At 38.4% G+C, this 72089-nt stretch overlaps 1 long non-coding RNA gene across 1 annotated transcript; it reads right to left on the bottom strand.

The window, feature by feature from the left end:
• Positions 1-41427: 41427 nt before the first annotated feature.
• LOC144377181 (uncharacterized) lies at positions 41428-47040 on the bottom strand. The gene is made up of 2 exons (XR_013437877.1): positions 45658-47040; positions 41428-45281 (listed from the first exon to the last, which is right to left on the bottom strand). It is a non-coding gene; the product is annotated as an uncharacterized LOC144377181 (long non-coding RNA).
• Between the last annotated feature and the right edge of the window lie 25049 nt (positions 47041-72089).

Below are 72089 nucleotides of genomic sequence, written 5' to 3'. Positions count from 1 at the left end.
GGAGTCATGGCTAAATGGGAGTTGGAAACTTGGGGAGACTTTTCCCTATCTGGCCAGTCTGTTTTAAAGTTTCCTGTCTGTTGGCCATAGTTTTGAGCTCCTCTCTGCCTGTCATTGTGTTTTTGTTTGTAACTGTTTCTAGCCCCTTAAGACATGGGCCATAATATGTTGATCTTATATATTGTTTCTTGGGAACAATCTCGGCTGAATGGGTCACCTATAGATGTAAATGTGTCTAAAAAAGATGTTTTACTGTAACAATCTGGTCTTTGAATTGTCTTCTGAAGTACTGTACAATCTTGCAGTTGGGAATTGGTTTATCAGAGATAAAATAATTATCAGAAACACTAGCAATTCAGATTATAGGACTAAAAGAAAGACATGGGATAATTAGTAAGAAAACATCCAGGTTCCCTCTGTTCATATAGTTAGTCTTCACAAGCCAGTTTAAAATCTCCTATGACTGTTGTTGTGCTCAGATATACTTAATGTATTTTTATATTGAGATATTTCAGAACTTATACCAGATGTTTGACCTCACCTGGAAAGATGTTATGCTACTACTTATCCAAACTTTAGCCTCAAAAGTCCCAGGTATATTTCTCTTGCTTCTCTGTAGGGAGCCAGAAGTCAATTTCCCCTTTGAATACAAGCACCAGCTTTTCTCTTCTAAAAACATATGAATAGCCTATTACCAAAAGTTTTACTCCCCCTGAGTTATGAGCAGGCTTTGGAGCAAGATTTCACCTGCTTGTCACTGAGAGAGGAATAATAACCCTAGAAATGGTCATATAAAGAAATGGACCTGCTCAATAGTAAATGGCTTATCTTAGTAAGGAACTTAACATTGTAGCTTTGGTATCAAAGGTAATAGAAAGTAAGGCATCATAATTTTGGACATCCAAACCTGTCTAATTACAAACAAACAAACAAACAAAAAAGTTAAAACACCTTAGGCATGAGGTTTCTGCTCAGAATAGGAATTTTCCCCAGATCTCAGTCAGGTCTCAGACACTAGGGGGAAAAAAGTAAAAGTGCCCTTTACCTGAAGTTATATTAGACTAAACCAAAAAGAGTAAATTGTTTGATACTTTACTAGCTACTGGCTGGTCATTTATTTTAGGACTCTTGCTTTTTCTTAGATTCTGTATTTTTGAGCTCATGATTTTGATCCTACAGACCTAGGTTAAGGTTTTTCCAATCAGTTCTATTTTTTATTCAACTATGGCATTTTTAAACATTGCAATGGAGATTTTACCTGCAAAAAGCTACAAGCCCTTTACTATTGTGTTATGTGTGCACACTTGTGTTATATGTTGTATGTCTATATGTGCATATGAAAATTGGCAGATATATAAGGAGAGCTCATAAAATTTTAAAAAATGGATCTAAATATCTTTAATTTACCTGATTTAAAATGGTTCAATTTTAATTGGGTAAACAGATAAAAGTAAAGATGTCTTTAAAATTAAACTTAACTCACAAGTCTCTCTAAGAGGTCAAAGAACTAATAAAATGTTGATGTCTATATAATGTCTAATATCCCTTGGTCTAGAAATTTTCTCCAACATGAAAGAAATGGCTAATACTGTTCAATAGAGTTATCTGATATTTTGGTAAAATAAGCAAAGTAGATTTGACAAGTGATTACTCATATTTATAAGTAATTTTGTTTGTTAGACATCTGATTAATTTATAAGGTTACAATGCTAACTGTTAGACATATCATCAAGTACTCTTGGCTCCTTAAATTCCACATCACCCTGTTTCCAAAACCAGACAAAGACACTTCAAAGAAAGAAAACTTCAGACCAATATCTCTAATAAATAAAGATGCAAAAATCCTCAATAAAATTCTGGCAAATTGGATACAAAAACATATCAAAAAGATCATGCACCATGATCAAGTGGGATTTATCCCTGGGATGCAAGGCTGGTACAACATGTGGAAATCAATAAATGTAATTCACCACATCAATAGACTTAAAGATAAGAACCATATGATCATCTCGATAGATGCAGAAAAAGCATTTGACAAAATACAGCACTGCTTTATGTTCAAAACACTAGAAAAACTAGGGATAACAGAAACTTACCTCAACATTGTAAAAGCTATCTATGCTAAGCCTCAGGCCAGCATCATTCTAAGTGGAGAAAAATTGAAGGCATTTCCTCTAAAATCTTGAACAAGACAGGGATGCCCTCTCTCAACATAGTTCTATTTAACATAGTTCTTGAAGCACTAGCCAGAGCAATTAAACAGATGAAAGAAATTGAAGGTATAACTATAGGAAAAGAAGAACTTAAACTAGCATTATTTGCTGATGATAAGATCCTATACCTAGCAGACCCAAAAGGTTCTACCAAGAAACTTCTAGAACCAGTAAATGAATTCACCAAAGTGGCAAGATATAAAATCAACACCCATAAATCAAAGGCATTCCTATATATCAGTGAAATATCTTCTGAAAGGGAAATGAGGAAAACTACCCCATTCCCAATGTCCTAAAAAAATACTTCCAAATTTATATTAAGCTGGATCCCTACACATTTTTTATACAATCAGAAAAGAGAATATTGTGGCCAATTTTTTTTAATGTGGACAAAAATATGTTGTTTTCAGGAGATAAAATGGGGTCTTGTTGCCACCTGCTCAAAGGTGTATGTAGGGCATTGCATGAAATGGAGGCTACTAATTTCTTGTGAAATTCCCTCATCTCCTCTTTCTGGGCAAAGCTAGACAATCTATCTTAGTTTCTTTTACAGTAGGTTGCAGCCCCATGGTTGAATTCTGGCTATTGGAATGTGAGTGGAAGTGATGTGCACTGATCTCAGGCCTGTCCCCTGAACTCCATGAGGCATTCTTCCATGTGCTGTTTCCTCTTCTGGATGGTGGAAACGGAGACAACCTCTGGGGCATTAATCAAAGCCATAAGGTGAAGGTGCTAAAATCTCCAATAACCTGGATCCCTGAGTGACTATGAAGAGGAGGATTTCACTTGCCCAGTATTGGTACATGAGTGAAAAATAAGTACCAACAAGCTTCTGTTTGTCATGGACATTACTCTATCCTAACCATTACATAAAGTACTCCCATTCATCTATGAATTTGATGAATATGTATTGACCACTAAATATGCTCTTGGCTCTATATTAGGTGCTGGAAATGTAGAGCAGAGCAAAATATGTAAGCTTCTGATTATCACAGAGTTCATAGCCTAGAAATAACACAAATTTCATGTTTCTGCTCAGTGTGCCTTGATGTATATTACTACACTGAAGCACAATTTTTATCTTTAAAACGCTTCCTTCATACTAATATTGGTTTTGTTTAGACATGGCAAATGTTGCTACTAGTTTGAGATGATTTCATAATGACCACAGATTAGCAAGGTATAGAGAACTGATATGTGAGCTCTTTTCAATTAGTAATCATTAAGTTTACAGTTGTCTACCTGATATGGTTTATGTTGTCAGCATGATGCTTTGTGTACCATTAATAGAAAAAGCAATATTTAGGTATAATTTATAATGATATTTCATAGTAATTTATGAAAGCTTTTGCTTGAGAAAAGATCTTAAAATCAAATATGCTTACAAATTCATAGGTGAGTACATAGGAGTAAGGACAGGTTTGGGGCAGGTGGATGTGGGATGAGGACATTGCATCTGATGAATTCTGTTTTGGACAGATTGTATTTGAAGGGTCCACAAGATATCCAGGAGTATCTATGCCTAGTAGCCATCTGAGTTTATTTTTAAGTTGCAAAAAAGAAAGAACAAGTAATGAGGAATAAATTAAACACACAAAGAGAAGAAATTGTTGAAATGGAATGGCATTATGACCTTGGCAAGTATGTGAAAACTAAGTAATAGCCCTTTAGGGAAGGAATTAACCATAGGTGTAGAGGGGTAGCTTCTTTTTGAAACAAGATGGAAGGAGGAAAAAAATGTGTTATCACAAGTGAATCAAAAAATGGAGTTAGTAAAGCCAAGAGTTTTTCTCCTGCAAGGTGCAAAACAATAGTTCCTTAGCATGGGGATTCTATAGTCAGACAGACCAAGGCTCAAATCTCATCAGTAGCTATGTAGTTCTTGACAAATCTCATTTTCAACATCTACAAAATAGGACTAATAGTATTAATTATTAGTAGTGACAGTCCCAGCGACCTGCCGGCGTGGTAGTCACGTCACCCCAATTGGAGTAAGGGCAGAGCAGGGGCACTGCCCGCGCCTGCAAGGTAGGCAGAACAGGCCCAGTGGCCCGTCAGCGTGGTAGACAGATCACCCCAATTGGAGGAGGAGCACAGCCGCCGCCCGCCCCTGCAAGGGAGACTTTTCAACTATACAAGAGCAATATAAATATATAGGGGGAAAATTCAATAACACAACAGTTTCACCAAGCAGAAAGAAACTTGAGCAGTATGAAAAGACAAGGAAAGAAAGGACCACAAGCAAAGCAGATCAACTCAACTTTAGAAGAGGTAATAGCCGCAGCAGATGGAATGTCAGATAAAGAATTCAGGACATACATGCTTCAGATGATCTGGAGTCTCAAGGAAGACATTAGACAGCAAAATCAGACAATGAAAGATCACTTCGACAATGAATTACATAAACAAATTCAAGAAGCAAAATATCAACTATACAGGGAGATAGAGGTTATAAAAAACAAACAGAAATCCTAGAAATGCAGGAAGCAATAAACCAACTTAAAAACTCAATTGAGAATACTACCAGCAGAGTAGAACACTTAGAAGATAGAACATCAGACAATGAAGACAAAGTATTTCAACTTGAAAAGAACATAGACAGCTCAGTAAGACTGTTAAGAAACCATGAGCAGAACATCCAAGAAATATAGGATAACATAAAGAGACCAAATTTAAGAGTCATTGGGATACATAAAGGTATAGAGGTCCAAACCAAAGGAATGAGCAATCTATTCAATGAAATAATACGAGAAAACTTCCCAGAACTGAAGAATGAGACGGAATCCCAAATCCTAGAAGCCTACAGGACGCCGAATGTGCAAAATCATAAGAGATCCACACCTAGACACATTACAATGAAGATGCCCAATATACAGAATAAGGAGAGAATTTTAAAAGCTACAAGAGAAAGGAAGCAGATTACATTTAGGGGTAAACGAATCAGGATAACAGCTGATCTTTCAACACAGACTCTGAAAGCGAGAAGATCCTGGAATAACATATTTCAAACACTGAAAGAAAATGGGTTCCAACTAAGAATTTTGTATCCAGCAAAATTAAGCTTCAGGATGGAAGATGAAATTAAAACCTTCCATGATGAACAAAAGTTAAAAGAATTTGCAGCTAGAAAACCATCTCTTCAAAACATCCTTGGCAAAACATTACAGGAAGAGGAAATGGAAAATATCAATGAAAACCAACAGCGGGAGGTAGTACAGTAAAGGGGGGAAAATAAACAAAGAGGAAAACAAACCATGTTTAGTAACATAAATAAACAAATATGGCTGGCAGAACAACCCATATCTCAATAATAACCCTAAATGTTAATGGCTTAAACTCACCAATTAAGAGACACAGGCTAGAAGAATGGATCACAAAACAAGACCCAACAATATGCTGCCTTCAGGAGACGAATTTGATAGGAAAAGACATACATAGACTGAAGGTGAAAGGTTGGGAAAAATCATATCACTCATATGGGCTTCGGAAACAAGCAGGAGTGTCCATACTCATATCAAATAAAATAGATTTCAAGCCAAAGTTAATCAAAAGGGATAAAGAGGGACACTCCATACTGCTCAAGGGAACCATACACCAACAAGACATAACAATCATAAATATATATGCCCCAAACAATGGTGCAGCTATGTTCATCAAACAAACTCTTCTCAAGTTCAAGAGTCTAATAGACCACCAGACAATAATCATGGGAGACTTCAACACACCTCTCTCACCACTGGACAGATATCCCAAACAAAAGTTGAATAAGGAAACTATAGAATTCAATAACACAATTAATAACCTAGACTTAATTGACATATATAGAATATACCACCCAACATCAAGCAGTTACACTTTTTTCTCAGAAGCACATGGATCCTTTTCAAAAATAGATCATATATTATATCACAGGGCAATTCTTAGACAACATAAAGGAGTAGAGATAATACCATGCATCTTATCTGATCATAATGGAATAAAACTGAAAATCAACAATAAAAGAAATAAGAAAAAATCATGCATCACTTGGAGAATGAACAATAGGTTACTGAATGATCAATGGGTTATAGAAGACATCAAGGAGGAAAATAAAAAATTCTTAGAGATAAATGAAAACACAGACACAACATATCAGAATCTATGAGACACATTGAAAGCAGTTCTAAGAGGAAAATTCATTGCTTGGAGTTCATTCCTTAAAAAAAGAAAAAACCAACAAATAAATGATCTCATACTTCATCTCAAAATGCTAGAAAAAGAAGAGCAAAACAACAGCAAAAGAAGTAGAAGGCAAGAAATAATTAAAATCAGAGCTGAAATTAATGAAATCGAAACAAAAGAAACAATTGAAATAATTGACAAAACTAAAAGTTCGTTCTTTGAAAAAATAAATAAAATCGACAGACCCTTAGCCATGCTAATGAAGAGAAGAAGAAAGAGAACTCAAATTACTAGCATACGGGATGAAAAAGGCAATATCACAACAGACACTTCAGAAATACAGAAGATAATCAGAAATTATTTTGAATCCTTATACTTCAATAAAATAGAAGATAGTGAAGGAACCATAAATTTCTTAAGTCATATAATCTGTCCAGATTGAGTCAGGAGGATATAGACAAACTAAACAGACCAATATCAATTGAGGAAATAGCAGAAACCATCAAAAGACTACCAACTAAGAAAAGCCCAGGACCGGATGGGTATACAGCAGAGTTTTACAAAACTTTTAAAGAGGAACTAATACCAATACTTTTCAAGCTATTTCAGGAAATAGAAAAAGAGGGAGACCTTCCAAATTCATTCTACATGGCCAACATCACCCTGATTCCTAAACCAGTCATAGACACTTCAAAAAAAGAAAACTACAGACCAATATCTCTAATGAACCTAGATGCAAAAATCCTCAATAAAATTCTGGCGAATCGGATACAAAAACATATCAAAAAAATTGTGCACCATGATCAATTAGGATTCATCCCTGGGATGCAAGGCTGGTTCCATATACGGAAATCAATAAATGTTATTCACCACATCAATAGACTTAAAAATAAGATCCATATGATCATCTTGATAGATACAGAAAAGGCATTCGCAAAGTACAGCATCCCTTTATGTTCAAAACTCTAGAAAAACTAGGGATAACAGGAACATACCTCAATATTGTAAAAGCAATCTATGCTAAGCCTCAGGCTAGCATCATTCTGAATGGAGAAAAATTGAAGGCATTCCCTCTAAAATCTGGAACAAGACAGGGATGCCCTCTCTCACCACTTCTGTTCAACATAGTTTTCGAAACATTGGCCAGAGCAATTAGACAGATGAAAGAAATTAAAGGTATAAAATAGGAAAAGAAGAACTCAAATTATCACTATTTGCAGGTGACATGATTCTATATCTAGCAGACCCCAAAGGGTCTACAAAGAAACTATTAGAGCTAATAAATGTATTCAGCAAAGTGGCAGGATATAAAATCAACACGCATAAATCAAAGGCATGCCTGTATATCAGCAACAAATCCTCTGAAATGGAAATGAGGACAACCACTCCGTTCACAATATCCTCAAAAATAATAAAATAAAATACTTGGGAATCAACCTAACAAAAGAGGTGAAAGACTTATACAATGAAAACTACAGAACCCTAAAGAGAGAAATAATAGATCTTAGAAAATGGAAAAATATACCCTGTTCATGGATAGGCAGAACTAACATCATCAAAATGGCGATATTACCAAAAGTTCTCTATAGATTTAATGCAATGCCAATCAAAATCCCAACGGCATTTCTTGTAGAAATAGAGAAAGCAATCATGAAATTCATATGGAAAAATAAAAGACCCAGAATAGCAAAAGCAATTCTAAGCAGGAAGTGTGAATCAGGCAGTATAGCGATACCAGACTTCAAACTATACTACAGAGCAATAGTAACAAAAACAGCATGGTACTGGTACCAAAACAGGCGGGTGGACCAATGGTACAGAATAGAGGACACAGAAACCAATCCACAAAACTATAACTATCTTATATTTGATAAAGGGGCTAAAAGCATGCAATGGAGGAAGGATAGCATCTTCAACAAATGGTGCTGGGAAAACTGGAAATCCATATGCAACAAAATGAAACTGAATCCCTTTCTCTCACCATGCAAAAAAGTTAACTCAAAATGGATCAAGGAGCTTGATATCAAATCAGAGACATGGCGTCTGATACAAGCAAAACTTGGCTACGATCTATACACTGTGGGGTCAGGCTCCAAGTTTCTCAATAGGATACCCATAGCACAAGAGTTAATAACTAGAATCAACAAATGGGACTTACTCAAACTAAAAAGTTTTTTCTCAGCAAAAGAAACAATAAGAGAGGTAAATAGGGAGCCTACATCCTGGGAACAAATCTTTACTCCTCACACTTCAGATACAGCCCTAATATCCAGAGTATACAAAGAACTCAAAAAATTAGACAATAAGATAACAAATGACCCAATCAACAAATGGGCCAAGGACCTGAACAGACACTTCTCAGAGGAGGACATACAATCAATCAACAAGTACATGAAAAAATGCTCACCATCTCTAGCAGTCAGAGAAATGCAAATCAAAACCACCCTAAGATACCATCTCACTCCAGTAAGATTGGCAGCCATTATGAAGTCAAACAACAACAAGTGCTGGCGAGGATGTGGGGAAAAGGGTACACTTGTACATTGCTGGTGGGACTGCAAATTGGTGCAGCCAATTTGGAAAGCAGTATGGAGATTCCTGGGAAAGCTGGGAATGGAACCACCATTTGACCCAGCTATTCCCCTTCTCAGTCTATTCCCTAAAGACCTAAAAATTATGCTACAAGGACACTGCTACATCGATGTTCATAGCAGCACAATTCACAATATCAATACTGTGGAAGCAACCTAGATGCCCTTCAATAGACGAATGGATAAAAAAATGTGGCATTTATACACAATGGAGTATTACTCTGCATTAAAAAATGACAAAATCATAGAATTTGCAGGGAAATAGATGGCATTAGAGAAGATTATGCTAAGTGAAGCTAGCCAATCCCTATAAAACAAATGCCAAATGTCTTCTTTGATATAAGGAGAGTAACTAAGAACAGAGTGGGGAGGAAGAGCATGAGAAGAAGATTAACATTAAACAGGGATGAGAGGTGGGAGGGAAAGGGAGAGTGAAGGGAAATTGCATGGAAATGGAAGGAGACCCTCAGGGGTATACAAAATTACATACAAGAGGAAGTGAGGGGAAAGGGAAAAAAATACAAGGGGGAGAAATGAATTACAGTAGAGGGGGTAGAGAGAGAAGAGGGGAGGGAAGGGAGGGGAGGGAGGATAGTAGAGGATAGGAAAGGCAGCAGAATACAACAGACACTAGTATGGCAATATGTAAATCAATGGATGTATAACCAATGTGATTCTTCAATCTGTATATGGGGTAATAATGGGAGTTCATAACCCACTTGAATCAAAGTGTGAAATATGATATATCAAGAACTATGTAATGTCTTGAACAACCAACAATAAAAATTTTAAAAAAATATTAATAGTAGCACAATATAAGCAAATGGCTAGTAAAAAGCTAGACTTTGGGAGTTTTACCACTTCATGCCCCAAACAACAGAATAGGTAGCTTATTGGGTGATGCTATATAAAAGCAAGAGAATGAGGGAATTACAGGTCTTGGAGTGTTGGTGAAGAAATCATTTATCAAGTAAATCCAGGTGGGGGAATGAGTGGATTGGTAAAACAGAAAGAGATCTCAATGAGATAAAATGAGGATTAAAAATTGCCTAAGTGGAGGAAGGGAGAAGGGAAGGAGAGAAGTAGAAGGCCTGGAGGTTTTGTATAGAAAATGACCTACAAATACTCCAAGACAGAAACACACCCAAGAAGTCCCAGAGAACCTATGTGACTCCCCCTGTAATAGGAGGATCTCCGGGCTGAAGATGGGATGGGACTGGCTGAGTTATAGTTTTAGGGGACTTCAGCATACACCAAGCATTCCACAGTGGGAGTATGGGTTTTCAGAAGCTGGTGAGTGGAAGGGTCTGAAAGAAACATCAGTAAGGCTGAAGCTCATGAGATAGGAGATAGCCACTGCCACAACCGGGCTGGGCACAGAATCACAAGCCGCTCGAGCAGAAACAAAGTTTTATTTTAAAAAGGCCGCCAGTGACCCGTGTGCGCCCCGCTAGCAAGCTGGTCCACACACGTGTGTGCGTCTACTATCCTTCCCCAACCAATGGGAACTCTCCAGGAGTCCCGTAACATGAGTCCCGTAACATGAGTCCCATAGCAGGGGAGGTGAACAGCAGGAGTCCAATCTCCATATGAATGTAAATCTTAACATAATCATATCATCTCAATGGCTAGCTGGCAGTCACCTAAAACAAAGGTGCCATGTATCATAATACTTTTGCTGTGGCTCCTAGCAAGCCACCTTAAAATAATCCCCTTTTTGTGATCCCCACAAGCCCACAGCAAGTCTACCAAAATGATATCATACTGGCAGGCTTGATTTCTTATAAAAGTCAAAGAAGGGGCAATCTTTGAATTCCAAATCAGAGACAATCTTTAAGTACTTTAGATCATCCCAGGGAACTTTTAAGGAAAACGTTTATGCAGAGACCATCACAGAGCAATATAGCTATCCTCTATTTCACTATTATTCTTATCTCACCAACTCCAGTTCTCCAATGACTACTGAATAAGTATCTACTGGGCCAGGACTGCAGTTCACAGATGAGGAAGTCCCCATAAGAGAGGGGAAGGACGTCCCCCAGGGTCATCCTGCTTCTTAGGGCAGGGATTGCTGTGGGGAAGTGACCACCAGGACAAGGATCTGGCTCTGAGAAGCTTAGGGTTCAAAGATCTCAGAGAAGACCTCCTCTCGTTCTTCTAGGCCTCAGTTCCAGTCCGTGAGAGGAACTTGTTAGAACTCTAGAATAAGTTCCAAAATCGGGGGCAGGTGATTGGTGTCTGTATTCTGTACCTCCCCAAAAGTGTGGCTGTGGCCAATTCATGTCTCTGGGACTCAGTCTTCTCATGTGTAAACCCAGGTTGTGCCAGCTCCTGTCTCAGGGCTTTACTGTTAAGTTGACATGAATGGTTAGTAAGTACCTACTGTGTGACAGGCCCCTCCAAGGGTGGCTTCCCTCTCCCTGCTTGAGCCAAGAAGAAACCCTGTCCACCCACATGAAGCAGCTTCTTGCCTCATCATTGGTCACTAGATAGGAGCCAGCCCTTGTCCCCAGACCCTGGTTGCCTTTTTGATATCAGTGGTGAGGCAGAGAGGCTGTTGCCAATTTGTTGTCTAAGCCCAGACTCCTGACAGCTGAGCCCAGATCTCTGGGGATAAGCTCCTGCCTCAGTGTTGTGTTTTGGGACAATGTCCAACTACTTGTTGTAAGAGACTGCAGGCATAGAGATGGAGGAGACTGAGATGGGATAGGTCAGGATCTTTAGGTGACACAGGAAAGGGGCACTCAGCCACAAAGTAAAGTTCCAGATCCCACCAAATTCACATCCATATCTGAAGGCAGGACATCCCTTAAATATCCTCTGAGCTACACAAATTTCAATTTTTAGAGGGCTGCAGAAGAGGTGTGGAGGTAATGGCCTTTGGCACAGATGGCCTACAACATCATATTTGATACTGTAGAAGAGATATCAGAGGCCAAGTAGAGGTTTTATTTCTTATCCTGGAGAAAAACTCCTGCCCCTTTCTTCAACACAAGTAAGTTTTTCTGTGTATAAGTGTTCTATTATTACACAACAGCTTAAAACAGCATATATTTATTATCTAATAGTTTTTGTAGATCAGGAGTCAATAAAAACTTAGATTTGATCTTCTACTCTACTTGATGGTAGCCAAGGTGTCAGCAGGGACGACAGTCCTTCCCGAGACACCAGCTGCTTTTCTGAACTCGTTGTTGTTGGTAGAAATTAGTTTCTGATCAAGTCAGGCCCACCTAAGATATTGTTTCTTGATTAACGTAGGGACCTTAATCACATCTGTGAACTCTTCTCTTTTGTTTGTCACACATCATAACCCAATCATAGGTGTAGGGATCAATAATTCATCACATTCACAGGTCCTGCTCTCACTTCAGTGAGGTAATTATATAGGTGTGTGTGTCAGAAGATGAGAATCTTGAAGATGGTCTAAGATTCTGCCTACCCCACAATATCCATGGATATATTCATTGATTCAACAAGTGTTCATTGAGCACCTGCTATCTTCCAAGCATTATCAAGTTATATTTGAAGGTCATCTATGCTTTCAAAAGTAGAGCAGGATTTGGCTGTCATATGTTGTGGAAAGTTATAGTTTTAAGTGGGATGGTGAGTGGTGGCTTCCTGGAGAAGGCAATATTAAAGCCAGCTCCTTACAATAACAACAGCTTTCCCTATGCCTAGAATTCTAAAGATGTTTCTCCTGATTCATTGTCCCTTAATCCTTAATCTTTATTTTTGTAGAAATAATGAAGAAAAAAATCTACATTTGATTTTATTAGATATACACTGAGACTCTGCAAATCAAAGTGACTCAAGGCTAAATCTTGTTAGACAAAGGAAAACCCTTGATTATGCAAAGTGGCTCAAAAAGCAGAAGCCTGCTATCCAAAAAAGAATACAACACTCTCATATTGTTGTCTATTAGTGAATCAATATAAAACTAGGCCTTTCCAAAGCACATGGTTTATTGATTTATTCATTAATTTCACATAACATATTAAGAACTTTTATGTCAGACTTTTCACTAAGCATGGAAATTTCAAAGAAGCATAAGATATGGTCTGTGATTTTGAAGAATTTTCAGTTTATTGGGACAGAGAGACTCATGTGTAGATAGTGTGGGATAAGGGACATCAGCAATCAGTTATTATGGAGAATGAAAAATGCCTTCCCTAGGGCATCTGAGTGAAACCACTGAATCAGGAACTTAAAAATTTCTAAAAAAGTTTTCTGAAGTGTGGCCTAAGATAATTTCGACAGATTCATAATATTCTACAGACTCAAGGTGGTAAGGACCAAAATAATCATGTTTCGCTACAGATGGCTCCCAGCTGAACAGGGGAGAGGAAATGCTCAGTGTTGTGACTTGATCAGAGGACACAGGAGGGAAGAAGAGTCAGGTTATTAAATATTGATAGGACAGGATTTGTCTAACTACACAACACAGCAGCATAACAGATTCTATTGTTATAAAGCTAGGAGAATAGCAGACTCATAAGGTGTCTTCAGTGTCGTCTGCTAACTGTATCCTGTGAGCATTGTCCTGTTAACAGTTCTGGATCTTAGTGCACCAATTATGAAAGATTGACATGATTGACACGACAGTGTATGTACAGGTACTATGCTGCTTATGTGAACTGATTGGCTTTTGCTAGGGAACAAATCTGGACGGTTTGAAATAACAACCTTTGATTAGATCATTATTCTGTAGATTGGTATAGCTGGATGCTTCTTATATGGGCCAGGCTTGATTGAGCTTGGCTGAGTTTACTCATGGGCTTCCAGTCAATGATGGGGATCCTCTGGGACTGGCTGGTTTGAAAGAGCCTTGTCTTGGACAGTTGGGACAACTGGGATTTCCATCCACTTGATCCTTCACTTTCCAGGGCAATGTCCCAGGCTTATTTGAATGGCAGTTGAAGGATTCCAAGAGCAACAGCAAGCAAGCCCCATTTTACAAGTACTTACAGCATAATTGTCACAAAAGGAAGTCATATGCTAAGATAGGGACCTAGATTCTATATTTTTATGGGAATAATAGAATTAAACAACTACATCCTGGTTATGATTGATTGATTACTTCTCCTAGTGTTGTTTTTGGCTTCTTTTTCTTTTGCTGTTTGCATATTGGGTAAGTCTGTGATGTATACTGTTATATAGAGAAGGCTGAGAACACAGAAATTTAAGAATTTATGGACTCAAGCACACAGAAATTTGAATATCATGTCTGCCACTTACCACTTATGTGATCTTGGGCAAGTATTTTTTTACTATTTTGAGTCCAATTTCTTATCAGTAAAATGAAGATTAAAAATTATAACTTACAGGGCTAGGGTTGTGGCTCAGTGGTAGAACAACGCTTTCCTAGCATTTGTGAGGCACTGGATTCAATTCTCAGCACCGCATATGAATAAATAAAGGGCCATCAATGTCTAAATAAAATATTTAAAAGAAAACTGTCCACTGAAAGTCAAATTAGAAGGTCTTGGTTTGATGTTCACTATCTATGTAGCTTTAAAGAAATCACTTAAACTCTTAAAATTTGGATTTTTATCCATCTTCATAACTTTTATATTGCTAAAAAAAATTTAATGATGTATACTACACTTTTGTAGGAAAAACAGCTCATGGGTTAAGTGAAAATTATAATGAATGATTAAAAATGACTGTCCTTACCTATAAACTATTGAACTATATTAGTTATTGATTGATATGATTATGCTATATACAAGAAGCCACAAAATTTCATAGCATACATTCATAAAAATGTATTTTCCATGAGCCAGCTGGGCAGTTCTGCATCTCTGTCCTTATATAGACTGATCTCAACTGAATTGTAATGAATATGTGAATAGCTTATGGTGAGCTGGAGGCTGACTGGTCTCAATTAACCTCTGTTGGTCAGCTCTGTTGGCCATGCAGTCTCTAATTTTATCACAGTCTCAATCAGCTTTTTCTTTTCTAATGGCAGGAGAGAGGCAGAGACAGAGAAAGGGAGGTATACAAGGCCACTTAAAGTTTAGACTCAGAAATTACACATTCTTATTTAGACTGCATTATCTTGGTCCAAGCACATCCCACATGACAGGGATAGATTTAATGAGTAGGGAAATAGACTCAGTCCCTTGATGGGAACTGCTGCAAAGTCTTTATTATGTAGGTTGTGGATATGAGAAATCAATAGAGAACTGGGGTCATTTGTATGGTCAATCCATCAGAACACCCAAAATATGGGGGGGGGGACTCACTTGTATTTCTTTTGCACATAAACAGCTGATTATTTAAATCACCCAGGTATTTATTATTTATTATTTTATTAAGTTAACTATATTTATGACTTTATTGCCATTTAATCAATTTTTTATATAAGTGCTCATTGCCCTGAATGAATGCAGGAGTGACATTTCACTTCACTATTTATTAAAAACTAAGAATCACTCAGTGAAATGCTTATTTTTTTCCCAAAGGTATGAAACCTAGAAAAGATTAAATATCTAGGTCACAGAGTGATTCATTTGGCATTCTTTTTGAGCTGTCTGTTGGCAGAAAAGCTTACAGAGCACATAACACTGGACACGGGAGTAAAGCTAATAGTCCCAGCCCTTCAAGGCTGTCAGACTAGCGTGGAAGGAGGACTGGCATCTGTCCAACTAGGCAATGGTTTTCCACATGTATTGGAGTGTGCACTCTTATCTTGACTAAAGAACACTGAGAAGGTCTCTCCAGCTTTTCCTGATTCTCCCCTACATCTGCACTAGTCCTGGTGAGATTTAGTTATACAGGATAAGTGATAATCTAAGGTGAAAGGTAAATCTCCACAGAAGTCAGAGGTCATTCATAGACATCAGACATGGTTCATCTTGTCAATAGATGGGCTTTTTACAAACAGGGACAGGTGAGTTGGTAGACACAGAACTGACTGAAAACAACACTGGAAAGTCAATGAAGGTAGAAGCCTTCCTTCTCCATGGAGCCTATGGTGCATGGAAGCTAGGAGAAAGAGAGGCCTTTCTTCAAGAGAAGTGCCTGTTTTAGCCAAGGGAAACTAGATTTTAAAGAATGCATATTTCTAGAAGAAAAGTTTCCTTGACCAGATGAACTCTTAAGTTTTGCTAGGCTTTGTCCTCACTCACTAATCCAGTCTGCTGAAAAACTACCCACCAAATAGTGGATACCACTGGGTATTGCTAGGCCCATGGCCATTTCAACTAGAAACCTCTTACCTCTGCTGGATACCTCTCTCTCTTTCCATGGCCACTTGGCTCACACTGGTAGAGCACTGAAAGGCTTTGAACTGGACAAGGCATTTATCATGGGAATATCACAGGAGCTTTTTATTAAAAAATCAAGAGTAATGTAATTATATGAATGATAATTTATAAATGAGAAAGGCCAATGATAAATTTATCAAACTTTCCTACAATAATGATGATTAATGTATTTACTTCCTGTATTGTGTTTATATGTGTACAACACACACAGACACACACCCTCAATTCTTCTCTAAGGCTTTGGAAGTGCCATCTTGACAGGTGCCAGCCTAGCTGTGGACTTCTATATGACCTGATGGACCTCAGGGCACACAATCCCTTGGGTGGCCTGAGTTAAAGCTCTTCTAAGTATAAAGACCCCAGGATGAGAAGTCTCTTGCGTGAGACTATCCTTGGAATGAATTATGTGGGAGACACTTCTAGTCAATAAGTTGACTATTCAGCATGGGACTATTGTACATTCCTGGCTTTCTCTTAGTCTTCCTCCTGCTCTCCACTCTTGCATTATTTTTATCTAGGCTCAAGAGTGGCAAAGATAAGCACAACTCCTCCCCCACCTCCCATGAGAGAGCAGATGAATGAACAGTTGAACCAATGCTTCAATCAACGAATGAATAAAGACAGGGATTCAAAATTCAAATTAGTTGCTTTCTTTGAGTTGATTAAAATGATATGAAAGAATTCACGGGGAAAAGAAAGCTAGAATGAATATATAAAATAGAAATTTAAAACGACTATGTAAAAATATTTATAATACTTTCTAATGTTCTGTATGACTTGTTGTAAATGAGAATTTGATATAATTTATGATGATTTCAGGGAGCTCTTAACTTACACTCCCTTTCCCTGTGAAATGAAAATAATTTATTACCAGAAAACAAAATCAAGATGTTATTTTGTTCAACAGTATTTTGCTCAACAAGTGCTTGCTGAATATTCCCATCCCAGGCACGTGTTGTAAACTGGGGATACAGATGAAGTCTCTGACCCCAAGGGAGGGAGAAGTTGCATGGAACAAGAAACATAAATGTCCAAAATTGTTATGAAGGGCTAGAAGCAACCACGAGAACATAAACAGAGGATCTCATTTATTCTTAAGAAATCAGAGAAAGTGTCCTTAAGAAGCAGTTCTTTCATCTGGAACTTGAAGAGAAAGTAATGATGTTTAGATGAAAGGGGTGGGGAGATGGGAAAACTGTTCTCTGTAGACAGGAGCCTGTGCAAATTCCCAGAGTCAGGACAGATTCAAGGCACTAAAAGAAATTTGGCTGGAGCAAAGAGAAAGCCAGAAGAGCAATATATAGGGATGCATGGGGCTCTGAAGTATTACGAAGGGTTTTATGTCTATTTACTATTATTGTTGTTACTACTAAATACTTCTTTCATTATTTACAAGTAAGTCGATTTTCAAGGATTCTTTTTATTTTTTTCATTCTATTTCTAGCACTTTTTGATATATCTGTCTGTTCTCAGATATATCTGTTTCTCTGTCCCTGAGCCAATCTGTGTCATCTCTGAGCATGATACTGCAAATGTAGCGTGACAATGTTTCCAGTCTCCACACACCTTTTTGAGTACCTTGAATAAACACTGGATTCAGCACTGGATCCTGGAAAAACCTCACCCTACACTCAATCTGTCATCTCTTTTAGCAGTTTTCAATTCATATGACTTTCTTTTTCCCTGAGCTAGTTAAATTCATTGTGAAAGTGAAATTTTATGAGACACTCTATTGAATGTTTGACTCATGTACAAATATCTAGAATTTATAGCATCCTTTTAAAAAAAAAAAAAGCAAGGAAAACCCAAATCAGTCCAAGTGGACCCCTCTGGTTGGTTTGCACTATTTGTTCACATTAAATGTAAAACGTGTGTTACTCCAGATGGCCACAGCTCTCTGCTCCCTGAGTGAAGTAACTGTAAACAGAACAAAGCAGATGACTGACTTCCATGATGGTTTTCATTTTCTAAGGCACTTCACTGGCTTCTGGCTACTATTCCACTGCTTGTTTCAAGTATAATTCCTGGTGTATACTAAAGGGGATCATGTAGGAGAATCAACCTGAGCTTACAAGGTTGGGTTAAAGTTCTGGCTCCACTGTGCCGGCTGTGGCCTCTCCACTAGGCAATCAGAGTGGTTCCTTTCAGCTTTAAGGAGAAAACAAATTCCTTTGCTTTCTACCCTCCTAGGTTCTCTGGTTATGTTTCCATAAAATTATTTGATGAAAAGACAGATTGAAAAAAGAAAAACAAACAGAAGTGGTTAATATGTGCATTCCCCCCCTCCACCCCAACACACACACATGAACACTCAGTAATGAGAGTAACTCAAAGCAGTGGTTAAAATGTGGGATGTAAATACCTAACTTAGTAGGGAAAGATAAGATGAGAAAGTGCATGTACAAATTAGAAAATGACTCTGGAAAGATAGGCCCTAAAGAGAATAAATAAGAAATACAATAATTTGAGACATTGTTGGGTGTGATGTGGACTTCTAGAAGGGAAGTCTAGAATTGCTTACGGGGAGATTTATGGCAAATGAGTTCTTTTGGGAGGTGCTGCTTTTAGGAAATAGAGGATTTTATAAACTCAAATGCCTTCAGCACAAAATAATTCTTATGTCAAAGTGGCATATTTTGATCTCCTTCACAGACATAAAATAGTAGTTATTTTATAAAGCAGTTCACTGGCTCACATAGATATATCGCCTTCCATGCTAACATTCTGAGTGTTCTATTATGTTTTGTTGACAAATAAGGATGACCAGTTCATGGTCTCCACTCTCTGCTGCCTAACTTTATGCTTCACAGCTGCCAACATGAAACGTTCACCTCCATCAGGATTAATGAGAAGTTCTACATCCAAAGAACGTGTCCTTCACTGCTCTGGAGTGAGATGGGCAGGAACTTTGCTTTCCTCTGTGACTTCAATCAGATTGTGTGCTGTATTTTATTAAGGTGTGAAAGATGGACGCCAGTCACTTAATTTACTGCAGATGCTGCAGTCCAGCTTGTACCAGGAGATGAGCTCCATGCGGAAGACACAGGATTCCCCAGAAAATAATTTACCACGTGGAAGAAAAAAAAGAAGAAATCATGAAGGAGAGCAAGAAATTTCTCTGAGTTTTATGGTATCTGAGTGAATATCCACCAAAAATATGAACATGTTTGCCACAGAATTATTAAGATCCATTTGCCTGTCTAGATGCCAGCTTCTTTGAAATAGAAAGCTAATCCTGAAGAAGAATGAGGGCCAGGTTGTCTTGACTGGAGCTGGGAAAACCTCTTTGTGTCTGGAAAAGGTTCTGCATGATTGTTCTGATTGAGAGTTCACTATTAAATTCTTGATTATTTCCTTTGACTTTGAAGAAGCATTAAGGAACTTACTTCTGAAAAAAGGAGGAAAAGCTGAATATAGCCAAAAATATGTTTATATTTAAGAATGTCTTGATTCTTTTTAGGAGAAATACAAGGTGACATATGTTGAAATTTGCAACTTGCATTAACATAGTCCAATTAAAATGTAAATATATATATATATATATACATACATACATATACATACATACATATATCTATTTATCTATGTCTACATCTATCTATGTATGTTTGTATGTGGGTGTGAATATAAATATATGAGGAGAGGGAAAGGAATAAGGGGAAAGAAACAGAGAGAAATTTCTTTCTACCCTCTTGAGATTTCTGGCTGGGGCTCTGTAAAATTGGGCTGACAAAGATTGAGAAGGAAAAACCCAAAACAAACAATTTATGTGCACACAAACACATAAATTGGCAAAGTGATAATTAACTTGCCAAATCCAGGTGGTGCTCATCTTACTTTTCTTTCAACTTTTCTATGTTTGAAAATTTTTCAAGGTAAAACATTCCAGAATAATTTCAAAGCAATATGCCAAAAGTCCTGGGGGATACTCTGCAAAGAATAGGGCTCAGCGAGAGGGCAAACTCAGTCTCATTCAGTGGAAGGAAGAATTCAGGTAAAGCTTGTCAGCGGAGCTGTCACTTGAGCTGAAACTCTGTGTGTTAACTCTCTGACAACCCTGTAAGGGAGGCAAAACTATCATCCCCATTTTCTAGATGAGAAAACAGAGGCAGAGGGGAATGAACTTGCTCAAGGGCACGCTGGAGCAGCTGTGTTCCATAGCTCCAGGGGAGGCTGTTCACAGCACTGTGTCAAACAGTGGCACAGCCACCCACCCCGTAAGAAGTGCAACTGGTGGTCACGTTCAGAAGGCTTGCCGCCAGAACCCTTGTCCTTAACCTCTGCAGGGAGGTCCTTGTGGCTGGGACACAGGGCACAAAGCCATAATGGGGAGGGATAAAATGAGAATTCATAAGTGGTTGAATCAAAAAGGACCTCTGTTCTGAGCCAACTTGTTTGACTTTATGCCAAAGACTGCAAAATCACTGGAGGATTTTAAGCAGAGGTGGAACAGATTTGGGCATTAAAGAGATCACTCCTGTGCACAGGATGGGTTAGGGGGGAGTGACAGCAGAAGCCAATAGGCCAATTATGAGACTGTTGAAGAAATTCAGGCAGGAAATAACAAAGCCCCAGACCAAAGCATGGGCATGCGAATGAAGAAAGTAGAGTACATTTGTCAGCATTTTGTCACGATAATGAAATACCTGACAAAGGCTACTTATGAATAAAGAGGTTTATTTGACTAAAAATATTGGGGATTCAAAGGTCAAAATCAGGAAGCTCTGATTGTTTGGCCTCTGGGGAGGGTCATCAGAGCAGGAACATTGAGTAGAAGCAAGTGGGCACATCTTGAAAAGGAACAAAGTGGGTGGGACAGGCAAGGCTGGCTCCTGTTATCAAAGCTCTCTTGAAAAAAAAATCTCAAGGGGTCACAGCAAAATAAACAATCAATAATGTGAATAGAGAACCTATAGAATGGGAAAAATATTTGCCACACATACCTCAGATACAGCATTAATCTCCAGGATACATAAAGAACTAAAACATCTTAACACTAAAAAACAAATAACCCAATCAATAAATGGGCAAAGGAACTGAACAGGTATTTCACAGAAGAAATACAATTGATCAACAAATTTATGAAAAAATGCTCAACATCTCTAGCAATTAGAGAACTGCAAATCAAAACTACACTGAGATTCCATCCCACTACAGTCAGAATGGCAATCATCAAGAATAAAAACAACAATAAATGTTGGCGAGGATATGGGAAAAAAAAGGTACACTCATACATTGCTGGTGGAACTACAAATTGGTGCAACCACTATGGAAAGCAGTATGGAGATTCCTCAGAAAACATGGAATGGACCCACCATTTGATCCAGCTATCCCACTTCTTTGTTTATACCCAAAGGACTTAAAGTCAGCACAATACAGTGATGCAGCCATATCAATGTAATAGCTCAACTCACAATAGATAAACTGTGGAACCAAACTAGGTGCCCTTCAACAGATGAATGGATTAAAAAATGTGATACACACACAGACACACACACACACACACACACACACACACAATGTAATATTACTCAGCCATAAAGAAGAATGAAATTATGGCATCTGCCAGTAAATGGATGGGAATGGAGAATATCATGCTAAGTGAAATAAAACAATCCCAAAGAAGCAAAACCAAAATATTTTCTCTTGATATGTGGATGCTAACTCATAATAAAAGGAGGGGGGAGAATAGAAGTACTTTGGACTAGACAGAGGGGAGCGAAGGGAGGGTAGGGGTATGTGGGTAGTAATGATGGTAGAATGAATCAGACATTATTACCTAATGTGCATATATGATCACATGACCTGTGTAACACATGTACACAGACAAATAAGAATCATATACAACAGACAAATCTACATGTACAACTGTTAGAGTCTGTAAACAAGTCAGGATGGCGCCTGGCATTTTGCCAGGGGGAGTGGTTTGTGAGATGGCACCAGCGAGCCATTAAGCGTGGAGATTCCTTATTGGTTGACTGCTGTATCTAGTTTATGTTAATTAAGATAAGCTGTGTGTAATGTACATATACCCATCCTGTCCTACAATAAATGGCTCCCACTCCTGCTGTATCAATGTACATAAGTCGCTCATCACCCCCCGGTTAGTTTGCTGCAGCCGGACTGCGGCATACAACCAAATAAGAATTTATACTTCATTTATGTATGATGTATCAAAATACATTCTACTGTCATATATAACTAATTAGAACAAATGAAAAGAAATATTTTTAAAAATCTCAAGAGGTCACATGAGAGCTATCTTCCCAGAGCACATCTCTAATATCTAAGGATTTCACACTAGGCCCCACCTCTAAAGATTCCACTACCTCCCAATGCTACCCCACTGGGGACCAAGCCTCCAATCACAATGTACACTTGGGGGACACTTGAACAAACATCTAAACCAGAGCAAAGGGGGAGGGGGATTAAGGAAGGACTAATAGGATTTGGGGATACATTGGAGATTCATTGGTGGTTGACGAAAAATCAACACTGATGCTTCCAGATTTTTGATGGGGCTAACTGGGTGTAATGACTAAGAAGGAGAGCATGCAGGGAAGATAATTTGGAGGGAAAGGTGGAGAGCTAATTTTTAAATTCTTATTGCACAAATGATGCTTCAACAACTCTCAAAGTAGGGGTGTGTTATACTCCACGTGGTACATGCAGTGCCTAACATACTTTATGGCATAAAGCAGATGTTTGATGACTAGTTGTTGGCTGGGTTGAATATCTGAAGGGACAACTTAGAGAATCTGTCAGAACTGCAGGTTCGGAAGGGAATTTAAAGATCATCTGATAGCTTCACTGAGGATGATTAGATTTCTCTTTCAATGTTCTCCCTTCCCCCTCAGCACTCCCAGGTGAGCACTCACTGGACTGTGAATTGATTGCAGTACCTCTGTCCTGGGCATGCTAACTAGAAAGAAGCTGTCATCATCTTGCTTACATCATCATTTCTCAGAATCTGGATCCTAAGAATGAGAAATGACACAGTAACAGGTTTAATGGATTAGCTAATTTAATAAATTCCATTAGGCATAAACTTTGAACAGAATATAGTAAAAAAAATTCATTCAGTGAAAAAATTGAAAGTTATCCATCTATAAGGAAATTGTTTCTCTAGAGTTTTCAGCAAAATTGGAGAATGAGACCATTAGACTTCATTTTACACCAATTAGTTTCTTTTTTACTTGCTTTTTTTGTAATGAACTCTGGAATGGGTCCAGGTTTACTCAATTCTGGAATGAGCACTATAGAGTAAAAAGTTAAGTGACTGCTGACTCCCTACTTCCTGACCTTGACCATCCTTGGAGGAGGTAAGTGGAGAGGAAGGTATTACATGGCTAAGTTCATCACATCCTGTTGATGTCATCCCTCTGCAGAAATATATGGACAAGAAGTTTAAGAACAGGATATGCTGCTTTAAAAGCAATCTTGGCTATATTGCATATACAATGATATATCTCTTATTTAATTAAAGTATTTTGGCATCCTCAGGTCTTTTCTTTATTGGCATATGCACACTTCAGTTCTGATAGGCTAGGAAGTAGGGTAGTTTCTCAGAAGATTTGGAACAACTCTGGGTGGATTGTGTGCATACTTTTAATTGAATTCTTATTTTATTTTTAACTTCTGGAACAGAAGGAGTCTGGCTACCAAAATAACTCTACTTTTTGATAAGTATTTGAAAATGACTGGTTGACCTATTCCATCAGTCAGTCAGTAATTACATCACCTACTCTGGTGACACATCTTGGCTGGCAATAGGTGCTTCCTGGGAATTAAAAGGCAACTGTTTAGGGGTTATATCTTTAAAGGTTCAATGGACATAAATTATGGTCACTATCAAATTACAAATGGGCAAATTATGAATAGTTACAGGTGAAAGATATGGTCAAGTATAGATCAGATTGAGAGAGAATGTGGAATCCTTAAGGGACTAAATAACACAGTGAATAATAAATTGGAATAGCTAAACAAGATCACTGGGGCAACTTAATGAATTCAGTAAAGAAGAGCACCACGATGTAGGCTCTCTATTCACCTCACAGATTGTTTCTTTGAAGGAACAATCTGTGAGGTGAAACTTTTTAGTTTGAGTCTATCCCATTTATTGATTCTTGGTTTTAACTCTTGTGCTATAGGAGTCTTATTAAGAAAGTTGGGGCCTCATCCCACATGATGAAGATTAAAGCCTACTTTTTCTTCTAATAGACACAGAGTCTCTGGTTTAATTCCTAGGTCATTGATCTACTTTGAGTTCAGGGACAGGGAGCATGGGAGGAATAGACAAACTCTAGATAGGGCAGAGGGGTGGGAGGGGTAGGGAGGGGGCAGGGGTTTAACAACAATGGTGGAATGTGATGGACATCATTATCCAAAGTACATGCATGAAGATGAATTGGTGTGAACATACATTATATACAGAGAGATAAAAAATTGTCCTCTATATATGTAGTAAGAATTGTAATGCATTCTGTAATGTATTTAAAAAATAAAATCAGTTTTTTTTTTTAAAAAAAGAGAAGAGCACCATTATCTTTTAGTAATGTTGTTGGAAGTTAATAGGAGAGAACTACAGAAGGAACATCTTGTGTTGGCCATTCCTCCTTCAAAGAAAATGAAAGAAAGAGGGGACACACACACACACACACACACACACACACACACAGGGGGGGGGGGAGAAAGAGAGAGATTTTTAGGCAAAAGACAAGGCTCTGCAGAACAGGTGGAAAGAGGGTGGAAAAACTATTTCACCTGAGTAACAGTCCCAATACCAAAGATAGCAGATGTCAGGTAACCAAGATTCTTATAGAAGAAACTAAACAGCCATTCAGCAAGTATTTGTTGGGAATCTATCTAGCTGTCAAGGAAAGTAGCCAAAAAACAGAGGAGTGTTTATGGATCTCATATTAGAAACACTTTAATATAGTAGGGAAAATAGTGGCTCAAGCTTGCTCCAGGATCAACTCAAAAACTCAGAGATGGTCTAAGAACTGCAGGAATTTATTTGTCAGCCTGGGGCTGCTTCACACCTTAAAGTCCCAGTCTTGCAAACTGAGTAACGAGGTCTACAGCCCTCTAACATTAAGCTCTTTATCAAGAGAAAGCAAAGCGTCCACAGTAAGTAGACCTAGTTCATGACCTTTTGTTCTGACATATACCAGTGTCCTCCTTGTCACACTTTGTCTCTTTGCATCAGACAGTGCCAACCACCATCAAGTCTAGAGGTCACTGAAACAAGCCATTGATTCAGGGCAAACACGTACTCAGAAACCACAGCTACCAAATTGATTCTCTGATTCACTAAATTGAGAGCCAGAATTGAGAGGCTGGGTCTGGGTCTATATGTCTATCTCCGGATATAGTTATTAAATCCAGTACACAAAATTCAAAGCTGAGATATAGAACCTAAGCATAATGGAAAACTACGCAAGGTACACAGAAAACATCCAAATTAACCTTATCACGCCAAAGATGTTCAGAGCATAACTCATCCACCCTCTCCCAAAGCCTCCCCCTCAACTCTCTTTCTCAGTGGTAACCTTATGCATTCAGGTACTTGCTTGAGAGCCAGGAATCATTTTTGACTCTTTACTAAGTTCTATTGGCTTTACCAATTAAATGCTTCTAGAATATGCCCCTTCTTCTAGACTTGATAAGTGTTTCTGGAATTTATCCTTTCCCCTATACTTATATTTGTATTTGTGCCCTAGTTAAAGAAAATTTTATCTGGGTTACAGTAATACCTTCCTAATTGTTCTCCTGTCCTCCAGGCCTGGCCCCTCCCTTTTAGTCTCCCCTCTATAGATAGAGTGATCTTTCTAAAACACATATTTCCTTCCATCCCTTAAATAGAAATCAATCACATAGAGAATATAATTCAATTATCATGACCTAGAATGCTGTGTGCTGAGCTAACCTGACCCATCCTCATGCTTCATGCTCTTGTGATGCTGAATGATTTGTAGATACTGTGTATGATTGGCTATTTATGCTTCTGTGACATTTTCTCTTGTTCTTCCCTTCACCAGTCTTCTCACGTTATTCTTTAAAGTATTTTTGTAGATGTGATGTTTATATTTACTAAAGTACTAAATGAAGAGTTTTTCAAAAAATCAAATAACAAATTTCTACTTCTGAAAAAAAAAGTTAAACTTTCTATCCTGAGAAACTGTATGATATAAACCAACTAGAAACATGGAGTGAAAACGAATATTTCTTTTGTGTTGCATAAGGGAAAATTTTTCACTTCGAACATATAGATTTAGAAATGTTTGAAAAGCAAAGATTATCCTAAACAAATTGACAAAGGGAGTTTACAAAACAAGAAACAAATGGCTGCAAAATGTCAACACCCCTAAAGTGATCTAAAAAGCTAGGTAGTATTGAACTCATAAGTTTACTCAGTTTAGCTTGAGATATTGTTGTTATTGTTTAGGAGTGTGCATGTATGCATTTTAAACCAGTCAAAGTTTGTTGGGGAGAGTAATTATCCCCAAGATGACAGGGAATGAAATAGCAGCCTTCATACCACGATGAAGATATAAATTTAGACTGCTATTTTTATCTTAGAGAGGGCTCAAGGGACAATCAAAGAAGCATGAGCAACACAGTGAAGTGAAAAGAAATGGATAATATCCACACAGCAAGTATCACTGGTAAGACTGACAGTGGAAAGAATCTGACTGAAATTTATATGGACATACATGAATGTACCACAGTGAATCCCAACATCAAGTATATCCAAGGACATTAATTTAAAAAAATAGCAGAAAGATCAGCAGAGTAGAGGGTGGGGGGCACTGCTGGAGAGTGAATTGGAAAAAATTATATTCCATGCTTTTGTGATTATGTCAAAATGTATCCTAATGTTATATGTGACTAAAAAGAATCAATAAAGAATAAATTACAAAAATGACTGTCACACCTGTGACAGTGAGGAATAGAAGTGCAGAGGCTATTAGTCAAATGGTAGTGATCACCAGGGTCTTCAGTGACCTGCTCCCTATAGAACACTGGCATCTCTTGCTGTTAAAGGAACCAACAGCCATTTCTACCAGGAAATCCAATAAAAAGTGGCTTTTCTAAAGCGTATTCCAGAAAGGAGCCCCTACCTCTCCCAGCTGCACATGTGTTGAACCTGGAGCTGCAGCCACTGCATGAGCATCTACACTTCAGATCTGGGCTCTGTGGCTGTCATGGAGCCACCACATCAGATATCTTAGAGTCATCAGGAGAGTAAAGAGTTCTCAATTTAGGGGGAGAGGAGCCAAGCCTTGGCCCTCCATGCTCCTGTTCTGGGTACTGGCTCAGGTAACAGGAGAGCTAGACTCAGCCCCACCCTGGAGCTCCACTAACTCTGTGCATGTCTGTGCTCCCATTCTCAGTGCCTCCTACTGCTTCAGAGCATTTGTGCCTCACATGCTGTTACTAGCACAGCGGCAAGAGTGCCTCCTTCTCAGACACCACGACACTCAATGCCTCCTAGCCCAGAGGGTGGCTCCTTCACGGATGCTCACGTTTCAGACCTCAGTGCCATTACCACTCCTGTGGTACCATTCATCAGACATTAGTGCCTCCACCATTGCAAGTGGGCTCACAAGCCAGACCCAGGTCCAGAAGGGATCCCTGAACCACAACTTCCTCAGTGGGAGAAAAAATAAATTGGAAGTACCTTTAGCAGCCAATTCCAACAAAGACCCTAACAACTCTGGCTACTACTGTGGACATCCACAGCATTAGATCTGGTAACTTCATCCCCGCCCTGGCTGACAGAGCTGCACAGAGCTACACAGCTGTGCCTTCACTGGTGCCAGAATCACTGAACCCCACTCAGCAAATGCCTTTTCACCCCTGATGCAGAAAGTCTTTTCCATAGTGAAAGTGGCCTATAAAGTCTTTAAGAGGTGACTGTTCCATCAAATGTGCAGACATCAGTGTAAGGCCACAAAAAAACAAAACAAAACAAACAACAACAACAACAACAAAAAACAAGAAGACAGAAAGCCACCAATGGGACATAATAATCTCCTAGGAGCTATTCCCAAAGAAATAAACACATACAAACTACCTGACAAAATGGCAAAATAATTGTTTTAAGGAAGTTCAGTAAACATAAAAAATAGAAATGATTCAGTGAAATGAGAAATCTAAGGAGAATAATTGAACTTGCATTAAAAAATCAAATTGAAATTCGGGAACTGAAAATGAATGAAACAAAAACAATGCAATTGAAATCTTATGAGCAGAATTGATGAAGCTGAAGAAAAAACTCAAGGATAGGTTATTTGAAAACTATATAGTCAGTGGAGAAAAAGGAATAAAGGAAGCTTATAGGACACATGGAACAGAATCAAAACAAAGTATTCAATTTATAGGAGTTCAAGAAAGAGAGTCAAAGAGGTAGAAAAGCTAAAGAAGTAATAGTATAAAACTTTCCAAATCTAGGTAGAGATATAAATATCAAGGTATCAGAAGCTCAAAGGTCTCCAATCAGATTCAATCTAAGCAAGACTATACCAACATATATTATAATTCAAACCATCAAAAATCACAAAGGAGGATTATAGAAGCACCAAGAGAAAATAAGCAAAAACATAGAAGGGAGTTTTAATAAGATTATCCATAGATTTTCCCCAAGAAACCTTATAGGCTAGAAGATAGAGAGATGAAATATTCAAAGTGCTTAAGGAAAAAAATATATAACCAAGAATATTATACATGGCAAAAACTGTCCTTCAAAAATAACAGAAAATAAAGTTCTTACCAGAAAACCAAAAGCTGAGTTTATCACCACTAGACCTGTCTTACAAGAAATGCTAAAGGAATGCTTTAAGCTGGAAAAAAAAAGTCATGGTAATTAGCAACATGAAAACTTAAGATATTATAAAACTCACTTGTAAAAGTAAGTACTCAAATTAGTGTAATACTGGTGACGTGCAAACCACACAAAGGCAAACTCTCATAATAACTACAACAAATTCATTATTCACAATATAAAAGTATATAAATTGTGATATCAAAGTGGGGGAAGGTGGAATGAAAGTGTATAGTTATTTTATGTGATCAAAGTCATGTGTTATGAGAGTAGCATATTATAATAAGATGTTTTATGTGAGCCTCATGGTAATTACAAAGCAAAAATATATGGTTGATACAAAAATAGTAAGACATCAAATCACCCTGTGAGAGAAAATCATCACACACACACATACACAAAAGAAAACAACACAATGGCAGTCATAATTCCTTACCTTTCTACAATCACTCTGAAGATAGTTGAATTAAATTCTCTAATCAAAAGACATGGCGTAGCTAACTGGATTTAGAAAAACAAAGACCTGATCATATGCTACTTATAGGAGACTGACTATACCTTTAATAACACAGAGATTGCAAGTAAAAGCATGAAAAAAGACTTTCCAGGCAAGCAGAAACCAAAATGAAGCAGGTGTAGCTATGCTTATAGCATAGCTATAAAATACTCTAAATACATAGAATAAAAAATTATAAAGTAAGACAGAGAAGATGATTATATATTGATAGATATTCATCAAGAAATTATGATAACATAAATACATATGCACCTCACATTGGAGCACCTAAATATATAAAGCAAACACTGAGAAGTCTGAAAAGAAAACTAGGTGGAAATATAATAGTAATAGTAATAATAATAATATCAGACAGAAAATCAATATGCAAACATTGGATATAACCATACTTTATAACAAATGGGCCTAATAGATATATTCCATCTTAAAGCACCAGAATACATGTTCTTCTCAAGCACCCACAGAACATTATTCAAAACAGATCACATATTAGTTCACAAAACAAGTCTCAACAAATTTAATAGGATTAAAATCACACCAAATATCTTTTCTGACCACAACATTATAATAACACTAGAAATCAATAAGAGGAATTTCAGAAAATTTACACACATGAAAATTAAACATTCTCCTGAACAACCAATGGATCAAAGAGGAAATCAAAAGCAAAATTAAGAAGTATCTTTAAATTTTTTGGTACTATGGGCACTTGACCACTGAGCCACATCCCCACCCCTATTTTGTATTTTATTTAGAGACAGGGTCTCACTGAGTTGCTTAGCACATCCCCATTGCTGAGGCTGGCTTTTACCTCAAGATCCTCTTGCCTCAGGAGAAGTGTCTTGAGACAAGCAAAAATAAAATCACAACATACCAAAACCTAAGGGGTTCACCAAAAGCAGTTCTAAGAGGGAAATTTATAGGAATAAATGTCTATATAAAAAGAGAAGAGGCATGATCCCAAATAAACAACCTATATTACCCCTCAAGGAACTATAAAAAGAAAAAGAAATTAAGACCAAAGTTAGAGAAGGAAGAAAATAACAAAGATTAGAGAAGAAATAAATGAAGTGGAAACTACAAAAATAATAGAAAGATTAACAGAAATAAAATATGTTTTGCTAAGGATAAATAAAATCAACAAATTTTTAACTAAACTAAGGAGAAAGCAAACTCAAAATGAGGAATAAAAGAGATCATTACAACTGATACCACAAAAATACAAATATCACAAGACACTGCCATGAAAAATCATATGCCAAAAAATATTGGCTAAGTCGAGAAAATGAATAAATTCCCAGAAATTTACTCTCTACCAATATTGAATTGTGAGAAAATTGAAAATCTGAACAGACAAGTAATGAATAAGGAGATTAAATCAGTAATGAAAAATCTCCCACCAAAGAAAAGCCAGAACCTGAAGTTCTCACTGCTGGAATTCTACCTAACATTTAAAGATGAATGAATATCAATCCTTCTCAGAGTCTTCCTAAAAACTGAAGATGAGGCACTTCCAACTCATAAGACTAGCATTACTCTGATGCCAATGCTACCTAGAATACTATACAAAAGGAAAATTATAGGACAATGTCTCTGATGGACATACATATAAAAATCCTTAACACGATATTGGCAAATAAATTCACTAGCACATTAAAAAAATCATTCACTATAACCAAGTGGGATCTACTCCTAAGATGCAAGGATGGTTCAACACAGACCTTACCAAAATAGACACATCGACCAATGGTACAGAATAGAAGACATAGAGACAAACCCACATAAATGCAGTTATCTCATTCTAGACAAAAGGTGCCAAAAACATTCATTGGAGAAAAGATAACCTATGCAACAAATGGGCCTGGAAAATTGGAAATCCATATGTAACACAATGAAATTAAACCCGTATCTCTCACCCTGAACAAAACTCAACTCAAAGTGGATCAAAGACTTAGACACTAGAACACAGATCTTGCAACTAATAGAAGAAAAAGAAGGTCCAAATATTCCCCACATTGGATTAGGATCTGACTTTCGTAACAAGACTCCTAAAGTGCAAAAAGTGAAATCAAGAATTCTTAACAAAATAAATGGGACAGATTCAAACTGAAAAGCTTCTTCTCAGCAAAGGAAACAATCAAGAATATGAATAGAAATCCTACAGAAAAACATGAGAGAAAATATTTACCAGATGCACATCAGATAGAGCACCAACCTACAGGATATATAAATAACTCAAAAAACTTAACACCAAAAAATAATAATAATAACCCAATCAATAAATGGCTAAGGAACTGAAAAGGTAATTCACCGAAAAATAATCAATCAACAAATATATGAAAAATTTTCAACATTTCTAACAATTACAGAAATGCAAATCAAAACCTCATTGAGATTTCATCTCACTGTAGTCAGAATGGCAATTATCAAGAATACAAGCAACAATAAATGTTGGTGAGGATGTTGGGGAAAGATACACTCAGACATTGCTAGTCGGACTGCAAATTGGTGCAACCACTATGGAAAGCAGTATGGAGATTTCTCAGAAAACTTAGAATGGAATCACCATTTGACCAGCTACCCTACTCCTCAGTCTATACCCAAAGGACTTAAAATCAGCATACTACAGTGACATGTCCACATCAATGTTTATAGCGGCTCAGCTCACAATAGCTAAACTATGGAACAGCTCAACTCACAATAGCTAAACTATGGAACCAACCCTAAGTGCCCTTCAATAGATGAATGGATAAAGAAAATGTGGTGTATATATATGCAATGGAATATTGCTCAGCCTTAAAGAAGAATGAAATTATGGCATTTGCAGGTAAATGAATAGAGTTGGAGAGTATCATGCTAAGTGAAATCAGCCAATCTCTAAAAACTAAAGGCCAAATGTTTTCTCTGTTATGGGGATGCTAATTCACAATAAGTTGGGGGGTGACTAGGGAAGAATAGAGGTCCTGGATTAGACAGAGTGAGGGGAGTGAAGGGAGAGAGAGAGTAAGTGAGTAGAAAGGGTAGTAGAATAAATTGGACATTACCCTAGATGCATATATGCTACACAACCAGTGTAATTCTAACATCATGTATAACCAGAAGAATGAGAAGTTATACTCTATTTAACTGTGATGTGTCAAAATGCATTCTACTGTAATGTATAACTAACCAGAAGCAATTTTAAAAATTGCCAAAAAAGGAACTTTTACTCGGGCTGGGGATGTGGCTCAAGCGGTAGCGCGCTCGCCTGGCATGCGTGCGGCCGGGGTTCGATCCTCAGCACCACATACCAACAAAGATGTTGTGTCCGCCGAGAACTAAAAAATAAATATTAAAAATTTTCTCTCTCTCTCTCTCCTCTCTCACTCTCTCTTTAAAAAAAAGGAACTTTTACTCTAAAAAAAATACAGAAACTAATAAATGTAATACACCACATTAATAGAACAAAGAACAGACCTATAGGATCAATAGATAGATAGATCAATAGATAGTTTATAAATAGATAAAATATAGGAAAGACCCTTAACCAAATTCAGTGTCTTTTCATGACAAAAACACTAAAAAAGAGAGATATAGAAGGAGCATGTCTCAACAATAAAGAACTTATATGACAGGCTGGTGACTAATGTCAAACCCAGTGTGAAATGCTGAAAGCTTTTCCTCTAAGATCAAGAAAAAGGAAAGGATGCTTAATCTTGCCACTTCTATTTAATATAGAACTAGAAGTCCTAGCCAGAATAGTAGGCAAGGGAAAGCGATAAAAAAAATCCAACTCAAATTGTCTATGTTTGCAGATGATATGATCTTATGTATAGAATGCCTTCAAAATGCCACAAGAAAATTATTTAAACTAACAAATTCAGTAAAATTGTGGAATACAAAGTGATCTGTAGACTCAAAATAATCCATAGCAAGATTCCAGCCACATTTTCACAGAAGTATAAAAATCCTAAAACTCACATGGAACCACTAAGGATGTCAAAATAATATGAACAAAAAGAACAAAGTTGAGGCATCATCCCACCTGATTTGAAAATGTACTACAAAGGTATATTGATCAAAGCAGCATGGTACTGGCATAAAAATAGACACAGAAACCAACAGCAAAATAAAAACCCTGGTAATAAATCCATGCATATAACATCAATTGATTTGCAACAAAGATGCCAAGAATGTTCAGTGGGGAAAGGACACTATGTTGGATAAATGGTGCTAGGATAACTGGATATATCTACATTCAGAAAATGAAATTAGGCCCTCATCTTACACTATATGTGAAAATCAACAGAAAATGGATTAAAGACTTATATGTCAAACTTGATCATGGAAAACAACTAGAAGAAAACAGGAGGAAAGTCCCATGGCATTGATCTAAGCAATGAAGTTTTTAGATATCACTCCAAAGCCCAAGTAGTAAAAGCAAAAACAGACAAATGGAATTATATCAAACTTAAAAGCTGTACAACAAATGAATCAACAGAGTAAGGTGACAATCCACGAAATGGGAGGAAATATTTGCAAACTATATATCAGATAAGGAACTGTAATAATTCAGTAATAAAACAACAAATAACCAAATTTTAAAATGAGCAAAAGATCTGAATAGACATTTCTCAAAAGGAGACATACAAATATCCAATGTGTTTATGAAAAAATGTTCTGTCATTAATTACCTGAGAAATGCAGTTAAATCCATAGTAAATATCATCTCATACCTGTTAGAATGGTTCTTATCAAAAAGATGAGCCAGATGCAGTGGCACACGCCTTTAATCCCAGCAGCTCAGGAGGCTGAGGCAGGAGGATAGCAAGTTCAAAGCCAGCCTCAGAAAAAGTGAGGCTCTAAGCAAATTGATGAGACCCTGTCTCTAAATAAAAAATAGGGCTGGGGATGTGGCTCAGTGGTTGAGTGCCCCAGTACTCATCCCCATTAAAAAAAGGTGAAAGATAAGCAGTGTTGGTGGGGATGTGGAGAAAAGGGAACTCCTCCATGCTATTGGTGGGACTTTAGATAAGTAAAGCCATTATGGAAATAGTACAGAGGTTACTAAAAAATTTAAAATGTAATTACCATATGATGCAGTGATTTTACTTCTGGATTTATATCCAAAGCAACTAAAATGTGCATGTCAAAGAGATATCTGCACTTCCAGGTTCACTGTAGCAGCATTCATAATCACCTAAATAAGGAATCCATCTAAGTGTCTATCAATGGATGAGTAGATTTTTAAAATGCACACAATGGAATACTATTTGGCCTTTAAAAAGAAGAAAATTTTGTCATTTGTGATGATGTGGATCAACCCACAGGACATTATGTTAAGTACAATAAGTCAAGCACAGAAAATTAAAGGCCACGCACGTGGCCTCACTAACATATGGAGTGTAAGAAACATCAAACTCTTAGAAAGAGATAGTGGTGGTTACAAGAAGCTAGGATGGGTGAATTGGTGAGATGTTAGTTAAAGGACACAAAATTTCAATCAGGAGGAATATGTTCAGGCAATATATTGTACATCATGGTGGGTACAGTTAAGAAGAACATATTAAATATTTGAGTATGCTAACAGAATATTTAAGTGTTCTTAGCATAAAATATAAGACAATACATATACTAAAGAGATTGATTTAGCCATTTCAGACATGTATACATATATCAAAATGTCATGTTTTATACCACAAATATGTATAAATTTTGTCAATTAAAAATAAATTTATTGACATAAATATAAGATTACTTTTAGAGACTTCTATAATAGCTCAGACCATATGGAAGTGTTCATTATGTTTTTAAAAGTCTCCACTGGTCATGTCAAACTTTAATGATGATTTTCAGAAAGAGTAGACATCTTTCTTTGGTCAAGCTACACAACTTATACTATCCAATTAGCCTCCAATGAGGCATAAATATAATCATAAAAGAATATCCAAACCATCTATATTCTCAAAATGTTATAATTATCATTCTACCAAACTTTAATAGAAAGTAGCAAATGTAACATCAATTAAGTAACAGCAGTTAAACTAAAAAGTGATAATCACAGTCACTTATCAAGAAAAAAATATGAGAAAATATCCTGCTATGATCGTGGGAACCAACTTGAACCTGTGTGTAAGTCCGGATCCTTGAACTTGCATTCTGAACCCTCCTCCTTCCTGGGGACATGAAGATCAAGGAGCTTCGCTGACCCTCTTGGCCTCCGCCCGGCTCTGTGATTGTTGAACAGCAGTGAAAAAAAGGGCCACTTGGAAAGAGCTGGCCTAGGATGCCCTAAAGGTGAAGCAGGAGGAAGTGGCTGGCCATTCCAATGACCACACCGTCAACCCTGGGCGGTGAAGTGGGCAGCAGTCTCAAAACATTCACAAGATTTAGGTGGTTCTGCTTCTTCCATCTGTTGTAGTTGTAAACTTCGGTTGTGACCTCCCTGTCAGCACTCATGTCTTTCCAACTGGAATGTGTTTTGGGCCCTGCTCATGCCTGGGAGCCTGTTTTAACCACCTCCCCGCCCATGGGTGGCTGGGCTCTGGGCCCAGAACCCAGAACCTCTGCAGCTGGAGAGTAAGCTCCCATTTTCTGACTAGACTTGTGGTGAGAATTGTGCAAACTTTACAAGGTTAAACAGTTCAGTTTATTCGATGGCCCTGGTTTGCAGAGTGTTCTCCAAACTTTTCCAAACCCCAGAGATTTATCTGAATTATCTAACTTGTGAGAACAGGATTGCTCATGAGAGAAAAGTACTTTCTCATTCAGAGTGAGCTTTAAAATCAAGGATTCACTTTCTCAGGGCAAGTTTGTACTTTGACTTTTGGCCACAGGCTTGACTAAGGAATGAAGAGAAATATAAAATTCTTTCAGTGTTGGAAGCTCAGCAAATGTTTTCAGCTGGGCTTAATTCAGTGGTTAGATGAGTTGATAGAGATCGCATATCTCAGTAGATGGATAAATGAGGGTTTTTTGTTTTTTTGTTTTCTTTTTAGGCATGAGCGTTCAGTGTGCTGGTACCGATTTTTCAAGATCCATAGTACACTCTGGGCAGCTGGATTGGAGTTTGGGGGTCTTGGGACTTTGGGAGACTGTTAGGAAACATCTGTATAGGATCTCACATTTGAAAATTGCCTCCCTGTTACCTCTTTCCTCTACCACAGCTCTGGAAATATGAGCTTTGCAATTTAGATCACAGGAACTCTCCATAGAAATCTGCATCTGCTTGGAACTCTGAAGGTGCCACATAGAGTGCAAATTTGGCAGAAGTTCCCCAGTGCACTGATCTCAGAATCTAATAGAGCCAATTATGACATGTCAGCCTCTGTTCTCTCCCTAGGATCTTCAGGCATAAAATACCAGTGAACCAAATACAGAGGAGTGTAATTGAAACCACCTTATTGAAAAGCTAATGGGTGACACAGCCTCTCTCCCCACCAGAGCTTTCCAACAGACTTCCCTCCACCCTCCCTCCATCTACATATTCGCTCTTTCATTCATTTAGTGCACACTTAAATGTATTGCATGTTAGGAACAAGGCTTAGTCCTGAGGGAGACGCCTCTCTCTGGACCTTTGTATTATCCCCAGAATCATCTTTATCACCATTCTTCTCCTCTGTAGTTAATCACAAAGCTTCTGTAGAGAATTGTGCCTTCATACAAACAAAGATTGAGCCGCCCTGGAGGAGGGTAGAACTGTGTGAAAGATCCCAAGCTGTGCTCAGTAGAAATGTTCCATTAAATCTCTGGGTCTTTATCATGAGAACATTACAAGCTGTTCTCATCATCTGCACTCCAGCCAGCCTGAATGGTGGCAGCAGCATGGAGCCTGTCTGATACCCCCTGCCTGCTTCTTCCATCTGGAGTTAGACCTTGGGGGGCGAACTGTGTCACTCTCACCTCACAGTGGTCTTTGTCAGGGCAGTAGGCGAGCAGCGTTTCTGCTTTTCAATACGGTAAAACCTGCCTCAGAGTCCTGTTCATCCATTTGATCCCAGGGTGAACCATGATTTTAACTACAAAATGTGCTACAAAATGCAGAAATGTGAAAGCTGGTGTTCTTAATGCTACTTGTGTTAGGTCGTGTAATGTCCTTTTAGAATATGTCATTCAGAGCTCATGACCTCTGCTGTCTTTCTTTCTTTTTCTTTTTCCTTTGTGGTGCTGAGGATTCAACCCAGGGCCTCATGACACTGGGCAAGTGCTTTAGCATTAAATCACATCTCCAGCTCTGGTTTTGTCCTTTTTAAGCCAAGATGAAAATATTAATTTTCTTTATGAATTCTCTAAGCTTCGTGTCTGATAAAGTACCTGGCACTTTATAAGTATTCAGAGAATATATCTATCACATGAATAAGTCAATCAGGACATGAAACAGAGGACTAAGAAAATGAATATATAGAGAAAATTAGAGCATGAGTTCAAATTAAATTCCATATCCAGTATAACCAGCACAGGTGACCTGTCAGTCATCAGAAATATGAGTTTTCAGGTGAAAAGAGAAAGTTTAAGGAAGCCTGTCGTTCGCCCTCTTCAAGCTCCATGAGACACATGTGTACATAGCTCTCACAGTTATTATTTGTCGTGATTTTTATTTATCTCCATCCCTGAGGCCAGCAGCTATATCTTGTTGATCAATTTTTATCTCCAGGACCTAGAAAAGCTTGAATGAACTGTCAAATGGGGGGTAGTGTTTTAAGAAGCAAATTAACTTCTTCAAATTCTGGGCACTGTTCTCAACCAGCCTTTTCCCACCATCTCAGTCTTGTCAATGGCACTCCATTCTGCCTCTTTCTGCAGGACTATGACAGCAACAGGATCCATCTAGCCTCCCATCCCCAAATTCATGCTGATCTCTTCTCCAAAAGTGACTTGGTACAAGGAGATTCACCTCAGAAACTTCTCTGCTTCATAGCCTGAGTGACTCCTCACTTCTTTTGAGACAGAACTATGCCCTTTCCTGAGGCATGCAATATTCTTTAGGATTTTGCTTCTGCTTATTGCTCTAACTTTCTTACACGTCTCCATTTTCTAGGCTCTGGAGTCAGAGCAACTTGGGGTTCCAATTCAACTGCTCATCCCCAAAAATTCGAGGGCAGCCAGGTGTGGTGGTGCACGCCTGTAATTCCAGTGGCTGGGGAGACTGAGGCAGGAGGATGGCGATTCCAATGCCAGCCTCAGCAAAAGTGAGGCATTAAGCAACTCAGTGAGACCCTGTCTCTAAATAAAATACAAAATAGGGCTGAGGATGTGGCTCAGTAGTTGAATGTCCCTGAGTTCAATCCCCAGTAGCATAAAAAAAATTCAAGGGTAATTTTATTCATCTGTACTTCTATCTCATCAACTATACAATACCTAGAGCTACTAATATTTTTGAGGTTATTATGAGTATGAGTATCAATATGAATATCAAATTGAAACTAAACATGTGATGGGCTGATTGCTGTTAGTGACTGGTACATAATGAGAGCTAAACAAATGTTAGCTGTTATTTTTATTATTATGAATATTTTTTTCAAATATTGCTCATTCTCTATTTTTTGTGTCCTATCATACACTATTTCTGTCTTTTATTCCTTGTCCCATTAATCTCTCAATATTTAAGACTCAGTTCAGATTTTATCTAACCAAGACCTTTCTTGAACCTACTGTTCTGGGTAAAATTTTGCAGAATCATTAAGAACTCTGTGTCTCTCTGATTGTCTCAGTGTTTTATGGATATTTATTTTTATAAGTAGTTTTTTTCATAAATGGTTTTTAAATAATAAAAATGAATTATTGCACTCATCAACTTATTCTACTATATTATGAACTCCTCAAAGGCAAAAGGTCATTTAATATAATGTCTCATATTCAGGGGGTATTCAGTTAATGTAGAAGAAAGGAAAAAAGAAAGCACATTATTTATGAGAGGTAGAGAATGTAAGAGAAAAGTAGTTCTTGGCAAGAAGATGTTGTTTAATTTAAGAGGTGATTAGCATATAGATGAGCTTAGGGACTGAAACTCAAAGAGTAGGACCAGGGGCAAAGATAGACATTTTGGAGACATAGCACATGAGTAGTGGTTGAAGGAATGGGGGTGGATGCAATTGCTTTGAGAGGATGTTGGGAAAGAGGGGAAGTCAAGGAAGGATTGATTTCTGAAATATTTAAAGAGTAGACAAAAGAATGCCCAGCAAAGGAGAATGTGTTTCTTTCCTTAAACCTAGGTATGCCTCAAAATCCCTCCCTTGTGACATGAATAACTAAGATATCAAGAAGTAGAACATTCCATTTCTCCTTCAAGGGCCAAAAAAAACTAGGTTAAGTAAATGTTATTGAGTCATATGCCAAACAGCTGTGTCCTTCTCCTTGAACACGTTTTCCATTTGGCAATGCAGACTCCATGCAAAGTAGAACTGGCACCCAGTCCCTTTTGCATAGGCTATTCTGAAAGGAATTCTTTCATAAGAAATGAAAATATTGATTTTCTATCAAGCTCTGGGAACACCCAGAAATCTATGAACTATTTTGCACCATTATTCTCATGAAGATTTGGTTTTTACCAAGTCTCCCCACCTTCCCAATTACATACTGTTTCTCATCTTCCTCTACCCCCATACTTCCATGTTGGAGTCTTTGCCCATGCTTAGCCTCCCATCTGGACTTCCTCTCTACTCTTTATTTATCCAAAGTCTACTCCACCTTCAACACTTCACCTGCGATCCCAGATCTATGAAGTCTTCCTTAGTCATCCCAGTTCACACTGACATCCCTGTCCTCTATGGACTGGGGGACCATATTACCTTATTAGTTTGGGTGGTTGTTCTCAAACCGACTTATCAGCTGGATCGATGCTCCTTACTGGGAGGAGCTATGGCCAAAGAAGCCATGGCCAAAGACATTCATGCCTTAATTGCCCAAACTCTTAATATAGAAAGCGTGTGCATGCTTTTATCTTCCTTCGGCTGAGTCCATCTACCCAGAGACTTCCTAGCTGACCTGGGAGTAGAGCTCCAAATTTGACCTGGGTGGCCTGGCATGGTCTGAATGAGCAGGATAGCCCAGATACTGAAAGATCTCCTTGGTCTTAAAAGAGTGAAACCTCCTGGAGAATCAACTTGCTGATAGCTACCTCTTTCAAAGCCAAAGTTAGTAAAGATAATTTGTCCCAAAATTAGAAAATTCAGGTATGAAGGCAGTGGAAGGCATTGCAAATAAGAAAAAAAATGTTGGCAAAAAGAATACTATTTCTTTTAAATGGGTGAAAGGGGTGACTTAGAGAGGCATGCACTTAGACATGGGGCACTTCTAATCCTGATAACTTTGGAATCTGGTTGCAGAGTCTGCATTGGGATGAGTATGCTGTTGGGCCAGGGAAGAGCAAGCTGGGGAAGCTCCAGGTGGGCACAACAGTCAGTCTGGTCATTGAGAAAACTCTTCTGTAATAAATGAGGCCTATTGGCAGCAGCTGTCCCCTGGGGCTCATTAGGATATTTACACTGTGTAATAACAGAGCACATGCAGGTCCCTATTGCCAAGACCTAGTCCCAGACTCCATACTTGGCTTAAGCTCTAATAAGTTCATAGATTTCTGGGTGTTCCCAGAGCTTTATAGAAAATCAATATTTTCATTTCTTATGAAAGAATTCCTTTCAGAATAGCCTATGCAAAAGGGACTGGGTGCCAGTTCTACTTTGCATGGAGTCTGCATTGCCAAATGGAAAATGTGTTCAAGAGGAAAGAAATAATAACAAAGGCCATCATTTTTTGGGGTCATTTTTATGTGGCAGGCAAGGCATTAGGGCATTTTGGAACACCATCACTCCCATGAAAGGTAGGTGTCTGGTCAGCTTTTTGTTTCATGAATAAAATACCTGAGAAGAACAACTTAGAGGAGAAAAGATTTATTTTGGCTCATGGTTTCAGAGAATTCAGTCCATGGTTGGCCAATTCCATTGCTCTCATTCTGAGCTTAGGCAGAACATAATTGGGAAAGGATGTGATAGAGGAAAGCTGTCAGGAACACAGAGAAAGAGAAGAAGTGGGCAGGGATGAGATAAGTTCTTCCTGGGCTCACCCACAAAGACGTACCCCCTCCAACCAGCTTCACTTCGAGTAGCCTATTCAACTGTCAATGGATTAATTTCATAATCCACTAGTGAGGTCAGAGCCCCCATGACCAAATCATTGCCTAAGCCCCACCTCTGAGCCTTGGTGCATTGGGGCTTTCAATGCATGAGCTTTTCAATGCATGAGCTTTTGGGGGACATTCCAGATCCAAATCATAAAAGTGTCTTTACCTTCATTTTCTAGGTTAGCTAACAGTGAGTCAGATGGAAGATGAACTAAAATAGTGTTTAAGGACCTTGGAGCAATACAGATTTATTTTTAAATTCCTGCTCCACCATTTCATTTATGTAAATCTTTTCTGATCTTTTGTGATCTAGGGATACCCCATCAGTGAATGAAACAGATATAGGCCCTGTCATCTATGAGTTTACATTTTGTAGTAGGACTGGGAGGGAATGAATGGAGGATAGGGACAGATAAAGCCATGCAAAACAAGACAATTTCAAATAATTATATTATAAATAAAAACAAAGTGATGTGATAGGGGAACAGGTAGATACAATTTCAGAGACTGATGAGAGCTGGGTCACATACCACTTATTTGCTGGTAAAAACTACTTAACCTCTCTTGGCGTTAGTTTTTTCATCCACAGAGTGGCTATGCCAATAGCACACTCCTCGTACTTACTATGAGGTTTAAATAAGCTTTGAAATTAGGTTTAAGTGGGTGCTTAGTAAGTGCTGGCTCATTGTAATTCTCAGGTTAAGCAACTTCTCCTAAATCTCTCCCACTTGCAGGGCATTTCCTTCCTGTGAATGTACTTGTCCTTGACTTTATATTGCTTTCTTCTAAGCTAGTGCTGTAGTGGTTTGGGTGTTTGCAAATATGTTTCCTATTTTTGTTAACTTACTTGTATTCCTCATCCTCTGTCTCTTGGGTCCTTGGGTTGGCAGTGATAGAACAAATACTCTCAGAAGGTGCTACTGGCTGGGGGCAATGCTCCATGTGTGGGGAGAGGAAGCAGGTGTGTGTGTGTGTGTGTGTGTGTGTGTGTGTGTGAGAGAGAGAGAGAGAGAGAGAGAGAGAGAGAGAGAGAGAGAGAGATGGGGGGTCAGAAGCCACTAAAGTGATAAGTTACATGTGATAAGTTTTTAAGTCCCCATATCTAGATTCTCTCTTTTTCCCCTTCACCACAAACTGCCTCCTGGAATTCTCACTATTATATCATTGTATGTGGATTTTCAGTCTACAGGATAAAGAGCCTTAAATACAAATATCTCATCTTGAGAAAAGGGAGCCATCTATTAACCAAGAGAGCTGATCCTGTATGCTTACTGCTAAGGGCTGAGTTTGAAGAAATGGGCCTTAGGCACGATCACTTCAAGGCCGACTAGGGGCACCAGGTAAGAGGAAGAATATGTATCCAGTCAAATGGTGCTGGGGAAGGAGCTCAGAGATTCTAGTGAGAAATGCCCTGCAGAACTCCCAAGAGCCTACCAGGGCCCCTACAGGACAGAGAACCAAGGGACAGAGGAGCGATTGCTGGTGGTAGAGGACAGAGCCTCTTGTCTCAGTCTGGAGGCCTTGCCAGGAATGCAGTGTTTTTCCCTTTAGGCGTGTAAGGAACACATAGTCCTTGAATCAAGACAGAGTTCAACCTAATGCCACCCATACTACCATGTTCACCTTGGAAGGCTACTAAGATTCTCTGAAGTGTCATCTGTAAAATACCGAATTCTCAAACTGTTGTATGGATTGTTCATTCATTCATGAAATGAACATCTAACCACATACTGAGCATATTCAGTGATAAATATGTGTTTCCTCCTTCTTCTTTTAGATATAGAAACCATAAGACTAGCAAAGCACAGGATTAAGAGCTTTTGGCTGTAATATTCATTCATTCACTATACATTTGTTAAGTGTCCTTTGTGTGCTGAGCCTGGGGATGCCAGGACATCCAGAACTCACGTCTTTGCTCTCTCTGCTTCATACTGGATTATGTAGTCTTAAGAACAAACAATGCCAGGCTTGGTGGTGCATGCCTATAATCCCAGGGGCTCAGGAGGCTAAGGCAGGACACTCGAAGCCAGCCTCAGCAACTTAGGTTATAAGCAACCTAGTGAGAACCTGTCTCAAAATAAAAAATAAAAGAACAAACAATGATAGCAAATTTACTTAGGGGTAGGCCAGAGGTTTAAGTGAGATGTTATGGATGTGGAGAGGAAACACATACTGCTTTCTCACCAGGTCATGGAAAGCTTTTTGGAGGTGGTGACATTTGAGTTAAAGGATGTATAGTTTTCTAGACTGCATAGAGTGTTGCAGAAAGGAGATATTGCAGGTAGAAATAACAGCCTATGGCCAAGACTGAGAGTGAAGAAAGAGCAAGAATTGAGCATGGTCTAGTCTAGGGCAAGGCAGAGGAGTGAGGATGAAGGGAGATGGGAATGTAGGTGTCATCCAAGGAACAGGGACATCAGCTTAGCCACAGTGAAGCCCCCATGTAACATTTATAATGCTCTTATAATATATTTTACTTAAAAGATGAGAAAATTGTGCTTTACAAAGTGAGATTTAAAATTCTTTGCACATGACATCATCCATGGAATCTGACTCCATTCTGTAGGGAAGCACTTCCTATGTAGTGGTGCTTCCAGGAGGGAGGAAGGGGACAGTCAATGGGAGCCAAGGAGCTTCCCTGGTTTCTGCACCCTCCACAGCCATCCATCAGTCCTAGGCCATGCTGTGAGATTGGTAGTGAGGTACTTTATGGTTCCTAAATGCCTTTTCAGGAAATCCTGCCTGTCTCTTGCCCATGAAAGTGCCCTATCTCTAGCGATAGATAGAGCAGAAGACGGGGCCTCCAATCTGCATTGAAACAGAGAGGCAATATAACCTAGCACAGTGGGTGAAGTTCATGCTCTGCAGTCAGTCTCTTTTCAGTCCAAATCCATCCACTATCACTCAGCAGCTGTGAAACCTTGGACAGATGCTCAAACTTTCAGAACTTTGATTTCCATGTATGCAGACAGATCTTATATTTCAGTATACCTAGGAACATCACAGAATTATACCTCTTTCCCTGATGTAATTATTACTAGGGCTTCCTTTTACTCTCAAAAGGGTCCCAGTCTATATGATAAATGATTTGACTCCTTTACTCATCCACCCTGCCTCTTTTCTACAGTGACTATGCAGGTGATATGTATTAACATTATTTAGGATAATTTATATGGCAAAGTGTCATAAAATGCCACAAACTAATGTGAACAGTAAAAAATGTTGTGATTCCCATAACTGAAAATGATTATTTTAAAATTCAAGTCCAGGGCTGTAGAGCTTATGTTTTATAGTATTATTATTATTATTATTATTAGTAGTAGTAGTAGTAGTAGTAGTAGTAGTAGCAACAGCAACAACAACAGCAGCAATAGGCATAGCGTCTTCATGACATCACCATCATCACCATCATCATCACCATCATCATCACCACTTTCTCTTCTTTCCGAATAATTGTTGACTGTGAGCTCGGCAAGTTAAAACTGACATGGGATTTGGAGCCAGAAGACTTCCTAGCTGGCAGGGAACTTCCTGAACACGAGTTCCCTGGCCACAAAGATAGGCAGGTTCTTGTAAGGACCAGATGAGGGCCTTGAGGTGGAAACGTTCTGCAAAGACAAGAGCAGGGAGCAAGGGGAAAGGGTTTCAGCAGCAGCTCATCTGGAAAGCTGCCCTTGTTCCAGACTGACCTCTGCTCTTCATCTTCTGGGAGGACCAAGTGATTAAATACAACTAAGAGTTCAGAAGTTGTGAGAGTTGTGGAGCATGGTGGGACACTCCCAAAAGGTAAATTTGAAAGGGAAAGAGAGAGGAGCATGTATTATTAAAAACATAAATGCGACAATCATATTGATAAAGACTTCTCAATTATTAGGTACCTGAAGAGGTAGTATAGAAAGTGGTCAAGGAAAGCAGCCTGTAGGATGAGATAGCTTAGATTTGAAGACCAAATGAGATTGTGAAATAAGTTGCTTAGCACAATACCTGACTTGTAGAAAGTGATCCATTAATGAAGCTACTACTGTGATGACTACTAACGCACATGGAGCCAGGTCATGACGGAGGATGGAGGATCCCTCCTCCAGCTTCTGATTCCTTAAAGTCCAAGCAGCTAGAGACTGGCTCCTCACCTCATTCTTCAGTTGTTGATCTGAACAATGAAGGACGTCAATTACCTGAGCAGCAATCAGTGACAGCAGGTGATACATTAGGATCTGGGGATGGATTGTCGTGTTGGACACAGAGAAAAACCTTTCATCCAGATGGGTCATTTTTTCTTGGAATCTCAGGACATCAGAAGCATGGGGGTCCCTGGTGAGAGGTGCAGAGGGAGGAAGTATGGCTGCTCCCTGCACTGCCAGAAGAGTTGCCCTGGGCTTTTGACATTGAACCTTTTGTCCACACCGTTGATGCCAGGGGAGATATACACAGCGCCCCCTCCTGGCTCGCTGCAGTACCACCACTACCAGTGGTATCTGAAAGGTGCCATGCTGTCGGTGGCTAGCTAAGCAGGTGGTTCTGCTGCCAACTTCCCTTTCAAAAATGGGTCAGAACCATAAAAGGGTAGCACAAGGGAGTGTTGGAAAACAATTGTGTGTTCGAGGTGGTGATTACATGAATCTACACATTCAGCAAAACTGCAGAGAGCAGCACAGATGCACATGCACCAAGAGAACACATAAAAACGGGTAATGTCAACTCCCTAGTTAGTTATGTAAAATGCTGCCACTGGGGAAACTGGAGGAAGGGTACATGGGACTCTGTGCTGCTTTAGTGACCCTCTGTGAGTCTATAATTATTTTGAAATCAAAAGTATTTTTTAAATGGGTCAGGCTCCAAGTGAGGTAATTTTCCTATATGCTCCATTTGTTTACATGTGGGTGTCGATGGGAGAATTAAGTTTGGTAAGGCGAGATTGTAATAAATCACCTAGTTGATCTTAAAGCAGGAGATGGAAACTTTATTCACCAGCTGGAAGTCCGGATCCACCAGCTGGTGGGCCAAGGGGAAGGCTGAAAGTCTACACCCTTTGACCCCCTCCTGGGGTTTGAGTACACCTATTATAGTCCAAAACCATATTGATTAAGTGGCTGTTGCTGTGATTTAAAAGTGTAAACAAACGTCATGAGATCTAAAATCATAAGCAGAAAAGGGAGTGAGCCAAAACGTCCCTAGTTGAGTACAAGTTAAAGAATGGTGACCAACATCTAGACAATCAATTTCTGAAAGGGCACATTGTCCAAGACAAATGGGAACCAAAAAGAGAACACTTTTACATTGTATAAGAATTGCCATTTTGTGTTGCCAAACATGCTATGCTAAGCAACTAGTGATGGGTACAGAGGCTGGGCTTTCCCTGGGAGAAGCCTTTCTTATATGATGTGGAGTCTCAGGGTAAAATGGAGGCTGTTTGATCATTGCCCATATAGCCTGGCCCCTAACAAGTTAGCTGATACATTTAAAAGCACCTAGTACCAGGCAGGATAAAACAATGGCATGATTAAATTATTTCTATTACCTGCAGACTCCTTTGACCTTCTTTTTAGAGATTCTTTTTCATGTCCCATTTGGATCTTCTACTGACATCTTTGAAGGGACACCCATCTCTTAAAGACAGCTACAGACCCACTGTGTCTAGAAGCAGTACTTCTCCAGCTTTGGTTCATGAGAGATGACATGAGCTACATTACTCAGACCTTTTCCATAATCTTTTCATCACCCAGATAGAGAAGAAGGGTTTGGAACACTTTATGGAAAGAAGGTGAAACCCCAGGGGAGTAATGCAACCCCTACCTTCCCTATCAAGAAAGGCATTGGGAATATAGGCTCCATTACTTCACATGTATCAACCCCATGAATTCTCCCTTAAGTTATGTATACAATAACAGTGTGTATAGCAATAATAGTGCCCCAGTACTATTACAGATGCTGAAAAGTCCAAGAAGAGTAAGATATGTTCTCTGCTCTCAAGAAGCTTTAACAGGAGGTATGTAGTTATAAGTTTATAATCTCAAGTTCCCTGTGTAAGAAGAATGCAGATGTGCACAGGGTGAACAGAAAATAGTGTTTAAATAGGACCAGGGAATCAAGCACAGCTTCCCAGAGGGGGCAAACTGCCATTGGATCTCCTCATGTTCTTGTTCTTTTGAGGTATACAGGACAGTAGAGTGTATTTTGACATATTATGCATACTTGGAGTATAACTTATTCTAGTTAGGATCCCATTCTTGCAGTTGTACATTTTGTGGAGTTTCACTGGCCATGTATTTATATATAAGGATAGTAAAGTTATGTCTGATTCATTCTACAGTCTTTGCTATTCCCATCCTCCCTCCCTTCCCTTCATTCCACTTTATCTAATCCAATGAATTTCTATTTTTCCCCTCCCCCCCACTTATTGTATGTTAGTATCCACATATCAGAGAGAATTCAGCCTTTGGATTTTGGGGATTGGTTTATTTCACTTAGCATGATAGTTTCCAGTTTATCCATTTAGCAGCAAATGCCATAATTGCATTCTTCTTTGTTACTGAGTAATATTCCACTGTGTGTGAATATATACACCACATTTTCTTTATCCATTTATCTGTTGAAGGGCACCTAGGTTGGTTCCATAGCTTAGCTATTGTGAATTGAGCTTCTATAAACATTAATGAGGTCATGTCACTATACCATGCTGATTTTAAGTCTTTTTTATATACCAAGGAGTGGGAAAACTGGGTCAAATGGTGATTCCATTCCAAGTTTTCTGAGGAATTTCCATTCTGCTTTCCATAGTGGTTGCACTAATTTGCAGTGTCACCAGCCATGTATAAGTGTACACTTCCTTTCCCCCAAATCCTTTATTGTTACTTGTATTCTTGATAATTGCCTTTTTGACTAGACATTGCCTTTTTTGACACTAAGATGAAATCTAAGTATAGTTTTGATTTGCATTTCTCTAATTGCTAGAGATGTTAAACATTCTTTCATATAGTTTTTGGCCATTCATATTTCTCCTTCTGTGAAGTATCTTTTCAGTTCCTTTGTCCATTCATTGATTGGGCTATTTAGTTTTTTTGTGTTAATGTTTTTGAGTTTTTTATATATCTTGGAGATTAATTCCCTGTCTGAGGTGCAGGTGGAAAAGATTTTATCCCATTCTGTAGGCTCTCTCTTTATGTTCTTGATTATTTCCTATCTTAAAGAAATAGTAGGCCTCACACATCAGATAGAGTACTACTAATCTCTAGGGTATATAAAGAACTCAAAAAGCTAAGCACCAAAAAAAAAGACCCACAGTCAATAAATGGGCCAAGGACCTGAACAGACACTTCTCAGAAGAGGATATACAATCAGTCAACAAAAATATTAAAAAAATCATCATCACTAGCAATTACAGAAATGCAAATCAAAACTACTCTAAGATTTCATCTCACTCCAGTCAGAATGGCAGGTATTATGAATACAAACAACAATAAGTGTTGACAAGAATGTGGGGGAAAACGTACACTCATACACTCATACACTGCTGGTAGGATTGCAAATTGGTGCAGTCAAAATGGAAAGCAGTATGGAGATTTCTTGGAAAATTGGGAATGGAACCACCATTTGACCCAGCTATCCCTCTCCTCAGTCTATACCCAAAAGAATTAAAATCAGAATATTGCAGGGACACAGCCACATCAATGTTTATAGCAGCACAATTCACAATAGCTAGAATGTGGATGCTCTTCAATAGATGAATGGATAAAAAAAATGTGGCATATATACACAATGGAATATTACTCAGCAATAAAAGAAAATAAAATCATGGTAATTTCAGGTAAATGGATTGAGTTAGAGAAAATAATGTTAAGTGAAATTAGCCTGTCTCAAACAACCAAATGCTGAATGTTTTATCTGATATAAGAAGGCTGATTTATAGTCAGGTAGAGAGGGGGAGCGTGGGAGGAATAGATGAACTCTAGATAGGGCAGAGGGGTGGGAGGGAAGGGAGGGGGCATGGGGTTAGAAATGATGGTGGAAAGTGATGGACATTATTATCCAACATACATGTATAAAGACACGAATTGGTGTGAATATACTCTGTATACAACCAGAGATATGAAAAAATGTGTTCTAAATGTGTAATAAGAATTATAATGTATTCTGCTGTCATATATAAATAACAAAAGATTAATATAAAAAATAAATAGTAGGAATTACCAAGATGGACTGAGAAGAGAGAGAAGAAAGACCCCTTTCCAAGCATGGGAAACAGTGTGAGCAATGAGATGGAAGTTTGAGGGACAACAATTTGTCTTCAGAACTCCCCAGAATTTGTTTGGCTGGTGCAGGCCTGCTTGTTGGAGAATTGTAAGAAATTACTAATAAGAGTTAATCTAATTAGTTTCAGAAATTCTGGTTTAAATAAAATTGGACCAATGGTTTTTGCTTCAGGGCATCCCAGAGCCTTTGGTATTCTCCCACCCCTAAGTCTCCCAGGGGGTTTATCCTGTGCAGGCTTCCCAGTCTCATGGTACAGAGTCCCTTTATTTCAGGACATCTCATTCAAGAATTGTCTTCAGCATCCTTGGGAAACATTGAGCTATTCATATAGGTTTTGACCAATGTTGATATTTACCAGACAACAAAGATATTTTGGAGGAAGTTCAGAGTTATGGATAACTCTTACCTTTTCTAGAACTTTGTGGCTAACAATTGAATCATTTCATATTAGACTAAATTAATTCTCCCCTAGCGGCTATCTTTAAGTGGCACTGGGGAGTACTAACATGAGGGCTCTGCCTGGCTTCCTGGGCCAGGTTAATACTGTCTTTTCTTTGACCACCACTGACCTTCCCAGATTTCTGCAAAGAGACAGATAAGCCATCTTGCACTGTGAAAGAAAATGCTGTGGTAAAGACCTTTATATGAATTACTCAAAGAAAGAACAATGTAAAATCAAAAATTAATCAAACCTTGAAATATAACCAGGGCTGGGGAATCCACAAAATTGTATTTTGTTTTTGCAGGCAAGGAGCAGGACTGACGATCACACACCGCCCATGCACGTAATGCTGCAGTGGGCAGAAAACACTCTGGAGTAAATTCAAGTCCTGAAAATAAGTATTATGACAAAACATGAGCTCAGTTCTTCACTCCTCATCGCTTCTACCCCCACAGTACTCATAAATTCTTTCAACCAAGAAAAATATTTCTCATATGCCTTAGAGTAGAATTTACTGCCTCTGTTCTCCATCAACCCTTCCTCCATTATCAGCCCACTAAATATTTATGGTGGCTTTTGCAAGGTACATGTGCTCTGAGTTCAGTCCCCAGGGCACTGCACTGATGAGGTGTGTGATAGTCCAGCTCCATGTCACCAGTGCTTATCTGGTGCTGTTTATGAACCATCTTTGTTTACCTGGACTTCAGGCTTTATGCATAAGGTTCTTTATTCTTTCAGATGATAAATATTGGTGGATGCTAGCTAAAGAGAAGATAGCACCTTCCTTGAACATAGAAAGTGACATGAGATTCATCAAAGAATATAAAATGCTCCCCCAAGTATTAAGATAAAAATCCTAGGTGCTGGGCTCAGGAATCCTTAGTTAGAATTGCCAACATGGACAGTGGGAAAATTGACAAGAAGGGTAAGGGAAGGAAGAGCTAGTCCTGTAATTGACCTACTGAGAGTAGAGTGTACCCTCTGATTTACTTGGCCTGACACTTGAAATAATTTCTGCCCTCTACTCTTATAAATTCAGCGCTCAGTTGATTTGTTAGCTACCTGAAGAACCTGGGATATAGGAAGATAATGGCCACCCAGGGTATGATCCTAATGTTAAGGATCAAAAACCCTTTCCACAATGAGGGCAATGGAAGTGACCATCCAACTTCATAACAGGCATCCTCTCTTTGGTAACTTCTAGAGGAGTTTCTATTATTTATCACACCCTTTATGTCATTCACTTAGGCCCAATTCAGACTTTGAATTCTCTTCAGGACCATTAGAAAAGACCAGGCAAAGTCACCTTTTTGTACTTTGGAAACCCCCACAGTTCCTGCCACAATACCAGGATAAGTTTTATAGTAGGAGAATAAGGACGGACACACACACACACACATTCTACTAAATCTATTCTTTTTATAAGCTACAACACATCTGCTTTTTGTAATCCCACAGAAACCTAAAACCTCAAATGTCGGTGGAAAGAGATATGCTGTATTTTATGTGTTAAAAGGAAAATTATCAGGAAAATACTGTTTCTACAGCCAATTTGGAATGAAGAAAGTGGCAACAACTTCTGTCTACATCATTACATGAGGTAAGAAGCAAGTCTTTGACCGTAAAACAATGACATCTCATTTTAAATTCCTTGGACGGAAAAACTGTACTCCTATTTAGGAAGGAGCTCTTCTGAGGGCTGTGGAAAAGGATTTCAGAAATAAATATGATTTCTCTGTGAATGATTGTGAGTGTAGGTGCTTACCCAAGGCCTAACCCCTTGCTGGGGACCTGTCCCCCTACTTCTGGGTCAGTCAGGGATAGGATATAAGACACCCCTGAGGCAGTCAGGACATGAGACCCTCAGCAAAGTTGACATGTTTGTTAATTAAGCATCCAGGGAGGGAAGAAGTTGGTCAGACATCCAGGAAGGAGATCTGGCAGGGTCAGAGTTCCTATTGTCACCTAGGATGGCAGGTGAACAGTAGCCCCGAAGTCAGAGGGTTATGTAGTAATGTGAGGGTGTAAAATTTCCACACACCATGGAAAATTAGCTTCTGACTTCCAGCATAGGGACTGAGCCTGAGTACTGGTGATGCGATGCAGGGGGACAAGCTAAATGGAATGCAAACCATAGGCTTACATGAAGATGAAAGGGAATTGGGATCCTGAGGGACAAAGCACTCAGTGGTCTGACTCCAGGCTAACAGAGCAAGACTGAGGGTTCAGGGACCAAAATTTGGCCTCTATGGTGTGTGAGTGGCTTCTCAGAGAGTGACTACAGATAGGAGAAAATGGGTGAGTGAGGAAACATACTGGGCTGCAGATGTGCACGTTACAGAAAGCAAGGGAGAGAGAGCTAAGCAGAGGGGTAGGGGTGCACCAGAGACAAACATTGAACATTTGCCTGAGAGCACTAAGGGGCAGGAAGGGGCATCATTTGGGTGGAGTTGTCCATCCATTGATTAGCCTTGTGCTTTGTGGTCAGTGTGCTGCAAATAGACCACAGACACTCTGGAGTGTGCTCGCCTGCCTGCCCCAGCAAGGATTGTGGGTATGCAGGGATTGGGGAGCAGGGCCTTCCCCCAACACTTTCCAATAAAGGGGTGCTGTCTGAGAGTTATAGTACTTATCTCCTGCTTCTCCATTGAGTCCATCCCACCCACCAAGCCTGGGGCTCTCCTCTCTCAACAGCCAGGGAACATCTGTGACCTGACACGAGGCCAGAACTGAACAGATTAATTTACTAATACTTGAAAATCAGCTCTGGCTCCCAGAGTGACAAACCAAAAATATACCAAATTGCCTCTTTATTATTATTATTACTATTTTAAACAGAAGCATGAAGATTAAAAAAAAATATTTTGCACCCTATTAAATGTGTCCTGCATCCTACTGAAGGCTCTTACCTTCTTATACCAAACTTTACCAAGTGCTGTGATGCTTTTTGAAATCCACCTGCTCAAAATCTAGGAGTTCCCTAACTGGCTTGTCATTCCTCCAAACACTCACTGGGAGACCACAGGAGCCAAGTGGAAGCCTGTATCTCATTTGAGTCTTGGTGAGGCAGGCACTGTGACTCACGTTAATGGCTGCAGAGCTATACTCTGCAGGGCATTTTCCCCCAGTATAGCCCCATTGGAAAGAGCCAGATCTATTAAATGAGTCCAACGCACAATTGCTGCCACCCTTGGGAACTGGAGAGAGTACCGCATCCACGACAATTTTATAGGGTTTCCTGGCATTGTGGAGCTTATTAAAACCATAGATCATAGACCTAGAAGGCTGGAGGGGACTTTCAGCCATAACTTCCGTTATTCCCTCTACTCCCCTAGGTAACATTGTCACTTTAATCCCTGCATAAAAGATGGGACTGTGGGAGGGGAGTGTACATGACTAACATGACATTGAATTGAACTTCATCCTCCTGGCTTCCTTCTCCTCCATTCCTATCCATATGCCCTCAGCTTCATGGGTTTTCTGTCCCCAGGAAGGGTCCCTATGCTCTATCAAAGCCCTCCATACATCAGAAATGCCTCCTTTAAATCTTACGTATCCTTCTTGGCTTTTCTACCACCTCTCTCCCTTCTAGAGAAGAGAAAAAACAGGTCATTCTCTATATGATTTCCAATTGCCCCGACTTGCACTCCACTAGTTTTTCACTACTTCTATACTGGGCTTAGAATCAGACAAATGAGTGGAAATCTGGCTCTGCCTTTTACTACCTATTTCACTTAGAACAAATTCCCATCGATCCCTTTTACTGTGCCCCAGGGTGTGGGAAAGACTGTCTCACTCAAATAATGGGTGGGTGGGGATGGCTGTCCTGGAATCATGGGCCCTCATTCTAGTCTCAGTGAGAGGCTAACAGCTGGTATAGGCTTAGGCAAATCTCTTAATTCCTCTGACCCTCACCTTCTTCACCTTTAAGTGAAAATAAGTAAAAATAATTATTTTTTAATATCCATTTCATAGGGTAGTTAGAGGAGTCAAAAATAATTATGGAAATACTTTGATTCTGTAAAGCATTAAAGCCATGCAAGGTGTTACATTTATTATTATTTTGACATATTGCTGAGAGCCCTAATGTGTCCCCTGACAAATTGTCCCTGCATTAAGCAAGACCCAGCTATGACTTCATTCTCTCAGGACTACCCATCTTTACAGAGAGAGCCTGGCAAACAAAATTTGTCTTGCGCAGTCAAAATTTACTGGACAGGTGTAGTCATCTGACCTAAGCAGGTAAATCACATTCTCTCTCCAAGAAATTTAGTTTTAGGATTCAGAAACTGTTGTCAATCTCTAGTGCTTGCTTAAACTAACACATAAATTTAAGAGATAAGGATATATTTGGTTCCTACATACAAAAAAAAAAAAAAAAAAAAGAAAGAGAGGTAAGAATCAGTTACTGACATTCATCTCCTTTACCACCCAATATTGAGCATAGCACTATCAATGTTGCAACAGGAAATGCATCAATGGGCCCTGCACATGCTACTACAAGGAGAATGTAGGCAGTGCTCCAGGTAAGGAAGAGCACACAGCCCTCTGCCCGGCTGACCTGGTACTACTGGTGAGGTCATGCTACTCTCCTGTTGGACATGAATAGTTTCACCATAATATTAGCAACAGACAAGGGCCCTCTGGGACCGCTATAGCAAAACAGAAACAGACCACACCATAGTCAAGGCTGAACCCAGGCAAAATATGACCATTGTCCAACTACAAAAATGACCAAACATCCCTCACTCTTCTCACATAAGTGGCCACTGTTTCTATAAATGACAGCTGGGTCTAGTCTTCTCATTTCGAGATAAAAATATTTTAAGATACCTACTCACTGAAATACTCCTACTTCTTGACAGCATCTAATTAAAGCAAAACATCACTTCCTTAAACTCTCCCTCAAATCAGCCAACACAAGTCCAAATCCTACAATTCATCCTTTCTAAGAATTTTCGGGGCTCCTCCATGGTGTCTCCTTTCTTGCTAAAATGAGGAGTAAACCCAGCTTGTTCTTCTGCAGTTGTGCTCCTAGTGGTTTGGCCTGGAGGTCACCAACACAGGCCATAATGTTTTCTCATACCTTTTAAGTTCTGTTGCGCCTTACCGCCTGTGCCCCTCATTTGAGATTCCCATCCCAGATACCAATAGTTAATCACAAAGTCCTTATGGAATGTCTATCATGGGTAAGACTTTGTGCAGGTCATCAAGTCCATTCATCAAAGCATTACAGAGTGTTAGCACCAGAAGGGACCTTAGAGATAGCATGGGCTTCCATCTTACAACTTAAGAAGACCACTCAATGGAAAGAGTGACCAGCCCAAGATCTCACAATATTGTTTTTGTTTGTTTGTTTTTTGAGTTGGGACTAGAACCTTGGTCTTCTGGACTCCTATGCCAGTGCTCCTTCTGCATTGTGCTGACTCTGGACTTTGTTTTATCATGTACATTGTCATGTGTCCATGTAACATGTGTATGGACTAGACCATCTGATCTTAAAGGGAAGATTTTGCATGTATCATAGTGCTTAGCATTATGGTTGCTCTCTATGTGTTTTGTTTTTTACTTTGATAGAGAATAGAAATCACTGTATCTGAGTTATGCTCAAAAAGTCCATGAATTTCAAGAAGGTTATAAAATGGTGACTGGTGTTCAGAGTCACAGATGACTCTGAGTGCTTTCTGTAACGTCACCAAGGATTCAAATGGCACAAGAGAATCTCTGGACTCCTCTGCCTTTCTTTTTTTTCTATAACAGCCTCACAGCTTAATTGTCTCTAATAAAGTGTTCATTCGTATGACTCAGTGCTTCTAAGTAAAACAGTAATGGGAGTCCTGGTGTTCTGCTTCATGTCACAAAAGAACAGGGTATAATTTCTCATATTTCTGGAGTCTCGATTATCAGGAAAAGAACGCTTTTTTTCATTGCTATGAAAATATATATTCCCTTTTGTATCTCGATGAAAAAATTGTCTGTGTACAAAAATCCACATGAAGCCTTTTGTCTGCGTATGCAAACACCAGTATTTCTCTCAGCAAAAGAAAAAAAATCAATATCAAAACAAAGGAAAAAATTGTTGGTGGATGTCTTTGCCCTTTTTTTTTTAAGTTTAGGAGAATTTTCCAGAATCAGGAACCTCTTAATTGAAATCTCTCTTCTGTTCAACTTGGTATTCATCAGTTTCAATGAATAAATGCTTTCTACTTGAGATGAAAGCAAAGCTTCTCTGATCCCTGGAGCGCAATAATGGGACCCCCATTTTTAGAAAATAGGACATGGATATAGGCTCTGAAAAACAGTAACAGTTTAAGAAGCAAAAGTTGTTCATTGTCTCACCTCTCCTGTGGTGGAATTCTAGGGACAGGGGTTGGATCTGAGCTCTCAGCTGCAAAACCAAATTGTAATGGAAGATGTTTGACTTTCGTGATCCTAAGATTTAATTCTTCTTTTTTATAATTTTAAGTTGTAGGTGGACACAATACCTTCATTTATGTATCCTTATGTGGTGCTGAGGATTGAACCCAAGGGCCTCACACATGCTAGGTGAGCGTTCTACCACTGAGTCACAACCCCAGCCCCAAGATTTAATTTTTTAAAAGGTGTTTTTTTGTCAGTAGCAAAAAGCATAACTAGTTACTGGATTATAAATTGTAAGTATCATTTTCTACTAACAGGAATCAAGGATAATTTTTTAAAAAATAATGATTATTCAAGGACTGAAGAAGTGAAAGTTACTAGGTAAACCTCTGATACCTGGTGCCAGAAAAGTGAGGAAGTGCTCAAAGATGAATGGGTTCATGCCCAAAAGAGACTACCTTGAAGGGGCGGGCCCATGTTGGCCAAATCAAAATTCTTAAAAATATATATCATATAGTCAGGGTAATAGTCAACACAAAGAAAAAGAGAGAAATAGGGATCTGTGGTTATAGCTCAGTGGTAGAGAGCACTGTCCTAGCTTGTGAGAGTCCCTGGATTCTGCCCTGGCACCAAAAATGCATGAGCAGGAAAATCCCTCTTTATAGAAGAATTCCAATTTATAAAAGTAGAATGTATGATAAAATTAGAAAATCAGTAATTTTTAGCTCTCAATATAATTGTTTTAGGCAAAGACCTTGAACCTTAAAATCATGAACTGGAAGATTGTTGGGGAGCAGAATGTTTGCCCCATACCAAAGCATCCATCTACATTTTCCCCCCTTTGGGATTGGTTTATTTCTTTTTTTTTTCTTTAATTTTTTAAAATAGTTTTTATTTGTTCTAATTAGTTATTCCTTACAGTAGAGTGTATTTATGCACTTTGATATATCGTAAATAAATCAAGCATAATTTTTCATTTTTCTGATTGTACATGTTGTAGAATCACATTGGTCATGCAGTCATATATGTATATAAAGTCATAATGTCTGTTTTATTCTACTATCCTTTCTATCCCTATACCCCCTTCTCTCCTTTCACTCCCTCTACCTAATCTAAAGTAACTCTGTTCTTCCCTAGCATGCCCCACCCCTTGTTGTGAATTAGCATCTGAATATCAAAGAAAACATTGGGCCTTTGGTTTTCTGGCACTGGATTATTTTGGTTAGCATGATATTTTCCAGCTCCATTCATATACTGGCAAGTCCCATAATTTCACTCTTCTTTAAAGCTGAATAATATTCCATCATACACACACACACACACACACACACACACACACCACATTTTCTTTATGCAGTCATCTGTTGAAGGGGGCACCTAGGTTGGTTCTGTAGCTTACTTACTGTGAATTGAGTTGTTATAAACATTGGCATGGCTGTATCACTGCAATGTGCTGATTTTAAGTCTTTTGGGTATAGACCAAGGAGTGGGATAGCTGGATAAAATTATGGATTCATTCCAAGTTTTCTGAGGAATCTCCATATTGCTTTCCATAGTGGTTGCACCAATTTGCAGTCCCACCAGCAATGTATGAGTGTACCTTTTTCCTCACATTCTTGCCAACACTTGTTGTTGTTTGTATTCTTCTTTTTTTATTGGTTGTTTAAAACATTACAAAGCTCTTGACATATCATCTTTCATACATTTGATTCAAGTGGGTTATGAACTCCCATTTTTACCCCAAATACAGATTGCAGAATCACATCGGTTACACATCTACATTTTACTGCCATTCTGACTGGAGTGAGATGAAATCTTAGTTTTTATTTATATTTCTCTAATTTTTAATATATTTTCCATGTATTTGTTAATCAATTGTATTTCTTCTTCATTTTAATTACTAATTTAATATTAATTTAATAAAATTAATAATTTAATAAAAGAGCCAGGCAGAGTGGAACATGTCTATAATCCCAGTGGCTCAGGAGTTTGAGGCAGGAGGATCGTGAGTTCAAGGCCAGCCTCAGCAACTTAGTGAGGCCCTAAGCAACTCAGCAAGACCCTGTCTCTAAACAAAAAATAAAAAGTGCTGGGGTTGTGGCTCAGTGGTTAAGTGTCCCTGAATTCAATCCTCAGTTCAAAAAAAAAAAAAAAGAACATATACCTTTATGATAGAGGGATTTAGTGGCTATTAAATTAACCATGGGGTCGGGCTTGGCATCATTTGTGATGGGACAGCCTGACAAAGATATCAAGTTTATTGATAGTGTGCAGCATAAAGTGTACACCAGTTTATGAGGAACAGTTTTGAGGAACAGTTACATGACATTTAAGAGAAGACCAGTCCAGAGGGTGGAGTATTCTGCAAGAAAATTGCCATGACTCTTCAAAAACTCATTGGAAGAAAATCTAGATTAAAAGAGAATAAAGGCTCAGAACAACCAAGCATAGTTTATGAGCCTTGATTGTGTTCTAGCTCAAGAATAAATAGTTATAAAACACATTTTTGAACAGTTGGATTGATTTAAATATAATTACAAGGAATTGTTAGGATGGTGATGTTGTGATTTGGAGGAGAATGTCCTTATTCTCAGGATAAACATATTCAAGTATTTATGGGTAAAGTCTCATGTTCTTTGCAACTTATTTTAAACAATGATTCATCAGGAAAGACAGAGGAGAAGGACAGAAAGAGAGAGAGAGAAAGCAAAGCTCTGACAAGATGTTAGGAATCATTGAATCTGAGCGGAGGGCCTGGGGGTGTTTGCTGTATTATTCTTTGCACTTTTCTGTTGCCACCAGTGAGGATCTCTGGGAAGCCCACTCTGGGATGGATATTGAATCACAGATTTAGGGAATGGTGATGGAGTAAGGAAGCAGGACTGGGCAGAAAATGTAACTGTAGAGCAAGCATTAGCATTCATCTATGGGTTGGTGAGCCTGAGACGGCCCTTCCTCTGTGGCCCATGCAGGGTGAGAGGGCAGGGCTATTTTTCTTTCTGCCGACAACCCAGAGTATCAATAGTCACTGTGTATGGGTTGCCCTGGGAAGGGCCATGATGTCAGGCAAGCAATGGAGACAATAATTAGCAGCGAGGGAAAGAAACCCTTTGGTTATGAATGGAGGATCTGGGTGACACAGGACATCACCAATGGCATCTGTGTATTTCAAAATTTTCATAGTAAAAATTTGGAGTTGAAAGACACAAATATGGAATTGTTTTACCCTGAAAACATTGATTACTACTGCTATACACTCTCATTTTATTCTTACAAAACACCATAAATACAACTGGCATGCCCATGTTAGAGATGGAGAATTTGAAGCCAAGAAAAGTCAAGTAGCCCAAGGTGAGTGGTAGGACAGGAAGTCAAATCCAGGCTGTGTCACTGGCACATAATAGGAACTTGATACAAGCTTATCAAAAAGTGACTGAATGACCCTATGTGCACATATGATTATATGGCTGGTATAAGTCTACGTCATGTTCAACCAGAAGAATGAGAAGTTATACTCCATTTACGTATGATATATCAAAATGCATTCTATTGTCATGTATAACTAATTAGAACAAATTTAAAAAAAAAGAAAAAAAAGTAACTGAATGAAACTTTAGTTGGGTACACTAGGAAATCTATTTAAAAGGTCCTTATAGCAAAAATTTTCCTGACCTTTTCCAGACATCAGTGTTCCCATGGGTCAATGAGAGCTGTAGTGTGTGTGTGTGTGTGTGTGTGTGTGTGTGTGAGAGAGAGAGAGAGAGAGAGAGAGAGAGAGAGAGAGAGCGAGAGAGAGACGGACAGACAGACAAAATTAAGAGGGCCCCAAAGTGTGTCACTTGAGTTTCAGAATGTGGAGAATCAATGAATCAGCCAATGTGCCACACAGACAACCTTTCTCTCCCTGATGTGCTGTGTGTTTCCAAAATGACCAGGCTGGAACATGATTGCATGCCGTCATGGAAGGGCCACACTCCTGAGCCACATCGTGATCATGAATCTAACTGCTCATGCCTGGCTCCTTTTCTTCTGGTGACTTCTCTCTCCAGGGTTCTAGATGTGCTCTTAAATTTAGCTTCCAGGAGAAGCCACTCACATGTATGTCTCAGAGACAATCTACCTCTGAACCCCTATTGTAGACATGTTTGAGGTTTGTTTTCATTTCCCCTCACAAAGGACTCCGTTCCCCCTAAGTGTTAGTATGGGCACCAAGGGGCAGGGAAAGGGGCATCACTGTTGTGTGTGAGTGTGCATACATATGTGTGCATATACATATGTAGACACATGTAAGTCTAGATTGCACATAGGTACATCTAATTCTAGACCTATAAACTGCAATGGTTAGCTCTCATGTCACTTTTTTGAAACCTTCTAATTCCCCTAAACAGACTTAACAGCTCTGCCTTTTAGGTTTCCTTGAACATATTTATACTTCTGTCATAACTTAAAATTTTAGTTCAGTTTATGGGTCCATATATTTATATTCCCCACAAACCTGAGGACTCCTATGGATAAAAAAGCTTACGGCTTATTTATTTGATTTCTGGTCCCTAATATGTAGTATATATACAAAACCGCTTGCTGTATGAATTAATGAATCAAATAACCAGTAAGTCAATTACCTGTATTATTAAGGGATGACAATCCTACAGGACACAGGTGTGTAGCAGAAAGCTCCAATGCAACCCTACCTTCTACCTAGACAAGACTAATCAGTTCTAGTCCTTCCAAGGAAACTTCTTGTTCTTTTTAGAAGGGAAGTTTTTGAAATTAAGTAGGGGGAAAAAAAAACCGCTTGTTCTACACAGAGAACACTGATGCTAAGAACATTATTGTTTAATGTTAATCTGTAATTTTATTCATGGCTTAATTTTTAAAATTGTTTTATTGTCCCTCAAGTGTGTGTGTGTGTGTGTGTGTGTGTGTGTGTGTTTGTGTGTTTCTGCACAGACACACACTTTTATTCTACTCATCCTGGCTTGTAAACTCTTCAGATAGAGAGGACTGGTCCATCTTTATATAATTCTAACATATGGCTGGGTTTAATCAACATTAAATTATAAGAAGCTGTAGCTGTCAACTTAGAGAACTGCTTAGGGAATAACCATTAGCTAATGAACAGACAGCTCAGGGATGGATTACATGCCATTATCTATGGTTGCGTCTCCAAACAACCCAGCATGTTAATGATTTGGCAGAGGTGTTTTTTGTAGTCATAAAAGATCTCAATGGTTGGTCCTAAAATGTTCATCTAATAGCTTTTAATTTCAGCAGTATGCCCAAGAATTTTGCTACCTGTGCAGCCGTTCCCCTTTCTCTCAACACTTCAGGACTCTGTTACTTTCCCTGGCATCTTTCTTTGACTGGGTCACTAAGTTCTCTTGTACATCTCTTTCTGTTCTAATTCCATGGCACCAGGAGGAAGGAAGAGCAACTTCAGTCTCAGAAAATATGGGCACCCAAGAGACCCGATTCCTATGCAGTGGTAGGAGGAAGAACTAGAGAGTGGAGAGAAGAGAGAGATAGAATTTACATTTTAGTGCTCATGAAGCGCCCAGCATTGCAGACAGTGTTTCCTTGAATTTCCTCAATAACCTGATTGTTCTCAGTTTATGGAAGAAAAATTGAAGCTCTATTTCCAAGATCACACAACTGAGATGTGGCAGAATACAAGCCAGCCATCTCTGCTTCCTAAGTCCATTCTCTTTCCATGATACCAGGCTGGGGTTTGATTCTTCTAATGACTTCATTCTCATCAGAGGATCAGTCTCAAATAAGCTTATTGAATGGAATATTTTTAGGATGATTTTTTTAATATCTTAGGAAAATATTTATCAAAAATAGAAAATAATTAATCTTCACATTTTGGGGATGCATCCAGTAGCAATAAACATTCTGCTATTAATATATAATCCATACCTCTTGCTACAGAGGAAGAAGGTAAGCTATCACCTCTCCCAGTATGACAGCTATGCTGTATCTCTTTTGGCTTAAATTTTCTGGGGAAGAATAACTCTCTCAACTCCATTCCTGGCCAAATATTTCAGATACAGATCATCTGGCTGAAAAATACTGATACAAATCAAGCAAACAAACAACAACAAGTCCTTGTTCAAACTTTTTTAGACCAAGGGAAACTCATTGGAAGGAAATAGAGATATCCTACAGAAGTTAAGATGAGAAAAGTCAGATTTTGTAAGGGGTTGGAACCAGGGATTGATCAGAGGTGAGGAATGACTCCTTCCCTCTGTCTCTGCCCCTCACTCTTTCTATAGTTTGCCTTCGTATTTTATCTACTCCATGCTCTTTCCTTGCTGAGTCCAGATTTCTCTGTTTTGGCACATAGTTGGCCACATGTGAGCCCTCACCTCAGCTGCTCACCACTTCTCAATTCCAGCACCTCACATGGTTCTTATCATATCTCTAAGGAACCAGCTCTAAAGTTTCAGAAGACAACATCTGATTGGCCTAGCCTGTGTCACATATCTACCTCAATTCAATCCAAGGTGACAATAGGGAAAGGTGACTTGCTCTATTGATCTCTGCTCTCTGAGAAATATATATGAGCTGATTTTTAAAATAGGATGTAAAGACAGAAAAGACATGATTATCAGGGGAAATTATTGGTTCTCTGATATAGCATGCAACCCGGGAAAGCCTATGAGAATTGGTGGTGAGGGGGCAAACAAAATGATCATCTATTAGCACAGATGGAAAAAAATGAAATGGAGAGTAATAATCAGGACTATGATTACTTTAACCCAGATTATGTTTCTTTGCTTTCTTGACTCTTTGATTCCATGTCTTGCCATTAAAATCTGAAGTTACATCACTATGGAAATGGTGGGCCCTTCATGCTATAGAACACTGTGCTTCTATTTAAAGGAAGGCATTGGATCAGTATGTGTGAAGGTGAGAACATATTCAGGATTTTATGAAACAAAAACAGTTCAAAATAAGATATATCTATTTTATCTTATTTTGTTTAAAAAAACAGCAATAACAATATCAAAGCAAAGTTTAAGATATAAATATATGTATATTTATAAATAAATATAATAAAGAACACCAGACAATTGACTATTTTGGTGAAAGGAAGGTAGGATTGGAGGGGAAAAGGTAGTTAGATGCTCAATATTTTTAATATGCCTCTAAATGATATAACTTATTAGAAAACCCATTTTGTAATTATTTTTTAAGTTTATAGAGTAAAAAGATACTCTAAATTCTATATTTAAAAGCTTGCCTCAAATCCTACCATTTCTGACCTCTCCAGCTGGCCACATACAAATGAGCTCTCTGGTTGAACCTCCATAGAATGTAGATTCTGATATTTTGCCTGAAATAATAGCTATTGACTAATTCTCCTATCCCTGTGTTCACACTATCAATCCACCAAGGAGCTATTTTTGCATGCTTCCCACACAGCATCTAAAATGATGTTTTATACAGAAGAGGTACTAATTAACTCTTTATTGAATAGAATTAACTCAATACTCATCACTTTTCCTATCACATCTTCTATGTTGTCTTTAAACAGGCAGATTTCCCTAAGAATTTGTCCTGGCTTATAAACACAACAATATCTATTGATTTTATTTTTCTACTGTAAGTGTATTATTGTCTATCATTTCAAGGTGAATTATATTTTGGTCCATAATTTAAGGGGAAGTCAGTTAATTTTTTTTAAATATTGTGAGCAAATGTAGCAACCTCCAAACTCCAAGTAGCCATGTGTCTTTAAAATTAATATGGGGAAACCCAGCTGACCTTCACAGGCACAGTCCAGTAAGTCTGGGTCTTGAAAAATCCAAACTGATTAATCCTATCAGAAATGAAATGGCTGATGTCAAACTCTTCCAAATTATACCCATGCTTGACCTGTTGGTCTCCTTCTGAATGAATCTCATTACTGAGAAACCATCATTCTAGGAACATATACTTAAACATTTAATAATCTGTGATCAGAATCCTGGAGCATAATTAAACCTTTGATGAAAGTGAAAGAAAATGGGAACAGAACCAAGGAGAACACAGAACAAAGGAGAGAACAGGAGAGACGATGTTTGTGTAGAGTCTATGGACAGAAAGGCCAAGCCTTGCAGTTGTCATTTCAGCCATGATTTCATTTGAATCTAGTGACAGAAAATTTAAATGAGACTTATAAACAATGTCAATGAACATTTAAGTCTTATCCAAGGAATTAGATCAAGGCACTTTCAATAATGCTTGTAATGGAAGCTGACCTTGGATTTACCCATTGTCGTCCAGTTGTTTATTACAACAATTTGTCTCAGTGCATTAAAGACTAATGAATAAAACACACACGGAAAAGACTTGTGTTGGGAGAATCACGTGATAGATATCAGGGCAACGAGCTGGGTAATGTAGTGTGGAGCAGGAAGATATTGTGAGAAAACAATGGGGCAAGGGCCAGGAGACCTGTATCTGGTCCTGTCTCTGCCACTGAAAGTGCTGTGTGACCTTAAACATTTCATTTTGCCTCTTAAGAGTCTTAGGTCTTCATTTTAAAAACTCACAGTGATACTATCTGTTTTTTAAGCTACAATGTACAAATAAATCACCTGGGAATCTAGTTAAAATGCAGATTCTGACTTAGTAGACTTGGGACAAGACAGGAGATAGTAATTTTCTTTTTTCCCCAGAATTCTTTTTTTAAAAATATTTATTTATTTATTCTAATTAAGTCTATGTGACAGAAAAATTCATTTTGATTCATTGTACACAATTGTAGTACAACTTTTCATTTCTCTGGTTGAACATGATGTAGCGTCTCACAATATGTACCTAGGGTAATGATGTCTTCTCCTTCCACCATCTTTCCTGCCCCCATGTCCCCTCCCCTCCCTTCTCTCTCCTTTGCTCAAAGTTCCTCCATTTCAATGTGATGGGTATTATGATCCAAAGTACATGTATGAAGATACAAGTTGGTGTGAGTATACTTTGTATACAGCCAGAGACATGAAAAATTGTGCTCTAAATGTGTAATAAGAATTGTAATGCATCCCACTGTCACATATAAATTTAAAAAAAATTTAAAGTTCCTCAATTTCAGCATCCACTTATCAGAGAGAACATTCAGTCTTTGGATTTTGGGGACTGGCTTACTTTGCTTAACATGATATTCTCCAACTCCATCCATTTTCCTGCAAATGCCATAATTTTATTCTCTTTTATGCAGAGTAATATTTTATTGTGTATATATACCACAATTTTTTTTATCCATTCACCTATTAAAGGGCATTTAGGTTGGTTCCACACTTTAGCTACTGTGAATTGAACTGCTATAAACATTGATGTGGCTGTGTTACTATAGTATGATTAGGAATAGACCAAGGAGTGAGATAGCTAGATCAAATGGTGGTTCTATTCCAAGTTTTCTGAGGAATCTCCATACAGCTTTCCATAGTGGTTGCACCAATTTTCAGTTTCACCAGCAATGTATGAGTGTGCCTTTCCCCCCACATCCTCACCAACACTTACTGTTATTTGTGTTCTTGATAACTGCCATTATGACTAGAGTGAGATCAAAATCTCATGTAGTTTTGATTTGCATTTTCTAATTACTAGAGATGTTGGACATTTTTTCATATGTTTGTTGATTGATTGTATATCCTCTTCTGAGAAGTGTCGGTTTAATTCCTTGGCCCATTTATTGATTGAGTTATTTGATTTTTTGATGTTAAGGTTTTCAAGTGCTTTATATATTTAGAGATTAGTGCTCCATCTGATGTGCTTGTGGTAAAGATTTGTTCCTGAACTTCATTGAAACCTGCGGCTACAGGTGTGTAATTCCCTAGCCTTCCCTCTCCACACATCAGGGAAACCTTAAGGGCCAATCTCAGCTCTCCTGTAAGGGCTCCTCTCAGCTCTCCTGTGAGCATGGTAGCCAGACCGAGGGAATTAGAGGTGGCGCGGACCTGCGGCGCGGGACTACCACTCCCACCAGTGCTGACAGCTAAGGTCTCTTGCACCAGCTACCGGGGGTGTGGCTACCGGAGGGGCAGTAAAAGTCACTGAGGATTCTCAGCCCCAAGCTCTACAAACTTAGGGTCTGAGGGAATGGCAAACTGAAAGAGTGTGTCCAGTCATTCATGACAACAGGGCTCCCGGGAGCAGCAGACCTGACGTGTACCCAGTATTGTGGTGAGCGGCACCCATGAGAGGGGCCTGGCTAGAGGAAAAGTGGGGTAGTGACTAGACACAAGAGGACGCCCTAGGTACCCAGGATTGGAGACTCGCCCAGTCTGGGAGGAGGAGCTGCTGCACAGTGATTGGTTTCCGCGTATTGATAGGAGAAACTTGGCCTGGTGGTCACAGCGCCACCTACTGGAAGAGAAGTTAATCAAACTCTAAGACTGCATTTATTAGTTTTTTTTTTTTTAATTTTGATTTGGGGTTTTCTTTCATTTTAATTTTCTTTCTTTTTTTTTAATTTTTTTACAATTTTTTTAAAATTTTTTTCTTCCAATTTTAATTTTAATTATTTTTTATTATTTAAAAAAATTTTTTTTTCTTTTTTTATTTACTATTTTTTTTCTTCTTTTGTCTTTTCATTTCTTTTCAATTATCTTATCCCCCCTTCCTTCAATTCTACCTGCTTACTCTCATTCTCTTTAGTGACTTTTTCCCTTCCCTTCTAATACCTTTCCTCCCAAGCATCAAATAAATTTATAGGAGTAAACAGTAACTCAGCAGTCAAACAGAACAAGAAGTAACATGAGCAGCTTCAGAAAGCAAGGAAGAAAAGGAGTACAAACAATGCAGGACAGCCTAAATATTCAGGAGGACCTAGAGTTATCAGAAAAATGGTCATATAAAGAACTCAAGGAACACCTTAGACAGATGGAATGGAACCTTAAAGAGGATACAAGACAGCAAATTCAAACAGCGAAAGAACACATTGAGAATGTATTACACAAACAGATAAAAGAAGAAGTTAAGCACCTTTATCAGGAGATAGAGATTATAAAAAAGAATCAAACCATAATCTTAGAAATGAAGGAAACTATAAACCAAATTAAAAACTCAATTGAGAGTATCACTAACAGAGTGGAGCAAGTAGAAGCCAGAACGTCAGATAATGAAGACAAAATATTTCATCTTGAAAAGAGTCTAGCCAACTCAGAAAGGCTGGTAAAAAATCACGAGAAAAACATCCAAGAGTTATGGGATAACATAAAAAAGCCAAACTTACAAGTCATCGGGATAGAAGAAGGTACAGAGATTCAAACCAAGGGAATGAGTAACCTGCTGAATGAAATAATTACAGAAAACTTTCCAGAAATAAAAAAGGAAACAGATATACAAATTGAAGATGCATACAGGACACCGAGCACACAAAATCACAGTAGACCAACGCCAAGACACATTGTTATGAAGATATCCAATATACAGAACAAAGAGAAAATATTAAAAGCTACAAGAGAAAGGAGACAGATTACATTCAGGGGTAAACCAATAAGGTTAACAACGGATTTTTCATCACAGACACTGAAAGCAAGAAGGTCATGGAACAATGTATTTCAAACACTGAAACACAATGGATGCCAACCAAGAATTCTGTATCCAGCAAAATTAAGCTTTAGGTACGACAACGAAATAAAAATCTTTCATGATAAACAAAATTTAAAAGAATTTGCAGCCAGAAAACCAGCATTGCAAAGCATTTTGAGCAAAACACTACACAAGGAAGAAATGAAAAACAATAACCAAAACCATCAGAGGAAAGTGCCTCGGTAAAGACAGAGGGCGAGGGGAAAAATAATCATGGAGAAACAAACTAAATATTTTTTTAAAAAAAGGATAAATAATCAAACATGGATGGAAGTACAAACCATATATCAATAGTAACTCTGAATGTTAATGGCTTAAACTCTCCAATAAAGCGACATAGGCTGATATCATGGATTAAAAAAACAAATCCAACAATATGCTGCCTCCAGGAGACACATCTGATTGGAAAATACATACACAGGCTGAAGGTGAAAGGATGGGAAAAAATATACCACGCACACGGTCCTCGTAAGCAAGCAGGGGTGGCCATCCTCATATCGAATAAAATCGACTTCAAGACTAAGTTAATCAAAAGGGATAAAGAAGGACATTATATACTGTTAAAAGGAACCATTCACCAACAAGACATAACAATTATCAATATTTATGCACCAAATAATGGCGCTGCGACATTCATAGAACAAATTCTCCTCAAGTTCAAGAATCAAATAGACCACAACACAATAATTATGGGTGACTTCAACACACTGCTCTCACCATTGGACAGATCCTCCAAACAAAAGTTGAATAAGGAAACTATAGAACGCAATACCACAATCAATAACCTAGACTTAACTGACATATATAGAATATATCAACCATCATCAAATGGGTATACTTTTTTCTCAGCAGCACATGGATCTTTCTCAAAAATAGACCATATATTATGCCACAGGGCAACCCTCAGTAAATATAAAGGGGTGGAGATAATACCATGCATTTTATCTGATCATAATGGAATGAAACTGGAAATCAATGATAAAAGAAGGAAGGAAAAATCCTACATCACATGGAAAATGAACAATATGTTACTGAATGATCAATAGGTTACAGAAGACATAAAGGAGGAAATCAAAAAATTCTTAGAGATAAATGAAAATACAGACACAACATATCAGAATCTATGGGACACAATGAAAGCAGTTTTAAGAGGAAAATTCATCGCCTGGTGGTCATTCCTCAAAAAAAAAGAAAAAACCAACAAATAAATGAGCTCACACTTCATCTCAAAGCCCTAGAAAAGGAAGAGCAAAACAACAGCAAATGTAGAAGAAGGCAAGAAATAATTAAAATCAGAGCGGAAATTAATGAAATTGAAACAAAAGAAACTATTGCAAAAATTAACAAAACTAAAAGTTGGTTCTTTGAAAAAATAAATAAGATCGACAGACCTTTAGCCATGCTAACAAAGAGAAGAAGAGAGAGAACTCAAATTACTAACATACGGGATGAAAAAGGCAATATCACAACAGATGCTACAGAAATACAGAAGACAATTAGAAATTATTTTGAAAACCTATATTCCAATAAAATAGAAGATAGTGAAGACATCGATAAATTTCTTAAGTCATATGATTTGCCCAGACTGAGTCAGGAGGATACACACAATTTGAACAGACCAATATCAATGGATGAAATTGAAGAAGCCATCAAAAGACTACCAACCAAGAAAAGCCCAGGACCAGATGGGTATACAGTGGAGTTTTACAAAACCTTTAAAGAAGAATTAATACCAATACTTTTCAAGTTATTTCAGGAAATAGAAAAAGAGGGAGCTCTTCCAAATTCATTCTATGAGGCCAACATCACCCTGATTCCGAAACCAGACAAAGACACCTCAAAGAAAGAAAACTACAGACCAATATCTCTAATGAACCTAGATGCAAAAATCCTCAATAAAATTCTGGCGAATCGAATACAAAAACACATCAAAAAAATTGTGCACCATGATCAAGTAGGATTCATCTCTGGTATGCAAGGCTGGTTCAATATACGGAAATCAATAAATGTTATTCACCACATCAATAGACTTAAAGATAAGAACCATATGATCATCTCAATAGACGCAGAGAAAGCATTCGACAAAGTACAGCATCCCTTTATGTTCAAAACACTTGAAAAACTAGGGATAACAGGAACGTACCTTGACATTGTAAAAGCTATCTATGCTAAGCCTCAAGCTAGCATCATTCTGAATGGACAAAAGTTGAAGGCATTCCCTCTAAAATCTGGAACAAGACAGGGATGCCCTCTATCACCACTTCTATTCAGTATAGTTCTCGAAACACTGGCCAGAGCAATTAGACAGACGAAAGAAATTAAAGGCATAAAAATAGGAAATGAAGAACTTAAATTATCCCTATTTGCAGATGACATGATTCTATACTTAGAAGACCCGAAAGGGTCTACAAAGAAACTACTAGAACTAATAAATGAATTCAGCAAAGTGGCAGGATATAAAATCAACACGCATAAATCAAAGGCATTTCTGTATATCAGCGACAAAACTTCTGAAACGGAAATGAGGAAAAACACTCCATTCACAATATCCCCCCCAAAAATAAAATACTTGGGAATCAACCTAACAAAAGAGGTGAAAGATTTATACAATGAAAACTACAGAACCCTAAAAAGAGAAGTAGAAGAAGATCTTAGAAGATGGAAAAATATACCCTGTTCATGGATAGGCAGAACTAACATTATCAAAATGGCGATACTACCAAAAGTTCTCTATAGGTTTAATGCAATGCCAATCAAAATCCCAATGGCATTTCTTGTAGAAATAGATAAAGCAATCATGAAATTCATATGGAAAAATAAAAGACCCAGAATAGCAAAAGCAATTTTAAGCAGGAAGTGTGAATCAGGAGGTATAGCGATACCAGATTTCAAACTATATTACAGAGCAATAGTGACAAAAACAGCATGGTACTGGTACCAAAACAGGCGAGTGGACCAATGGTATAGAATAGAGGACACAGAGACTAATCCACAAAGTTACAACTATCTTATATTTGATAAAGGGGCTAAAAGCATGCAATGGAGGAAGGATAGCATCTTCAACAAATGGTGTTGGGAAAACTGGAAATCCATATGCAAAAAAATGAAACTGAATCCTTTCCTCTCGCCATGCACAAAAGTTAACTCTAAATGGATCAAGGAGCTTGATATCAAATCAGAGACTCTGCGTCTTATAGAAGAAAAAGTTGGCTCCAATCTACATATTGTGGGGTCGGGCTCCAAATTCCTTAATAGGACACCCATAGCACAAGAGTTAATAACAAGAATCAACAAATGGGACTTACTTAAACTAAAAAGTTTTTTCTCAGCAAGAGAAACAATAAGAGAGGTAAATAGGGAGCCTACATCCTGGGAACAAATTTTTACTCCTCACACTTCAGATAGAGCCCTAATATCCAGAGTATACAAAGAACTCAAAAAATTAGACAATAAGATAACAAATAACCCAATCAACAAATGGGCCAAGGATCTGAACAGACACTTCTCAGAGGAGGACATACAATCAATCAACAAGTACATGAAAAAATGCTCACCATCTCTAGCAGTCAGAGAAATGCAAATCAAAGCCACCCTAAGATACCATCTCACTCCAGTAAGATTGGCAGCCACTATGAAGTCAAACAACAACAAGTGCTGGCGAGGATGTGGAGAAAAGGGTACTCTTGTACATTGCTTTTGGGACTGCAAATTGGTGCGGCCAATTTGGAAAGCAGTTTGGAGATTCCTGGGAAAGCCGGGAATAGAACCACCATTTGACCCTGCTATT

The sequence above is a fragment of the Ictidomys tridecemlineatus genome, chromosome 4, assembly GCF_052094955.1.
Source record: "Ictidomys tridecemlineatus isolate mIctTri1 chromosome 4, mIctTri1.hap1, whole genome shotgun sequence".
NCBI lineage: Eukaryota > Metazoa > Chordata > Mammalia > Rodentia > Sciuridae > Ictidomys > Ictidomys tridecemlineatus.
The sequence above is the reverse complement of the archived record's forward strand: the minus strand, read 5'-3'. Positions and strand labels throughout refer to the sequence as shown.